The sequence below is a fragment of the Odocoileus virginianus genome, chromosome 2 (assembly GCF_023699985.2).
Source record: "Odocoileus virginianus isolate 20LAN1187 ecotype Illinois chromosome 2, Ovbor_1.2, whole genome shotgun sequence".
Classification (NCBI taxonomy): domain Eukaryota; kingdom Metazoa; phylum Chordata; class Mammalia; order Artiodactyla; family Cervidae; genus Odocoileus; species Odocoileus virginianus.
In genome coordinates, this window is record NC_069675.1 from 46,813,639 (window position 1) to 46,884,411 (window position 70,773).

Consider the following 70,773-nt stretch of genomic DNA (forward strand, 5'->3'; position numbering starts at 1 on the left):
AAAGACTGGATTCAGCCCCAGCTGTGGGACAACTTCAATGAGTCACAAAGCAGAAATGTGGTGTCAGAGAGAGAAGCCAGAGGGGAAAATATTTATAACTGCTGGAAACATGATGAACCTGTCAAAAATACATGCAATCAGCTAAAGAAATTGGGGAGAAGTAGCAAGGGCTTGTTTGGTTTTCTGGAAGTGTAAACATTTTTTAAAAAAATCATCAGGAGAGAGAAAAATATTAATAATTCCTCTATACACAGCTGCCTTGTGTGAGTGATGTTTTGGGGAGATCAAGGGAAAGTGGCTGTGTTCCCCTGAACTGAAGCAGAGTAGAGAGAAGGGATCAGCCATAGGAAGTGATTGAGAGAGAGATAATTAGATCGGAGAGACAGAACCATGGGTTTCCCTCATGGCTCAGCCGGTGAAGAATCTGCCTGCAATGCAGGAGACCTGGGTTCAATCCCTGGGAAGATCCCCTGGAGAAGGACATGGCTACCCACTCCAGTATTCTTGCCTGGAGAATTCCACAGACAGAGGAGCCTGGCAGGCTACAATCCATGGGTCACAAAGGGTTGGACCCAACTGGGCAACCAACAAAGATAACTCTCAACTCTCAAGAGATAACCATGGGGATATAAGCCCTTAGAGAATCCTCAGAGATCTGGAGCAATAATGGGCTTCCCAAGATAGATGGAGCAAAGCAATGCTCTGATTTACATATGAACAGGAAAGATGAGCCTTCGGATGGGGGGACCTGAACCCAGGCCCTTGCTGTTGGGTTAAGCAGGTCCTCTCTGTCTGCCCAGGTTCTGGAGTTGAGAGAATTAAATTTCCCTCTGGGGAATCAGGGGTCTTGATGGATTAGATACAGAAGAAAGATTAAAAAGGAACTGTCTCTGGGACTTCCCCGGCTGTTCAGTGGTCAAAACTCTGCATTTCCACTTCAGGAAGCATGAGTTCAATCCGTGGTCGGGGAACTAAGGTCCTGCATGCTGCAAGGTACGGCCAAAACAAACAAATAAAAAGGAACAGTTTCCACAGCAGTAAACAGCAGCGTCCAGAAAGAATCGTGTTTTGGGGACAGCCAGAAGAAAAGGTACTGAGACATGGCTAAAAAGAGGGGCTGTTAAAACCTGGGGGCTGGATTCAGCCACATCCCTAGATGACCAAACTAGGTGTCACTGAGTCTAGGGAGACACTGGAGTCACTGGAGGTGGGGATGGGACCGTCTGTGACAAGTCCTATGGGCAGCTAAGGAGACTGGACTTTGCCTAGAGGTGACAGGCCCGGGGGAGGAACTTTAGCAACACACCTCCAGTTAGCAGTAGTGGAGGAAGGGTCAGCAAGGAACAGATCATAGAGAGGAGGCCAGTCATGGAGTGGCCACATAGCCCTGTGGACATAAGCAAGGCAACCTCCTGACATATCCTCCATCATGTCATCCCAATGGTGCCCCAGGAGGCTGGCCTGAGGGGTTCCCACCCATAGTTTACTCCAGAATGGCCCTAAGACTGGGATGACCAAGAAAGCACATCTCTTCAGTTGATTAATAGTGACTGCCTGGAGCACTGTCTTGAGCTCAGGCAGCTTCAGAGCCCCCCCTCCCCCCCCTTCAGACAAAGTGCCACAGTTGATTAGTGATACCTGAGGAGGGGTGTGGGGGTGGGGCTGCATTCATTCATTCATCCATCCACACACCTTGATAAACGTTTATTCAGCACCTCCTGCAGGCCAGGCACACGTGCTATGAAGCTCTCCTCTTTGCAGGAGTGCACAAAGGCTCAGCCACAGAAAGAGTAAAAAGCCTCAAGCCTGGGCTCCCCTCTGCTCTGGAGCTTCTCCCTTTGAGCCTCTTTAAAAGTGAAAGTGTTAGTGGCTCAATGGAGTCCTGCTCTTTGCTACTCCATGGACTGTAGCCCACCAGGCTCCTCTGTGCATGGAATTTCCCAGGCAAGAATAGTAGAATGTGTTGCCATTTCCTTCTTCAGGGTCAACCTAGGGGTTGAACCGGGGTCTCCTGCACTGCAGCAGATTCTTTACCATCTGAGCCACCGGGGAAGCTTCTTGAGCTTCTTTGAGTCCTTGGTAAAGGCCTGCGCCCTGTTCTCTCAGGGTCTTAACAAATTAGCTACTTGGTAGTTATTTGTGGAAGGAAGAAAATAAATGCGTAAATTATCATAGTTTTCATATTTTATCCATTTATTCAACAAAGAAACGGATATATACATTGTACAAAGCCTTTTCAAGGATTTGGAGATGTGATTGACCTAATCTCTGCCCTCTAGGAACTCACAGTGCCATCTGGAGATTAGACATGTGCCCAAATAGTTGCAAAACAAAGTCGTTATTTTTAAAGCCAGGTTCCCTGGGGTCCCTGGCTTCAGGGAGGCAGACACAGCTTGTCTGGGGTCCAAGAGACCAGGGGAGACTGTGAGAAGGGAGGATCCTTGGGGCAAAGGGTGAAGCCAGCAGCTCCCTTCCCTCCCCACCTCACTCAGGTAGGCCCCCTCCATCCTCCCTGTCCTCCTGGAGCCTGAAGACAGCAAGCCTCCATGCAGGTGGCAGAGAGTCAGAAGGAGAGTTGCTCCATGAATCTGCTGAAAGAGACACTTGGAGATGTCAGAGACTTGCTTTGAGAGGGCTAGGTTATTTGTCATTGGGGCTGCTGGCAATAGCCACTTTGTAGCTCAGGAAGCCAAGTGGAAGGTGGGAGGCAAGTGTAACCCCTACTCTAGATCCCTAGTGGACCCCCAACTGACCCCCCCCCCCAAGTACAGCCCTTGTGTTGTTGAATGTTAGCCACTCAGTTGTGTCTGACTGAGTGGACACAAAGTCACTCTTTGTGACCCCATGGAGTGTACCCTGCCAGGCTCCTCTGTCCATGGGATTCTTCAGGCAAAAATACCAGAATGGGTTGTCATTACATTCTCCAGGGGATCTTCCTGACCCAGGGATCGAATCCAGGTCTCTAGCATTGGAGGCAGATTCTTTACTGTCTGAGCCACCAGGGGAGCCCCAGTACAGCCCCAGCTCAGCCCAGTTAGTGGTACCCAGCTCTCTGCCCAATATCTTGGGCACAACGGAGCCCTGTCTGCACCTTTGCTCCCTACCCAGTCCCTGCTCATAGCTCTGCTGCCCAGTTCCCTGCGCCTGGGACCTACCAGCTCTTGTATCTCACTTTCTTGTGAGGAAGGGGACATGGGTGGGTGGATTAATCAGGAAAAGAAATGGGACATGATGAAGTGGTGGGGATTTGGGGAAGTCCAGGACCACACAGTGGGCCATGGGGATGGGAGGAAGGACTGTGTGGGGAGATGGAATCCACAGGGGCCCTGGCCATGCTATGACCCCAGAAAGTGGCCTGGGGACTTGTGGAACCCCTTCCCCAGAATTTACACCTCTCTTCTGGGACCATCTGAGGTTGGAACCAAGAAGGAGCATGCAGCCTGTGTGTGTGTTGTTTTTGAAGAGCCCGATGACACTCAGCCTTGAGCTTGGGGGGATCTCTGACTTCCAGAGCTCTTCTTTGTGGTTTTGCCCTTTGGAGAGAAAGAAGCACGCACACTGCAGGAACCAAGCATGAACCAGAGGTACACACGTGGACACGGTGTGTACACACATGGCCTCCCACATGGGTACACGCCCTCCATGACTGAGCCACCCCTGGTGTGTGGGGCCAGGACCCAGAGCAAACAATGGAGCATGGAGGGTATGTGTGTAAATGAATCTGCGCGGGCCCTGTGACCACACTCTCAGCTGAAACAGGACAAGTGCTCTCAAGGCTCCAGGAAGGTGGCTCTTTATCACTTTTATTTTGGTGAGGGTCTTCTTGCACTGTTATTTACACAAACTGTTGAGAAGGCTGCCAATGAAATGTGAATCCATGGGAAATGGATTTTTCTTCCCTGGGGGTGTACACAGTGGATATCTGGGCATGCATGTGCGTTCAAGAAGGAGTGTGTGTGTGTGTGTGTGTGTGTGCGCGCGCGCATGCAAAAGAATCAAAGCTGCTGTATTGGGGGAAAAGCTAGAAAAGAAAAGAAATAAAAAACGTGGAACTTCTTGTCACTCATATATGTGTATACATTCATACAGTCATCTGATGGTATCACAATTATTTGCTTGTCTATTTGTACACACACATACACACACACACACATATGTCCACATTTTTGGCACAGCCTGTATTCCACATCAGTGATTCTAAATCACTTTTTTTGTCAGTGATCTAACCCCACTTAATCCAGTAACTCTCCACCTTGCCTGCACATTGGAATCACTTGGGGAGCTTTTAAAAGTCCCAAGTGCCCAGATCAATATAGCAGAATTTCTGAAGATGGAACTTTGGCATTAACACTTTATGTCAATATTTAATAACCTCCTTAGGTGATTCTAACCTCTTTTGAGGGCTGAAGACTTCTCTGCATAGAAAGTTCTTCTTCCATTCCTCTGCTTAGAAAACTCCTATTCATCCTTCAAGACCTCTGCCCCTCCTACAGCCCTCCACCCTGACATTCCTTTTGGAGTTCTTTTCTAATTACCCCTCCCCCATCCCCATGAGGGCTTCCCTGGTGACTCAGTTGGTAAAGAACCCAATCCACCTGCAATGCAGGAGACCGCCTACAGCACAGGTGACCAGGGTTCAATCCCTGGATCAGGAAGTTCCCCGAGAGAAGGAAATGGCAACTCACTCCAGTATTCTTGCCTGGGAAATCCCATGGAGAGAGGAGCCTGGTGAGCTAGAGCCCATGGGGTCACAAGAATTGGACATGTCTGAGTGACTAAACCACAACCCAACCACCCCTGCTGGGCTGTTACTGTCCTATCCAAGGCCCACTGCAGCACAGGGATGGGAAAAAGCCATGCCAAGACCTTGGGCCAGAACTGGCTTATGGGGCTGAAAAAGTGTTAAGAGCACAGGCTTTGAAGTGAGGCCACCCTTGTGTGAGACCTGGCTTTGTCGCTGACCTGCCCTGTCTCCTTCTGTACTCAGGTTCCTCATATGTACAACGGGATAAAAAATTCAGTGCCCACATTATAAAATCACGGTATGGAGTAAATGAGGCACAAACAGAGAAAGCTCCTCACATGTTCCTGACCTGGCCTCCTCGTCACCAGTCCAGGCCAAGCCCATGGCGAGGGCCCCACCCCACCCCATCACACACACACACACACACACACACACACTCATTCACACACTGCTCATTTCTGAAGGACTCTCAACCTCTCTCCTCCCCCTGACTGACCGGCCAAAGTCCTGGTCACCCACAGAGTCCATCAACACAAGCAAGTGTTTTCTTTACACATTGGGGCTTTTACTTCAATTTGAAGCAGATGGTTGAGCACAGATGTGAACAGCTTTGGCCTTGTGAGCACAAGGAAAGAACAGGTCTTGGCTTTGAACATGCCTTCCTCCCCACATTACTGGCCCATTCCCCTGGTCCCTTCCTCCCCTCTGCCCCCCGGAACGACCGTCACAGACCATTGGCCTCCAGGCAGGGCACCATCTTGTGTGTTCCATCAGGAGGGCGGGCCCCTGGCAAGGAGTGGCTGGCCAGGCCAGCTGGGGGCAGGTCACCTCGAGGCAAGTCCCCGGGGTGGGGTGTGCGGGCGCTGCTCTCCCTACACACTCACTTCTCATGATGCTGAGGGCCCAAGAAGGAGCCTGGGCCCAGGGAACATGGAAAATCAAGGTCAGAGGCCTGGGCAGCCAGTGGGAAGGAGAGAGGGGCCGGGATCTCAGATCCCACTCCCCACAGGCGCCTCCAGCCTCCCGCTCACAGCCCCTAGAAGGTTTATCTTGTGTCCAGCCAGCTCAGGGCCCAGTGGAGAAAGACAGTTCCGGGTCAGGTCTGAAGTCACCAAACATCCATCTCTTCCATGAGTTCCTAGTGGAAATGTTGATTCGTCTTTGGCCTGAGATGGGACCCGGGCAACACGAGGAGCAAAGGTCACAGAGCCACAGTGTGGCTTTTCACTGTGGGGTCCTCTCACCCCCAGTTTATTCAGTGTCCCTGTTGAATCTTTGGCAATGAATTTCTGCAGCCAGACGGACGGTGGGCCTCAGGCCCGGGCAAGGCGAAGGCTTTGCTCTCCCCACCCCACCAGGCAGAGAGCAAAGTGCAAAGTCACCGCAGAGTGGCTGGGGGTGGGGGTGTGGGGAGCGGGTGAGAGGGAGGCAGGCTAGCTCTTGTCCTGAGAGGCGGTGGTCTGAGCATCCGGTGGCATCTTAGAGAGGAAGACGAGGCTGGACTTGGCAAGCTCCCCTTCTCCTCAAGCTTGACTTGGAAAGAGGGCCCACAGCAGCATCCTCGGGCTGGCCCGTGGTTGGTCACTCCTGAAAGAAACAGCCAATGGGAGGAAAAGGATAAATCAGGAGGATAGGATTAACATATACGCTACCATATATAAAATAGATAATCAACAAGGACCTACTGTATAGCACAGGGAACTCTACTCAATACTCCGTAATAACCTATATGGAAAACGAATCTGAAAAAGAATAGGTATATGTATAAGTAATCACTTTGTCGCACACCTGAAGCTAAAACAAGAGGCAGTCTCCTGCACTGCAGGCAGATTCTTTACCAACTGAGCCACCAGGGAAGCCCCCACATCAAACACACCCCAATACAAATAAAACAATAAAGCTAAGAAACAGACAAAAAATAAAATAGCTAAACTAAAAGGATATATTGTATGGTACAGGAAATATAGCCAATATTTTGTAATAACTTTAAATGGAATATAATCTATAAAAATTTTGATTCACTATATTATACAACTGAAAATAATATAATATTGTAAATCAACTATCCCTCAACAAACAAAAAGAAACAACCAATGGGGACATCCTGGTGGTCCAGTGGCTGAGACTCCTTGCTCCCAGTGCAAGGGGCCCAGGTTCCATCCCTGATCAGGGAACTAGATCCCACATGCCACAACTAAAGGTCCCACGTGCTGCAACTGAGACCTGACACAGTTAAATAAATTTTTTAAAAAAGAAAAGAAACAACCAATGGTCAGAAGCACCCCCCGCCCCCGACACACACACACTGGTCCTAACTCCAGAAGGCCAGCCTGTACCAGGTGCCGGCACCCGTAGCACCTGCTCTTACTTACCCTCATAGCTGCCCCAGGAAGGACCCATATGGCTCAGGCAGGGACTGCATCTTGAAAGGTTCAGTAAGGGATGGAGCAACCATTTGGACCCAGGACTGGCTTCCCCCCAGAGCCCACAGTGTCCCCTTACTCCCCACCCCACCCCCACTGCATTTCAGAGCCACTGCTGACTGAGTTGGGCTTCCCAGGTGGTGCTAGTGGTAAAGAACCCGCCTGCCAATGCAGGAGACACAGGAGATGTAGGTTTGATCACTGGGTTGGGAAGATCCCCTGGAGGAGGGCATGGCAACCCACTCCAGTATTCTTGCCTAGAGAATCCATGGACAGAGGAGCTTGGTGGGCTACAGTCCATGGGGTCACAGAGCGTAGGACAAGACTGAATCGACTTAGCACACATGCTGATTTAGTTGGTTTGGGGGATGAGAGGGGGTGTAGCAGGTAGAAGAAGCTCAGGGACCCCTGGTCCTGATACCCAGGTGTGACCTACAATCCCCAGGTCACACCTCCAAGGAATGTTAGAGTCAGCCCTGCCCCTGCCCCCAGGAATGGCATCCACATCTCCTTCTCCCCACATCCTTCAGACAATATACTACACCAGCAGCCAAGAGGCTGACTCTAGGTGCAGCCCATCCCCCCGCCAGCTAGGCCTGCATTCTTATCTATAAAATGACAGTGTCTTCATCTAGTGGAAATAAAATAGTAATGAAGTCTGACCTTGAAATTCTAATGCAGAAAACAGATAAGCATGGTTCTGGTCTATTTGAATCAGGAGAGGATGCGGGACACAGAGAGAAGGGGACCCAGAGTCTACAGTATTCCTTCCAATGTGGAGCCTTGAAGTCTCTGAGAACTCAGGTGCTTTGGGGAAAATGGGAAAGCCCTTAGGTTAGACCATCTTTCAGTCCCTTGTAGTCCTGACCTTCAGAAACTTCACTCTGGCCACTGAACTTGGTGTTGCTCATGAGAAAACTGACCAAAGGGTCGGATTTGCTATAGGAAGGGATAGGAGATGGGGAGAGGTCGTGGGGGCTGCCAGGGCTGTAGCTTTGGAGGGAGATCAGAGCTGGTGGGGAGGCTCTTGAGGGGCTCCAAGTCCACCTAAGAACACTCAGGAGAACAACCATCCCTTAACTGGGCACGCAAACCCCTAGCAAAGCGGTGCCAAATACCTCTCTCTGGCTTCTTGCAACAACCCTGAACAAACAGCTAAGCACTTATTTTTGGAACAGAACAGCTGTCAGGCACCTCCGACGTGCCAGGGAACCTTCTCACACCCCCCATCTCAGAGGTAAGTGCTACCTACGAGTTGGCAGCACCAGCATTTGAACCCTGATCGGAGCTGTTTATCCTAACACACGAAGGCAACTCCTGCTGAAAGGGAGGCTTGGGGAGCCGGGCTGGAGCCAAACCACGAGGCTGGAGGGGCTGCTAACCACAGGCCCCGGTGAGCCTCAGGCCTGGGCGGCCAATGGGCAGGCGGCCAAGGTAGAGGCTGGGGCAAGGCTGGAAGTGGGGTCCAGGGAGGGCGAGGGAGCCCCGCCAGGAGGAGGGAGTGTCCTCCGGCTAACAGAGGCTAAGACACGGGTAAAAGGAAAAGTGAGAGGAGGGAGCATCTTGATGTGGTGAGCTCGGGCTCACATTCTCCGAGCCCATAGTGCGTGCTGGCCCCAGCAGGAATCTGCTTTTTGTTACTGAGTCTGAAGAGGAGGATTAAGAAGCGGAAAGGAAACCCGTGGGGATGGCACTGGGTCTGTGGTCCACGGGGTGATTTACAGCCGCGTCATCCCGGCGCTGGCTGCCTGGGCGGGCCGGCCGAGGACTGGCCCCGCGTTCCTCCCTTGCTCAGTCCGCCTGTGGTCAGAGAAGGCGCGCAAGGCTGAGGCAGCTGGAGCCGGCCCACTGGCTGCTCTGTCAAGGCGCGGCCGTCCAGCCGGGCTCTGCCCCAAGCCATCAGTAGGGCTCTCAGACTCCACGGAAGCCATGGCTACCACCCGCCCAAGGCCTGACCTTCAGTTCTCAACCCCACCCTTTCCCGCGTGTCTATACTGGACCTGCCTTCCACCACCCACCTTGGACCAGGAATCCCACACATAACATCATCTGTCCAAGGAAGCGTTATGTCAACTGGGGTGTGGTGGGAGGAACACTGGGAGGTCTTAGGTGCCAGGACCTTTTCTGCAATTAACCAGCTGTGTGACCTTGGGAAGCTGATGCTTCCTCTCTGTGATTTAATTCCTTCACCTGTATGGCAAGTACAAGTCCATGCATGTGGATTAGCACTCCCCAAAGGGTTGCTCTGCAGAGTATGAGTCAGGTGAGGCATATCTCATGAGATCTGGAAACATCACAGACCTTGGCCCCACCTTGGAAAGTCACTGCATGGGCTTCCCTGGTGGCTCAGCTAATAAAGGGTCTGCCTGCAATGCAGGAGACCCAGGTTTGATCCCTGGGTCAGGAAGATCCCCTGGAGAAAGTCACAGTATATATGGACATATTAAAAGCTCTGAAAAATCCTACAGTCAAGAAATTTGTATGGTTTTATTTACCCAGCATTTTCTTTTGATTCTGTGATTGTGACTGAATTGTGGGGAGTAGAAACTCATTCCAATCTTTCCATTATTCAAGGTTACCCAAGGGGTTTCCCTGTGGTTCAGTGGTAAAGAATCTGCCCACCAATGCAGGAGACATGAGTTTGATCCTTGGGTTGGGAAGATCCCCTGGAGGAGGAAATGGCAACCCACTTCAGTATTCTTGCCTGGGAAATGCCATGGACAGAGAAGTCTGGTGGGCTACAGTCCATGGGGTCCCAAAGAGTCTGGCACGACTTCGCAGCTAAACAGCAATGAAAGGGCATTGCAGGGAGGCTAGAGGAAAGTCTCAGGAAAGCTTGCAAACCTCAAGGGGCAATCTATGGCCCTTCCCTCCAGGTGCCTGCCAACCACATCACTCGGCCACATCTAGGCCCTGCTTCTTTACTGCCTGTCTCCCCACTGATCCAGTCTCTCAACTATCCACCCCAAATGCCCAGTGAAGGCAGGCCACTGGTCCAGCCTCAGTCAGATTTCTTACCATGGACCCATCAGCTGTGGCTGAAAGACAGGAGACAAATCTACCTATGCCATCCCTTCAGAAGAGGCAAGGTGTGTTTAGGTGTGTGTGCACATGCACACGTGCAAGCATAATTGAAAATACAGAGGAGAGGGCTGGACTTAATTACTCTCCACTGTGACAACCACACCACAGACTCCTTCTCATTTAACCCCTGGCCACATCCTGCTCCAGGTGAGAAACACAGCTTGCATCTCATCCAGCTCTGTACTTTTTGTGGGTGGTTGTTTCCACTGCAGCCAACGCTCTGGGTATGGCTGGGTAAGGGTTTCATTGTCCTGAGGAGCCCCCTACACAGTCCCTCAACAAAGAAGATGCCCTTTAAATAGAGGTTCTGCCTCTCACTAATGTTGTTATTATTCAGTTGCTCGGTCATGTCCGACTCTTTGCAGCTCTATGGTCTGCCGCACGCCAGGCCTCCCTGTCCTTCACTGTCTCCTGGAGTTTGTTCAAACTCATGTCCATTGAGTCGATGATGCCATCCAACTATCTCATCCTCTGTCGTTCCTTCTCTTGCCCTCAATCTTGCCCAGCATCAAGGTCTTTTCCAATGAGTTGGCTCTTCACATCAGGTGGCCAAAGTATTGGAGCGTCAGCATCAGTCCTTTCAATGAATATTCAGGGTTTATGTCCTTTAGGATTGACTGGTTTGACCTCCTGGCTGTCCAAGGGACTCTCAAGAGTCTTCTTTGGCACTACAGTTCAAAAGCATCAAAAAGTCTCACTATCGTAAACTTTAAAAATGACTCGGCAAGATCCCTCCCAGGTGCCTTTCAGCAGGTCTAATGTGTGGAGTCCGACTGAGGTGATTTGGTCAGTGTGACAAAGTGGCTGCGTTTATCACATTCAGGAATCATCTTTTTTTTTTTTTTTTTTGGTCACACCGCACAGTTTGTGGGATCTTAGTTCCCCAAGCAAGGATGGAACCCGCAACCTCAGAAGTGAAACCGCAGAGTCCTAACCACTGGACCACCAGGGAAGTTCCAGAAATCATCTTTTGATTGTTCACTCATTTGTGGTCAGAACATCAGCTCCACAAGGCCAGGGATGTGGTCTGTTTTGTTGGCTGTTGTAGCCTCAGGGCCTAAAACAGTTTGGACACACAGTAGCATCTCAATAAATATTTGCTATTTGTTGGCCATGTGAATAAATATTTCCAGTCACTGCCATTTTATTTAATGTAGTGATTATGTGCCACAGATAGGTTTCCAATTTCAAATGTGTCACTGGACATTTTGGCTAATTGTGCCTGTAACAGTTGTGAATTCAGGAACCGTATTGCATCTTTCTGCTTTTGTTCACTTCCAGTTTTTAAATTTCTAATTATCCCCTCTGCTTACTAAGTTTGTCTCTGGCTTTAAGTGGATTGGTTTCCTCTCTTGATCACTTTTGTGTGCTACAGAGTAATTTTATCACTGTAGGGGCATTTTAAAAAATTATTATTTTTGCCTGTAAGTTATTTTACCCTTCAAGTTCATTTTCAGTCACTTTACTTACTTAACCATGTTTCACTGTTTTCAAATTATACATTTTTTCTATAGATAAGCAATTTGGATACAGCCTTTTATGAGCAGAAAAAGGCATCAAATGATAATGAAATGCTGAGTCTTTTTTTTTAATGGTTTGTCCTTAAAGGAGCAGTCAGATTGCAAATGTTATTTTAACACTAAAATATGAAAGACAGGGACTTCCCTGACAGTCCAGTAGTAGAGACTCCATGCTTCTAATGCAGCGGGAGTGGGTTCAGTCCCTGATTGGGGGACTAAGATCCCACAGGCTGCATGGCACAGCCAAAACATGAAAAAAAAGAAAAAGAAGAAGAAGAATGAGGCTTCCCTGGTGACTCAGTGGTAAAGAATTCACCTCCCAATGTCCCAGTGTAGGAGACATGGGTTCTATCCCTGCTCTGGGAAGATCGCATGTGCTGTGGAGAACTAAGCCCATGAACCACAACTACCAAGCCTGTGCTCTAGAGCCGTGCTCTGCAACAGCAGAAGGCACTACAATGAGAAGCCTGAGCAAGGCAACTAGAGAGTAGCCCCCACTTGCCACAACTAGAAAAAGCCCAAACACAGCCACAAAGACCCAGGGTGGGCAAAAACTTTTCAAATTTATTAATTTTTTAAAAATACTTAAAAAAAAAAAAAAGACAAGCAGGGAGGGCATCAGAGATATATTTTGCAAGACCCACATTATCAGGCATTATTTTACTTTCATCTTTTTTTTTTGGGGGGGGGGGAGGTGGGGTGGGGAAAGATGAGCTACAGGGCTTGTGGGATCTTAGTTCCCTGACCAGGGATTGAACCCAGCCGTTGGCAGTGAAACTGCCAAGTCCTAACCACTGGACTGCCAGGAAATTCCGTATCTTTCACTTTTATGTAAACCAATATGTAGGCGAAAAGGGGATTTTGTGTTTGGTTCTAAATGCTGAATGCTAGGTTTCATCTTGGCCTTAAAGTCGGTGGGGCTCTGGGGCCCTGGGGCCATGGGCAGGCTGATTGATCTCTCAAAGTCTCAGTTTACTCATCTTTAAAATGAGCACAGTAATGGTACCCACCTTTAGGTCAGTTGCAAAGAATCAATGGGACAAGGGAGCCACTTGTGCCTATCAGGGTCTGACCCACAGTTGAAGCACCAGTTCTCATTCCTGCAAAGATCTGGGTCCTTGGGGTGACTCACTGGTGTTTGAAAACATAAAATGGTATCATAGGCTGAAAAGTCTCAAAACAAGTAACCAGAAATAGTCACATGGAACCAACTGCCATCTTGGCCAGAAACATCCAGAACAGGAAGCAATAAATCTGTGCATGCATGCTCAGACGCTTCAGTCATGTCCAACTCTACAGCCCTATGGACTTATATAGCCTGCCAGGCTCCTCTGTCCATGGGATTCTCCAGGCAAGAATTCTGGAGTGGGTTGCCATTCCATTCTCCAGGGTATCTTCCTGACTCAGGGATCAAACCCATATCTCTTATGTCTCCTGCATTGGTAGGCGGGTTCTTTACTTACTAGCACCACCCGGGAATCCCAAGATGGTGTGTGTGCTAAATTGCTTCAGTAAGCACAATTTTTAAATTACTGAAATCACATTCATAGTGAATAAACAAGTGAAATGTGGTATATTCATACAAAAGAATATTACTCAGCCATAAAAAGACATGAAGTCCTGACACATGACAGAACTTGGATAAACCTGGAGAACAGTATGCTAGGTGAAAGGATCCAGACACAAATGTTCAAATATTACACGATTCCATTCACACAAAATGTCCATAACAGGGAAATCTACAGATTTGTGGTTGCCCAGAACTGGGAAGGAGACATGGACTGCTAAAGCATACAGGGTCTCTTTGGAGCTGATAAAAATGGTCTAAACTAGGGGTTTCCATGGTGGTCCAGTGGTTAAGACTCCACATTGCCAATGCGGGGGGCCCTGGGAGTTCTACTCCTGGTCGGGGAACTAGATCCCACATGCCACAACTAAAGATGCTGAGGCCGCACTAAAAAGAAAAAAGATCTCACATGCTGCAAAGCACATGGCAATAAATATCCAGCATGCTGCAACTAAGAGCCAGTGCAACCAAATATTAAGAGAAAAAAGGGAGAAAGAAAGAAAATGCTCTAAATTGGTGGTCGTGATGGCCACATTTTAGTGAAAATCCTAGAATCTACTGGATTGTCAGCTTTAAATGGGTAAACTATAATCTCAATAAAACCATGAAAACTTCCGTACATGCATAAGTAGTACAGGTTGATTGTAGAAAACTTAAAAAATACAGACAACTAAACAGAAGAAAACAATTTAGGTCACCTCCCTCTCCCCAGCTAGAGAAACCATGATAGCTATAGGTGATTGCTCGTCCACACACTTTTCTTTTCTTTTCTAGTTTTTAAATTTTTTTAATTTCTATTTAAATTTTATTTATTTATTTTATTTTTGGCTACACTGGATCTTCGTTGCTGCATGGGCTACCCTCTGGTTGTATTGCATGATCTTCCCTTTATGGTCACTTCTCTTGTTGTGGAGCATGAGCTTTAGGGTTGTGACACCCAGGGTTAGTCACCCTGAGGCATGTGGAATCTTCCCAGACCAGGGATGGAACCTATATCCCCTGCATCGCTAGGTGGATTCTTAACCACAGGACAACCAGGGAAGTCTTAAGGTGGCTCAGCGGTAAAGAGGTGAAAGCGGTAAAAAGGTGGCTCTGCCTGCCGAGCAGGAGACACAAGTTAGATTCATGGATCGGGAAGTCCTCTCGAGGAGGAAACGGCAACCCACTCCAGTATTCCTGCCTGGGAAATCCTATGGACAGAGGCGCCTGGCAGGCTACTGTCCATGGGGTCGCAAAGAGCTGGTCACAACTTAGTGACTAAACCACCACCACCACAGTTGATTTACAATGTTGTATTAATTTCAGGTATACAGCAAAGTGACTCACTTAGATATATATATATATTCTTTTTCAGATTCTTTTCCATTGTAGATTATTACAAGATATTGAATATAGTTCCTTATGCTATATGTCCTTACTATTTATCTATTGCATACAGTAGTGTGTATATGTTAATTCCAAACCCCTAATTTATCCCTTCCCATTGTTTTCCCTGTTAGTAGCCATAAGCTTGCTTTCTATGTCTGTGAGTCTGTTTCTGTTTTGTAAATAACCTCGCTTGTATCACTTTTGGATTCCACCTATAAGTGATATCATATGATATTTGTCTTTCCCTGTCTAACTTACTTCACTCAGTATGATACTCTCTAGGTCCATACATCCACACACTTTTCCTGTGCTTAGGCAGGCCTGTATCAGATTTCTTGGGAGTGAAATCAGCTTGCACAAACCGTACCGCAAGCGGGTGTTTGTGTTTTCTCGAACATTCCAGCCCATTCATCTTTGCATTTGGCAGACCTGCTTCCACATCTCCAAGGGGCCTGGCTCTGCTGAGGTTATTCTGGGCACATGCAGAGGTCTGGGCTTCTGGCCTCCAAACTTCTCAGGGAACTGGAAGCAGGTATGGCTCAGCCCACCCCCAGCGCCTCCTGCCTCGCCTGGCCCGGGCGCCATGGGTGACAGGCAGGAAATTTATGAGCAGTTGGAGCTGGCTGCTGTTTGCTGAGGGCGGGAACATGGTGTGAATCAAGGATCACACTGTGTCCTGGCTAGGAGGACTCTCAAGGTCTTAGAGCTGCAAAGTGATGGCCAGAGCCCCTTGTGAGCCGGAAGACTCCACCTAGGGACCATGAACTGGGGGAGAAAATTCACTGACTCAACAAAGATTTATTGAGTTCCTCCAGACTGTCAGCTCTGTGACAAGCACCGGAGTTCGAGGCCCTGCCCTGGGGCAGCTTACAATCTAACCCCAGGGCAAAGCTGAAACCACCTGTGGTTGAGTCACTAAGCCGTGTTCGATTCTTGGAGACCCTGTGGACTGTAGCCTGCCAGGCTTCTCTGTCTGTGGGATTTTCCAGGCAAGAATACTGGAGTGGGTTGCTATGTCCTTCTCCAGGGGATCTTCCCAACCCAGGGATCGAACCCAGGTCTCCTGCATTGCAGGTGGATTCTTTACCAACTGAGCTATCACGGAAGCCCACTGAAAACACTGTTGCTGGTAAATGCTGCCTAGTCGTCTTTCCCCTGTCCCACCAGGCTGCTCACCAGAGAAGTGAATTCAATTGTTAGGGGGCCCTGGGCTATAGGATGCTGTGGCTGCCTGTGATACAAGGAGGCCAGGTCAGGAGCATGGCTTGGTCCAGAAGTCCAAACTCCTTGCTGCTGGAACTTTCCGTGGTGGTCCAGTGGATAAGACACAGTGCTCCCATGCAGAGGCCCTGGGTTCAATCCTGGTCAGGGAATTGAATCCCATATGCTGCAACTGAGAGTCCACATGTCACAACTAAAGGTCCTGCATGTGGCAACAAAGATAAAAGATTCTGGGGCCTCAACTAAGACCCGGCACAGCCAAATAGATACATATTTATATAAATAAATAAGCCCCTTCGAACTGAGGCCAATGGATGTGTTCAGACCTCAGGGTCAGTCAAGCACATATGGAAGAACTTTCCTAGTGGTAAGAACAACAAGGGTTACTGTGCTAAGTACAGGGGATCCCTCCTGGGCTAAGATGCTAGAGGTGGAGCTGGGACGCAGGTACCAGGACCAGCACTGAGACATTCCCATGCAGTCCCCCTGTTCTGGTTACAGCCTAGCTTCCGGTTATTCCTGCCCACAGAAACAGAGACTCCAGGAGGGTGGGGTTCTGCTGGTCGCTGTGTCCCCAGTTCAGACAGTGAGGGCTCCAGATCCACCTCACTGCAGGCTGGGGATATGTGTTTCCCTTTGAAGCCTCCACGAGCTTCACACCGACTTCTCCTCTCTCCTCTGTGTCTGAGTTATGGTTGGTGCAACTGTCATCACCTGCCCGATCACCCCACACAGTGCCACCATGAGCTCCTGAGAGAGGGGGCCAGGTCGTCCTCGGCTCCCTGTCCCCCCAGACCTGGGGACAGAAGTCAGCGAATCCATTGACAGAGGCCTCATCTGGAGCCCGCCACACTCCTTTGCTGTTGTATGGCCCTTGGGAGGTGGCTGTTGTTCCCATTTTGCAGATGGGAAAATGGAGGTCCTAGGTCACATGCTAGGATGCAGCAGAGAAAAGCATAGCCCTAAGCCCCTACAAGGTTCAGTTTCTTCACCAGCAAAAAGGACTAGAAAGTCCCCAAGCCATCCACCCAGCTGCTACCTCCCTGGTTCTAAGGCAATCTCAACCTTCATCTACGGGGGCCTAAGTGAAGGTGGCTGACCATGGGAGGCCTAGCACTCTCAGAGTCAGGCCAGTGCTAGGAGGGAGCCCATGGGCCTGCAGGGGACCGGCAGGGAGACCCCAGGCCCCACTGTGTCGACGCCTTCTTGGGCTGCAGGCCACTCTCTCTGGCGGCCAGGCTCTGCTTCTGTCTCCATACTCGGCCTGTGTGTCTCGGTGCCAGCTATCTTGACCGCCCCTCTGTCTCTCTCCAAGTCCCTCAGCCTGTCTGTCTTTCTTGGCCCCCATCCCACCCCACCCCACAGTACAGGGCAAGGGTCAAGCTGGCCTGGGTGAGGCCTGAGCCCCAGCTGCTGCAGCCTCCCATCTGCTTCCCATCCTGGGAGAGTGTCCAGCCAACTCCACTTGGCTACACACTGCTCTTCCAGACCCCAGAAGCACAAGGAGCCCCTGACCTTGCCCCACAGACAGGCTGGAGGGGAGCAGACAGCTGGGCAGACAGGTGGCCCAGCCAGGTGAGGAAGGTTCTGTTCCCTGGAAGATTCCCATGGGCCCTGACTTATGACTCTCACACGATTTGCCACCAACACTACACACACACACACACACACACACACACACACACACCCAACCACAGTGTCAGGGATCCCCAGGGCTTAAGATCGCTCCCCACCACCCTTCTGCACATCTCCAGTCTCCCCTCCCCAATCCTTATAGCAAATTGACAGCAGGAGTGATGGGGCACCAGCCAGACAAGCCAATCCATGCCAAAGTGCCAGCGTGCAAACCTTTGCAAAGCCCACAGCATGTCTTTAGGAGACCCTCAGTAAGAGTCTAGCTGTTGATACTTAAGGGTGCACAGAGGCAATAATGGGGTGGCTGGAAGAAGTCATGAGGCCCTGGACAACCCAAATAACCAAATGATTTCTGCAAAAACAGTGTCCAAACCCCTCCTCTGGCCCTTCCCATTTTCCCTAAGCCCCTTATATCTAGACTCTGAAGCTACCATGGGATCCAGGGAGGGTTGGGGCATCTCTGATCAGGGCTCTTTACTCACCACCACTTGACTATCAGTGACACCACTGAGGTTCCAGGAAGAGAAATGACTCTTTCACCCACACATGTACACACACACACACTTAAATGCACACAGAGACACTCCCAAACACACACCCATCCCCACTGAGAGGCAAGGCAGCACAGTGGTTAAATGTTCCGGCTATGGCATCAGATGGACTCTGTGTGAAGCCTTACTTCCCCATTCTACCAGCTGTGTGAATCTGAGCGGTTACTTAACCTCTCTGTGCCTCTGTTTCTCCAACTGTAAAAGGGTAATAATAGTAGTCTACAGTCTGAGGTTGAAGAGAGGATTAAAGAACACAATGGCTGGACTTCCTTGGTGATCCATCGGTTAAGAATCTGCCTCCCAATGCAGGGGACACAGGTTCAATCCCTGGTCCAGGAAGATCCCACATCCCTTGGAGCAACTGAGCCCATGCGGCACAATTACTGAAGCCTGTGTGCCTAGAGCCTGTGCTCTGAAACAAGAGAAGCCACTGCAGTGAGAAGCCCATGGACCACTGCAAAGAGTAGCCCCACTGGCTGCAGCTAGAGAAAGCCGGTGTGCATCCATGAAGACTCACCCAGCACAGCCAAAAATTAATTACTTTAAAAGAAGAACACGATGGCTGGGAAGCCAAGCCCCTAGCGCTAGGCAGCCACACGATAGTGTGCATATGTGTGTATGCCCATGTCTCCCCCATCTGCATGTCAGTTGACTACGACAGGAACTGTCTCCCCATCAGGTGACCAGGGCTCCACTGGGAACTGGGCACCAAGGAGATGCCCATGGGATACGTGGAGGACTGCTGGAAACAGCTCACTTGCTTGGACTTCCACGCTTCCATTCATTTGGGGAACACTTATTGAGTGTTCAGACCATTCCAGGCTCCATTCAGAGCTCATGAGTGTCCCGCAGGGAGCAAAACAGACAAGGACCAACCCCCACCTGCCCAAGAGAAGCAGCCCCCGAGCTGAAGTGAGTCTCCCTAGAGAAGGAAACTGCGTGTTTTCTGTGCCCGAATGGCTTGGACAGGTCCCAGTTCTTGATAATGGATGTGCTTCCCTGCATTCTCCGTCAGATGCTACTGGATGTACTTTGACTTCCTCCTAACAACTCAAGGTCAACCCGGGGAACACCAGCCTACAGAAGACCCTCCAGGTCCCGGAGGCTTCTGAGCCCTTTACCCTGACACTGAATGGCTCCATGCCTCCTGGCTCTTCTGAGCCTCTGGCGTTGCTCTTTTTGTTCTTCTGTTTCTTCCCATCAGACCACTGGCTGTGGTTCTGGGGGCTCTCACTGCACCTGCTCCAGGAGCTGGCCTCCCAGCCGTTTCTGCTCAGCTGCTCTGACCTGGGACACCAGGGAGTCATGCTCGTATGAGCTGTCTGCAGACTCAGTACAGTGGGCTCAGAAGCAGGGCTTCCCGGTGAGCTTTCCTGTCTGGCCTGTGTCATTGACCCAGAGTTCCAAAGGGTGGGGCCTGTGTCGGTTTTGTTCCCCAAAGTGACCCAGTACCTAGGACAATTCCTAGTGTGTAGTAGGAATTTATTTATTCTTAAAGGACAAGGTGGGATGATTTGCAAGAATAGCATTGAGGCATGTAAGTACCATATGCAAAATAGATGACCAGTGTGAGTTCGATGTATAAAGCGGGACACCCAAAGCCAGGGCTCTGGGACAACCTAGAGGGATGGGGTGGGGAGGGAGGTGGGAGGGGCCATGATGGGGGGCACACATGCATATCTATAGTCAATTCAAGCTGATGTATGGCAAAAACCATCACAATATTGTAAAGTAATTATCATCCAATTAAAATAAATAAACTTTTAAAAACTATTTATTTTGAAATAAATGTAAAGGGTCCTTCAAGCTTGCTTCATCTTTTTGTCCCCATGTAGCTAGAGATACAGTAAATGACGAACCACAAGTAGATACATGTATGTGTATAGCTGAGTCCCTTCTCCGCTCACTGGAACCTATCACAATGTTGTTAATGGGCTATACCCCAATACAAAATAAAAAGGTCAAAGTCTGAAGAAAAATAAAAGAACTACTGCATGTAGTGGGTTGGCCAAAAAGTTTGTTCAGTCTTTTCTCCACGATCTTACAGAAAAACTGTTGAACTTTTTGGCCAACCCAATATATGCAGAGGAGGAGGGTTTTGCCCTTGGGTGCACAATAAACCTTTGCAAATAACCACACTGGCTGCCACCCACACCCTCTGTGCGTGCGTGGTGGTGATGCTGGTGGGGATGGATGTCAGGAATGCCTCACTGTCCTGAAGGCGAAGGCAGAGTAGTTCCCAGCAACACCTTGTCACTGTTCTCCGGGCTGTGGGTGGGGTCACTGGGCTGCCCCTGTGTGCCCAGCTGCCTGGCTTTATCCTGCCTGCTACAATGGAACCAACTCTAAGGGCTCCTGACCCCTTGGGAGAAGGGGGAGATTTGAAACCTATAAGTTCTGGGCACCTCCCCAGTGCCGGGAACTCAGCCCACCACATGTGAGGCCCTCTATCTGATCCTGGCAGATAGTGACTACTTATGCCCAGCAAACCTGTGCATGTATACACACACACACACACACACACACACACACACACACCCACACACGGCAGAGGGACAGACTTGATGTCCACTGCCTAGCAACCCAGTGTAAGTCACTGGATGGGGAGGGGACATGTGGGCTCCCTCTGCCTACCTTTGTAATGGACAGCAGTGACGTCTAGGAACACCAGTGACTAACGAGCGCATCCAGCTGACGAGGCTCTCTCATGGCCATCATTACCTTGAACCCTCCTTACCCGTGGACATCTCTAGCCATGTCTTACAAAGAAAGCAAAGCCTGGAGAAGGCCCGAGGCGACAGAGCTCACAAGTGGCTGGGCTGAGACTCAGACCCCAGTCCCCCAGCTTGGGGCCCTGCACTGTCAGACCTCTCACCTTGGGAGAACAGGGGCCAGTGATGGTCTAGACACAGAAGTGCCTGTTTCACAGAAGTGGATGAGCCTTCCTAAGTCTTGCCCGGCCACCCAGCTGGATGGGCCTTTGGCAACTTCACCCCCTAAGTCCCAGCCTCCTCATCTAGCTCAGTGAGAAATGTGGGTTTCAAGAGGTCACTGCAGGACTAAAGAGGATAAGGAGTGTGAGAGGCTCTGCGAACTGAAAAGCACTGTGCAGACTGATGTGGCCACCAGGGGCCCAGCCCGGTCACCTCGGTTCTCTGGACCTCAGTGCTGTCCAGTGAAAAGCGTCCATGCTAGGTCACTTCAGTCATGTCCAGCTCTTTGCGACCCCATGGAGTGTAGCCAGCCAGGCTCCTCTGTCCACAGTATTCTCCAGACAAGAATACTGGAATGGGTTGACATTTTCTTCTCCAGGGGATCTTCCCGGCCCAGGGACTGAACCTGCATCTCCTGCATTGGCAGGCAGGTTCTTTACCACTAGCACCACCTGGGCTACTGGCCCTCAATTTTGGGGGCTGCAGTGAGTAATGGCAAACTCACAGAGATGAGGTTCTGGTACTGTGGTTAAGGTTATGACACTATTTAGCCTCACTGGGAAGAAAATCACTCTGTCACAACTCAGGATCAACTTTTGAGAGATTAGCCACGTGGCTGTTGACCTGGCTGCCCTCCCAGCTGAGAGGACTTGATGTCTTCCTCTGTTTCAGGGAGAGCACCCCCTCTTTCAACCTGGGTAAGGGATGTCTGAAAAGGATTGGCTGAACTGGTGAGGAGACAAAAGCTCTTACTGACAAGGCCCTGCCCTGCCTTGCATGTAGTGTGTGGATGAAGTACTCAGTGCTGTGGCAGCCATTGTGTAGCCATGAGGTAAAGACCAAAAATGAAGCCTGAAGTCTTAGCATCACTGAAGACTCGGAGCCAGGGAATAGTTACCTCCCTTCACCTTTCCTAACTGTGAGAAGCAGGAGCCCTATGAGTTTAAACTGCTGCTGGAGGAGTTTCTGTGATCTAAAATGCAAAGCTTTTCTCACTGATTCAAGCCAACAAGAGCCGGAATTCCCCAAACAGGAGCCTGGGAGGAGTCCAGGGGCACTTCCGTGTCTGTGTCTTGAAACCCCTAGTTCATCCTTCCTAGAGTCTCAGCCTTCAGCCAAGGAACATTCAGCCCCAGATGTGTGGATTTTCATGGAAGGAATGTTGTGCATTATTTCGTGGCTTCCTATGGGGCTTCCCTGATGGCTCAGATGGTAAAGAACCTGCCTTCAATATGGGAGACCTGGGTTGGGAAGATACCCTGGAGAAGGGAATGGCAACCCACTCCATATTCTTGCATGGAGAATTCCATGGACAGAGGAGCTGAGCAGGCTTCAGTCCAGGGGGTTGCAAAGAATCAGACATGACTGAGCGACTAACACACACACACATATGTGCCAGGAGCTGGGACACAAAGATGAAAGGGCTCACAGTCCAGCTAGAAGGTACATTAAGCATACACTGGGTAATGTAATGTACTACAGAGTTTTTTTTTTAATTGGGGTATAATTGCTTTATAATGTTATGTTAGTTTCTGCTGTACAGTGAAGTGAACCAGCTATATATATATATATATCCTCTCCCTCTTGAAGTTCCCTTCCACATCACCCCTATCCCACCCCTCTAGGTCATCACAGAGTACCGAGGCTGAGCTCCCTGTTATATAGCAGCTTCCCACTAGCTATCTACTTTACACATGGTAGTGTCTATATGTCAATCCATAGTATAGAGCTTTAATATCACATAATTTATCAGGTAACAAATTATGTAAAAATATAATAATGACAAAAAACGAGCTCTAAAATATTACATAATAGAGGATCATGTAATATAATATGCTCTATCATAACTTCATAGTGTATCACAGGATGCTTGCCTGAATTAGACTCTACTCACCCCTGTGTAAGGGCATGGAGGTGGCCGTGCTTTGGGGCCCTGAGGGGGCTGCGGTGGGGGTCAGAGAGGGCTTCCAGGAGGAGCTGAGCCTTCCAGCACGAGCAGGAGGTGGCCAGACAGACGGTGGAGAAGGGCATTCCAGGCAGAAGGGACAGTATGAGCACAGAGGCCAAAAATAGCCCCTCTGGGTGAGGAGTTCCGTGTGGCTAGAGTGTAAATTGGGATACCCAGAGTGACCGGCTGGAGCCAGGTCACTTGGGGAGAGGGGCAGGCGACTGTGGGAAGCCCTTGAGGGGTCCCAAGCAGGACAGGGAGGCTGGCACACCTGGCTCTCCGCAGAGCTGCAGGGAGGGGTTCAGGTGGGTATGAACCGAGCTGGGGAGGAGCCGGGCAGTGGGGCTCCAGGTGGCCGTGAAATCTGGGCAGAGAACAAACACCTTGAAGGCGAGAGAGGCTCCCTACTTCACCCTCTAGAAACACTTACACCAGGAGGTCAAGGAAGGCAGCAATCTATACTTCCCCCTACTGCCTCTGGTCTGTGGGGGCAGGTAGAAAAAGGATGACCAGCTTGAGGACAGGTGGGGAACTAGGGCCTGCTGGCGCCCCCTGTGCCCAGCTGTCCATTGTACCAGGGGCAGGGGCTCAAGGCTGGGCAGTGGGCAGGACAGGCCTGGTCACCCCAGTGGGAAGGCAGCCTTGCCCCCCTGCCCCCCGCCTCTCCCTAGTCCTCTCGAAGCCCCTGGGCTAGAAAGCAAGCTCTGGTCACTGGACAGACTCCACATCATCACCAGAGGCCTGGGGCCAATGGCCACCCGTCCTGCCCTAGGCCCTCCTCAACTTCGGCCCCAAAAAAACCAGGAGACACAGGAGGAAAGGCAGAGCTCACAAAGGAATTCCACATCCTTTGTGTCACTGATCCCTGGAAAGATAGGGAGGCAGGCTGGCATCTCCCAGATAAGACAACAGAGCTAAGCCACCAGTTGCACAGCCCCCAGGGCAAAGCTGAGACCAGCCCCAGTGTCTAGACCACACACCTGCCCGCCCAGGCCTTAGCAGAGATGGGGGAAATCAGCCCATGCCCAGCCCTTCAGATCAAGAGACCAACTGCCCTGAAATTGTGATAAATCTCAATATTTTGTCCTGCGGAGCTGCCATCTCTCCAACAGAAAATGGGCAGAGAGGAGAAAGGTGTGAAGTAGCGGACCTGAGTAAAGCGCAGATGAGAGAAAACTCAAAGTGTAGTCGCTTAGTTGGGTCCGACTCTTTGCAGCCCCATAGACTGTAGCCTGCCAGGGATTCTGTCCATGGGATTCTCCACAGAATACTGGAGTCAGTAACCATTCCCTTCTCCAGATCTTCCCGACCCAGGGACTGAACCTGTGTCTCCTGCATTGGCAGGCGGGTTCTTTTACTGTTTTAGCCAAAGTGCAGATGAAATGCCCTCCAGAGCCAGAGCCTCAGCTGGTGAAGGAAGAGCCGACAACCCATAGCAGCATGGAAGACAGGTTTTTTCCACTGCTGGGGTGAGAGGTGGCTGAGTTTCTGGGTCTCATGGAATAGTGTGGGGGGTAGGCAAGGAATAAAGGTTTGTAGGAATTGAGAGAGGAAAAGGAAGCCCCCAGTTCCCTGCCCCTGACCTGTGACACCCCCATGCTGTAACCAGCATCAGACACCTGGGGAGGCGTCCCTGTCCCCACCTCCACCTGGTACTCTGGGCCTGAATCTCAGCTCCTCCTCAGGGGTCCAGGGGGTTCTGAGGGAGGCAGAGAGGCCTTGCCCTCTCCTTTCCTCCCTAGTGCGGGCCTCCCAGCGGCCAGTACTCCCCCAGCACCCCAAGGGCCCCTGATGACCCTCCCAGGAGGCGCCCAAATTCCAGGCAGACATCTCCCAGAAGTTTTTGGCAGCGGCAGCAGTTCTTAAAAAAGGCTTCATGTCATACTGCAATCAGCCAGGGAGCCCAGAACTGGGTGTTTCATTAATGCCACTCTTCTCCCTAAGCGTCTCCTTCTGATGAGCTGGTGGGGGTCTCTGCACCCTCTCTGCCCTCCATCCTTTCTCCAGTTTATGATTTTCTGCTGCCCTGCCCACACTATGCCCTCCCGGGCACCTTCTTCCTGCCCTGTCTCCTCCAGCCAAGGTTTTACAAAAAACAGTCACTTCTAACCATTCCCAATTTTAACAGCTTAGAGAACAGGGAAAAAAAAAAAAACAGTCGGGCATCATCCAGGAGACCTAATGAGGTGGCCTTCAGGCACCTCGGAGGAGCAAGAAAAGTCACAACTGGTGCAAGAAGAGGAAGAAACAACATTAAAAGCAAACAAGGGGAAACGAAATAAAAAGCAGAGATAAAGAGTCGGGAGAAAACAGCGGCGCCTGAGAAACAGGGATTCCAGCCGCCAACTTTTACGGCGTCCAGCCCTGTTATTCATAAGCGAGTTTCCTCTCTCACAAAGGACCTTTTGCACGGTTTTCCCTGCTGCCTCCAAACCAGCTGCTCGCGCTGTTGTATCGTGAGTGATGATGAGGCTCTGAAAGGGTTTTTTGGGAACAGATGGCCAGGGGAGAGCTGGGGAATGTGCCAGCAGAGCGCTGGGCGGGCTGCCAAGCCCTGCGGTGACTGAGTGCTTGGGCTTCCAGCTCGCGTGCTTTCCCTGCCCTCTGCCCTCCGTGGCGCCAGCAGGCCTTCCCAGCGAGCGCTCGGAACATCTGGAGTCTGGGGCTGCCAGGAGGGGGGGCCGCGGCGGCCGGGCGGGGGACCCTGTGTTCCAGCGGAGCTCCCAGGGCTTCGCCACCAGGCCTGCCTCGCGGAACAGCTAATCAAAACCACAGCGCCCGAATGGGAACCAGGCGCGCTCCCAGCTGCAGCCAGAGGCCGCCGGGCGACTTAACCCGGTGTCAGGCCTCACTGGCGGCGGCGGCGGTGCTGGGGGGGGCGGGGAGGGTGGGGGTGGATCGGGGCTGCTGACACCCCCACCCCCAGACCAGTCCACCCCCCTTCACCCCCAGCGGCGGCGGGCTATTGGCTCCCCGTGGCTAAATGGAGTTTCCACGCGCTGCAGCCGCAGCCGGGCTGCTTACATAAGAGCTGTTGCTCCCCTCACCCACACCACAAGGCCCTGTACCCCCATTTGCTGGGGGTCTCCCGGGGCATGGGCCACCCTGCTGGGCGGTATGTGAACTGTAGGACCCTGCTGCCCGCAGGAGCTGAAGCCCTTGGAGACTGGAACCAAAGCGGCTCCACTGCTTCTATAGCAAGACCTTGGGCAAGTTACTGCCCTTCTCAGGGCCTCAGTTTCCCCTCCATGCAATGGGGGAAGTGGTGCCAAAGCACAGGGTTAGCAAAAGGGGTAGAGATAAAGTATGGGAGGTGCTGGGCACCCAGTGGGAGCTCCCCACCCAGTCAGTGTGGTCTTTGGTGTTGGTGGTGGTATTCAGTCACTCAGTCACGTCCGACTCTTTCGTGACCCCCATGTTCTGTAGCCCGCCAGGTTCCTCTGTCCATGGGAATTCCCAGACAAGAATAGTGTAGTGAGTTGCCATTTCCTTCTCCAGGGGATCTTCCTGACTCAGGGATTGAACCTACATCTCCTGCTTGGCAGGCGGATTCTTTTACCACTGAGCCACTGGGGTGAGAGTCTGTTTAATAGCATTATGATCATGTAAAGGCACAGGTTATTGCTTGTTCTTTGGTTATGAATCCATGAACTTTGAAAGCCCATGAGTTTCTAGGCTGGTGAGATGCTCGCCCCCTTTAAGGATGCAGGGCCAGAGCTCTGCCCTGAGCACTGGACAAACAGGAGTCCCCCATTCAAAACAATTTGCCCTCATCTACCTTGGGCTGGTCCTTCATCCATTCTCAGCACTTCCTGTTCCTGAGATGACCCTTCCTCGGGTTCCATATGAAGCTGTTACCTTGTAGCTGTAAATTCATGAGATTTCCTTCCTGGCACTGAGAAAAGGCCAGCCCTTTCTCCTATGGGATGTTGTTGAAGCCATCCAGCAAGGCAGCAAGGAAGGTATGTAAGCTCTCCCTTCACACATGTGAGAACAGGGGCTCAGAGAAGTTAGGTAACACACCCAAGGTCACAAAGGCAGAAAGTACCACTGCCATCACTCAAACTCAGGTCTCCAGAGCCAAAGCCTACTCTTTGCCTACTTCATGGTCTTGCCAAGGATCTCCCTATTGCACGTGCCTTAAAGTTAAATGACAGCAGTACAGAAACTTAAAAGAACTGTAGGGTTCTCTCAACTGAACCCCCACCTATAGCATCCTGGATGGGAGACCACCAAGTCTTTCAAAGGGTTTCCAGGGTGTACCCTGGATCAAAGTGGTGCTCCAGGGGGTTCTCTGAGAGGTAGTGGCTTAAGCATCAGAGGGGACTTTCCATGGTCTCTGTGATTGTCTGAGTGTGAGACTTTGCTTCTTTCTCACCATCAGAGACCCTGAGTTTTCATTCACACACAGCGTAGTGGGGAGGAGGGCGAGGGTCTGTGAGTGAGGGGAGAGGAGGGGGAGGAAATGAAGGCAGTGTGAAAGGAGAGGGGAAAGCAGCGCCCCAGCCTCTCCCCCACCTCGGGACCACCCGGGGAACATCAGACGGCCACGTTCTGCGTCCCAGGGCAGCCAGCTCCAGCCTAACCTGGGAGGTTCCCTGGCCAAACGCACCCCCCAGATCAGTGCCTGCCAGGCCTGTGGACTCACGGTGTCAAATGTGAGAGGGGAAACAGCAGCTGAGAGAATGCTCCACGTTAGAACAAACAGCTGGCGACAAACGTCTGTGTAATTGGAATGCCAGAAAAAATAAATTGCATCCATTTTTATGACGAGAAGGGAATTTGATGGTGGTTTCCCACCCACCCCCCTTCTTTCCCAGCAGAGATAGGCTCCATGGACTTTTAAAGCACATGGTATTTAACTCAGTAACATGGCCCAGAGGATGTAGAAATAGAACCTCCTCTCACCATCCCATTTCCATGCAGGGGGCAGGACAGGGAAGCAGCAGGGCCCCCCCAACCCCGGCACCTCTTACTGGCCAGTTCCTCAGGCCTCTGAGCCTTGGATTCATTGTTCCTGGGACAACACCAGGCTTCCCAGATGGCACTAATGGTAAAGAACCCGACTGCCAATGCAGGAGACATAAGAGATGTGGGTTTGATCCCTGGGCCGGAAAGATGCCCTGGAGGAGGGCATGGCAACCCATTCCAATATTCTTGCCTGGAGAATCCCATAAACAGATTATCCTGGTGGCTACAGCCCACAGGGTTGCAAAGAGTCGGACATGTCTAAAGCAACAGCACTCACGCACAAGGGACACCAGTCTCCACCTTGAAGGGATGGGGGGAGGGAGGAGTCAACGGGGTGATCCATCAGAAGTACTAAATACCCAGCACCACGCCTAGTGTGTGAACCAGGCTCTAAGAAAGTCAGGTATTGTCAGTATTCTTGTGGTGCGCTGGGGTCCCAACAGTCTCTGTGAGTGATTTTCAAATCTGTGTGAAATGCCTGTGATGGGCAGAGGGGAAGGGAGCAAAACACATTTAGTCATTTAGATAGTTAAGGGGCTGAAGTGACCTCAGCTCGGCAAGTCTGACCAGAAAGGGCCATAGCAATCACTTCCAGGGTCAACTTGCCTTGGAGAAGTAGAAGCCAAAGCCCCAGTGGAGGTGACCATCTATGCGACAGGGGGACAGAGCTAGGACCATGCCACTCAGTGGGGACACAGAAGACACAGGAATTGTGGAGTTGCTGTCTCCCACACTCCAGGGCTCAGATACCAGACAGAGTATCTTGGCTCCCACTGACTCCCTAACCCCAAAACCAATGTGCCACCTCAGCTTGCCCCCAGAACCAAGACACAGAAGTCTGCACCTAAGATGTCCTTCCAAAGGGGAGTGCAACTACCCTCCAATCTGCCATCACCACCAAAAGCTCCCCCTGCCCAGAAAGCAGCAGGAAAAGGGGAACGATACAGATCTGATGCAGCCACACCAGCCTTGAGGCCTCCTCTGGCTGAAGACTGCCCAAAGGTGAGGAGCAGCCTCTAGACTTGCAGAGTCCACCTTCCCAGCCCGGCTGTCACTGACGGCTACCATCACAGCCTGGGATCACCAATCACTGCCCAGGTGACTGGTACAGCCCCGAGCTCAGCACACCATGACTGACTTTTCTCTGTGTGTGTCTCCATGGGGATTCTCCAGGCGAGAATACTGGCGTGGGTTGTCATTTCCTTCTCCGGGTGATCTTCCCAATTCAGGGATCAAACCGTAGTCTTCTGCATTAGTAGGCGGATTCTTTACCAGAGTCACCAGGGAACAGCCCCGAGGCCTGGGAGCAACTTGGTGGGGGACAAGAACTTACTGGCCATTTATCACCAGGGCTTAATCTATACCATCAACTTCAGTAGCTGCTGCTGCTGCTATTGCTTTTTTGTTGCTATTATTGTTGTTGTTATTGTTGCTGCTATTGCTTTTTGTTGCTATTATTGTTGTTGTTATTGTTGCTATTATTTTATTCAGTAGCTTCAAATCACTGGAAGGCAATGGCCTAGATTGTGGGAAACTGGTCTTCTCCTATTCTGAGGTTCAGCAATGCCGATCCGGCCCAGGTGTGGAACAGCTCTGCTGCTCTTTCTTCTCCTCCTCCTCAGAAGCTCCTAGGAGTCACTGCTTTAAAAACAGGAGCTGCGGAAACATGGCCCAGAGCCAGGCGCTTAAGGCGCGTTATCTCCGGCTGCGGCCTGAGTCGGAGCTGAGCTCTGCGGAGCCCTTCCACTCCTCCCACCTGTCTCTCAGCTGGGCAGCCTCCGATGGGCCTCTCTGCACGACTGGGGCTTCCAGATGGACCCTGGATCCTCAGAGTCACATCCTGTGAGGCCCAGAGATGGAGGACTCACCAGTCAAGGGATGTGGGTGCCCACCCCCAGCAAGGCAAGGCTGGGATGGGCAAAAGGATATGCTTGGGGCCCAGGGGGTAAGTCAAGTTCACTTTAAATCCCATTCTTAACACAGGCCTGGAGGGACAAGGCAGCTTATCAGTGGACACAGAAAACAATCTCTCAAGGAGGCGTCCTGGAAAAGGGTTACCCAGCCCCTGGGGCACATGAACTGTGAGGGAGCCACCCTTGAGTGGGACAGCTCAGGGTGCCATCGATGGGATTGCTGGTGATCATTTATGGAGGACTTCCTTTCAGCTGGTCACTTACATCAGAATGTTTTTTAGTTTCTTCCTTTCTTTATCCTTCATTAGAATGTAAGCCTGACTCACTTGCATCCCCGAACCCTCAGGTCGCCCTGAGTGGCTGCTGGGGACAGGTAACAGGGCTTCATCTGAACCCTCCCTCTCTCCGCCGCTCCGCTGCATCCACATGCTCTGTCCACAGAGACTGTGTGTGTATGCTCAGTCACTTCAGTCGTGTCTGACTCTTTGCGACCCTATGGACTATAACTCCTCTGTTCATGGGGATTCTCCAGGCAAGAATACTGGAGTGAGTCACCATGCCCTTCTCCAGGGGATCTTCCCAACCCAGGGATAGAACCAGAGTCTCCTGGCATTTTCTGCATTGCAAGCAGATTCTTTACTGCTGGGCCAAGGGGGAAGCCCATCTATAGAGACTCGGGAAGCTCAAATCTCATTGCTAACACCCATCATGGCACCCATGTGCTCAGGTTGGGATTTCCCAACATATAACTCACTGCCAGTGCTTGATAAACACTGAATGAATCAATGAATGAATGAACAAATAAAGGGATGTATTTCCAGGGGTTCTGATTAACAAAACAGTAGCCTATTCAAGCCACTCAGGGTCACTCGGTGGTCACTGAAGACCATCCTGAGAACACCTTGAAACTTACCTACCTGCATGATGACAGAGATGCAGGAAGGCACACACAGCAGGAATGGGGTGATGCTGTGGTCAGCCAATCTGCCAGAACAGTGGTGGGGCCTGAAGATGTCCCAACAGCTCCAGGACCCTGTTCCACCCCTCCCTCTAAGTCCTCTTGGTAATGGTGGTTGTCCAGGCACAGTCCTCGGGAGATGGCTGCCTCAGGACATCCCACTTGGCAGGAGGGGCTACAGGATGCCAGGGGCCCCTTGCCCTTCAGAGGTGAGGCAGGATCTCTACTTGGAAATCAGACTGCAAACAGCCTTGGAAATCACCAGTGCTTCCACATCCCCAATGATTGAAGAGAAAACTGAGGCAAGAAGCAGTTTAAAAATGGGTCCAAAATGACACAACTAGTAGGTGGTGAACCAGGCCTTGAACTCAGGGCTCTTTTATGCTCTTAAAAGTGAAAGTGTTAGACACTCAGTCATATCTGACTCTTTGTGAACCCATGGTAACCTGCCAGGCTTCTCTGTCCGTAGGATCCTCCAGGCAAGAATACTGGAGTGGGTTGCCATGTCCCTCTCTGGGGGATCTTCCCAACCCAAGGATTGAATCTGGGTCTCCTGCATTGCAGGCAGATTCTTTTACTGTCTAAGCCACTAGAGAAGCCTGTTTGATGCTCTTATCCACCATCTAACACCTGTTTCCCAATCTGGACAATGGGGAGGCTAGACCAGATGGGCTCTAAGGTGTGTTAGATTTGGGCTGATTTCAGGGGAAGCCAAAAACTCATCTCTGCTGGCCATCGTCACCCCACTTCCCTTTCTTCTCCTCTCACCTTCCAAGCGTCTCTCCTCTTCCCAAGCCCAGGACATTCTGCTCCACAGAACAGGGAAAGGGGGGCAGCACTTTGGCCTTTGGTGGGTGAGGGGAGGACTTGGGGTGGGGATGGGGATGAGGGGCATAAACAGGGGAAATGGAGCCTGCTCACCCTGCCCATCCACACCTCCGACCGCCCGAATGCCAGGGGAAGTTCACCCAGAGTTTACAACCCTCCTTTGTCACAGAGCGCTGCATGGAGCCATCAATCACGTCTTTAATTTATCCATGTCACTTCCCAGAGGAAGGCCGCCCTGCGAGCAGCCAGTGGTGCTTCCTTTCTCACCCACTAGATGAAGATTTCACCTAATTGGTCCATGTTAAATCACTCCCAGGATTGCAACACACCATCAACACAGCAGTGGCTGGTGGTGGGGATGTGCTGGCCCCTCCCTGCTGTGGGCAGGAGAGTCCACAAGGGTCTCTCTGCCTGGAAGCCTCTTGAAGGAGCCTCTGGAAGGCATGGAGAACCCAGAGAAGGGCCTCCTTGAAAGGGGGGCTGGGGCTCATGGATGGGGAGAGGGCAGGCCAGGAAGGAAGAAGGAGGTGGAAGGAAGGAACAGATGGAGGATGCTAGAGTCACCTGCCCGCACCCACACCCCCGCCACTCTCCCCATCCCTGCATGCCCAGGGGAGTCAGGCATCTCTAACCACCTCTACCCTTCCTATGGGTATGGGTTGGGTCCCAGCCTCTGTCTCTCTCCCTGTAGCTTCGTGTGCACGGAGATCCAGAGGGCTGCATCCCAAGCCCTGCTCTGCATTGTCTGGCAATGATCCTCAACTGGAAATGCTGGAAGCCAAGCCATCTGGGAAGCAAAGCTGTGCCTGACACCTTTCCTCCTGCCCATATTTCTCCTAACACATTAGGCTTTGTACACACTGTTCCCTCTGTCTCCAATGCTGTTCCTGCTTCATCTGCTCAGCAACCTCCTGGTTGTCCTGCTGGTCCCAGCTCAAACACCACTTACACAAAGGGGATCTTTCTAACTCCCTTGGGCAGGAAAGGCAGCCTGTCCCTCCTCCGCCTGGCCTTCCTGGAGCCCAGCAAAGGCTTCCGGGGCCTCCTGTCTATACTCTCCTGTCCTCATCCAGATGCAAGAGGGTCTCTGAGCATCTTCTGAGCTGCAGAGGTTCTGGGACTGCATGTTTATCATTTTTATACGCCTGCCCAGCAGGCTCAGCAAACAGCTGGGGCTCTATGAATCTCTTCAGAATGAATGAATGAACATGATTTACCTTAATGCACAGCCTCAGGTAACCCACAGGCCAAGTCATATTCCCAAAACATACTGAAGGGCTCTCTTGGGCAGTTACCAGCCCATGAGATCTCCCCCTAATATGACATTAATCAGGGGCTGAGTGGGGAACTCAGCACCAGAACACGTAAGACCAGAAAGAGCTTCAGAGATAAGCTGTCCTCATTTAAATGATGAGCAAACGCAGGCCCAAGCAGACTGTCCTTGGTACCCAGGAGCCCCATTACTAGTGTGCTGTGTGCTAAGTTGCTCAGTTGTGCCTGACTCTTTGCCACCCCATGGACTGTAGCCCACCAGCCTCTTCTGTTCTTGGGATTCTCCAGGCAAGAATACTGGAGTGGGTTGCCATGCCCTCCTTCAGGGGATCTTCCCAACCCAGGGATCAAACCCATGTTTCTCACATCCCCTGCATTGGTAGGTGGGTTCTTTACCACCAGCACCACCTGGGAAGCCCCAGGAATAGAGTCACACACAATCCCAGGGGCCTGAGGAGCCCTGAATCCCAGCAAACCTCCAAGAGGCTGGTCTCGCTGGTACCTTTGGAAGCCTCTGGACGCGAGTAAGAGGCGCCCTGGATACCAGTCCCTACCTCCCCATCCTCCCCAGAGGCTGCTGTCCGCATAGCTGGCACATACCTTGCGCTTCTTGGCGCGGCCCTCGGCCTGCAGGGTGCGGGTGCAACGCTGCACGCACTCGGAGAAGCTGAGGTTGCTGTGGTCGGCGCTGTAGTCGAGGTCGGCCAGCCGTGCCAGGGACAGGATGTAGTTACAGGCGATCCTCAGGATGGCCAGCTTGGACAGCTTCTGCCCATACGAGTAACACGGCACCTGGTAGGTGAGAAGGCGTCAGCAGGGGCTGCCCGGTCTCTACTGAGAAACGGCCCAGGGGGCACCTTGGCCAGGAAAGTGTGGGGCCATTCATGCCGCTGCTGGAGAGGGAACAGTTGGGCCACAGAGGTGGTTTGTCTGATCTTTCCACCCGGATTTTATTCCCTGTTCTAATCACCTGCTGTTTACACCCACACACAACCCGTGGGGGGCATCCATGTTCCCAGACTATACAGGAGGAAAGCCAGGCTCAGCTCTTGCCCGAATGTCAGTAATCACAAAGCACAGTGCGCTTCCCCCTGGGACAGAGTTCCATCCCCTGTGCTCCCTGAGAAGGAATCTTGGACAGAACAGATGTTTTTTGCTCTGAGAGTCTGTTCTCTCATTCAGGGACACCTGTCTTGCTGGACACTTGGGGTCTGACAACAAACAATAACTGGATTCTACCATCAGAGGACTTGCTCTCAAGACTGAGGTTATGGACCTCGCTGGTGGTACAGTGGGTAAGCATCCACCTGCCAGTGCAGGGAACATAGGTTTCGATCTTTGGTCAGGGAAGATCTCACATGCCATGGAGCAAACAAGCCCGTGTACCACAGCTACTGAGCCTCAGCTCTAGGGCCGGTGAGCCGCACCCACTGAAGCCTAAGTGCCGAGAGTCTGTGCTCTGCAACAAGAGAAGCCACCACAATGAGAAGCCCGTGGACTGCAACTAGAGAGTAGCCCCTGCTCGCTGCAACTAGAGGAAGCCAGCGCATAGCAGCAAAAACCTAGGACAGCCAAAAATTAACTAACTAATTAATTTTTAAAAAGAGGGATGCTTTAACATCAAAGCAGAGCTAGGCACCCAGACTCTCAGAACAGACCAGAGGAAAGTGCCAGTGCTCAGCTGGGAGGCCCATACATGATTGGATTATGCTTTTCTCTTTTTCTTTCTGACCTCTGGACCTGGGAAGCTGCTGGGCATACAACAGGTGCCTCTTAAGTACAGCTCCAACCAGACTTGACATCCTTGACATTCATCACTGACTTGTTCAGTCACTTAGTTCAGTCGTGTCTGACTCTTTGTGACCTCATGGACTGCAGCACGCTAGGCTTCCCGGTCCTTCACTATCTCTGGGAGTTTGCTCGAACTCGTGTCCTTTGAGTCGGTGATGCCATCTAACCATCTCATCCTCTGTCTCCCCCTTCTCTTCCTGCCCTCAATCTTTCCCAGCATGAAGGTCCTTTCCAATGAGTTGGCTCTTCGCATCAGGTGGCAAGTGGATAATCACAAATGGCACAGCGATTTGTATCAGGTGAAGAGATGGAATCTCTAACATCGTCCACCGATGTTTCCACTGCTTGAGCAAAAAGCTACATGGACTGCAGCACAGTTCTGTGTGGAAACATGGAGAGTGCATGCTAAGTTGTTTCAGTCGTGTCCAACTCTTTTCGACCCCATGCACTGTAGCCCACCAGGCTCCTCCACCCAGGCAAGAATACTGGAGTGGGTTGCCATGGTCTCCTCCAGGGGATCTTCCCAACCCAGGGATCGAAACTGAGTCTCTTTCGTTTCCTGCATTGGCAGGCAGGTTCTTTACCACTTGTGCCATGTGGGAAGCCCCCGTAATGTGGAGATGTCAGCACAAAGTCCACCTGTTGGTTAGATAGGTGCTAACTGATAGAGCTGCTCTGATGCGTCGTTCACCTAAATGGCTAATTGTGTATACCCAGCAACCAAGGCTGTGGCATCCTCCTCCCTACGGCTCTCCAGAAGCTATATGCGGCATCCATCCCCAACACTGATACCTGGTACTGACTAACCCTCATCTCACAGTGAGTGGGGCCCCCACGGCAGGATCGTTCAACACACACATGAGGCACTGTTCTGGACCAGTGGTTCTCAATCAGGGATAATATCATCCCTCAGCAGCAGTTGGCAATGTCTGCAGATGTTTTTTAGTTTTATTTATCTATTTTTGGCTGTGTTGGGTCTTCATTGCTGCCTGGGCTTTTTCGCTAGATGCAGTGAGCAGGGGCTACTCTCTAGTTTCTGTGCACGGGTTTCTCATTGCGGTGGCTTCTCTTGTTGAGAAGCATGGGCTCTAGGGCACACAGGGTTCATTAGTTGCGGCATGTGGGTTCAGTAATTACAGCTCCTGGGCTCTAGAGCATAGGCTCAGTAGCTCTGGCGCTTGGGCTTAGTGGCTCCAACGGCATGTGGAATCTTCCTGGACCAGGGATCAAACCTGTGTGTCCTGCATCGGCAGGTGGATTCTTTACTACTGAGCCACCAGGGAAGCCCTGCAGACATTCTTGGTCATCACTAGTGGGTAGAGACCAGAGAGGCTACTAAATGTCCTACAGTGCTCAGGATCCTACAATGTGCCCACAACAAAGAATGACCTGGCCCCCAATGTCAACAGTGCTGTGATCAAGACAGCTAAACAAGAGAGCTGCTTCAGGGACTTCCCTGATGATCTAGTGGTTAAGAATCCACCTTGTGATGCAGGGGACATGGGTTCGATCCCTGGTTGGGGAATGAAGATCCCTCTTGCCTTGGAGTGACTGGGACCTCGTGCTGCAGCTACAGAGTCCACGCACCAGAACAAAAGATCCTGCAGGATGAAACTAAGACCTGACACAACCAAATTAATTAATTTTTTAAAAGAGAGAGAGAGTTGCTTCAGATGAGAACTTTAAATGCATCCACAAATGGAGCCCATGTTAAAGCTCACTGTGTCCAAGAGCTTTCCCTGATCTGGCCCCCAGCCCTACACCAGGGGCTATGGGTACCTGCCCTTGATGGTGCTCTAATTGCCCCCATCTGTTCTTAACCCCTGATGACTGTGACTCATTTAATGGTCAGTCTCCTTATAAGCTGTTGGGGGAAGGTCTCTGTATGCAGAGCCTAACACAGATCCTGCCCATCACTGGCCTCCAAAGGATTTGTTGAATGAGGGACTGAATGAACAAATGAATGTTCTCCCCTCTCTCTGTTTTTTTGTGAGGAAGGCACACCGTGTGGCTTAAGGGAAGTTCGTTCCCTGACCAGAGATCAAACCCATGCTCTTGGTAGTACAAGCTCAGAGTCCTAACCACTGGACCACCAGGGAATTCTCCAAAACTGCTCTCTCTCTAAGGACGAAGATTTAGCTGTTTGGTGTGGAGGTGAAGCTTGTACATCCTTTGGTCACCTGGGCTAATTCCCGGCTCTAGACACAAACCCTGGGCAAGAGACATGATCATTCTGGGCCTGGGTGACCTCGTTATATCACTAACAGGCCTGGCCTCACAGTGTGGGAAGAACTAAAGGAGACGGCGCATGGGCTGCACTGCCCGTCAGGGGCATTATGTCCATGAGTATGGCAGAGTGTCCTAAGAAGGGCTCCAGAGAGAGTAAGAAGCAGGAGATCTGGAGCCAGGAAGTAGCGCCTGCTCATCCCTTACCCGCCCTCCCCCTCCAGGGGTCCTGAGACCACAGCCCAGGGCCCAGATGAGGTTTGCAGTCACCTTTCAACATCCTCCAGCAGCCATGGACTTGCCCCTCACCAGTCTAGGAAACCCAGGGAGGGGCAGGGAGAAAACAGAGGGACTGTCAACTCCCCCAACTCCCATACATTGCCCCCCACCCCCAAGCTCTGACCATGCCACCAAATCCATCTGAAAAAAAGGCCTGCAGAACAATGCACTTTGCCTGTTCTCAACCAGAGTCCAGAGAATCCTGCTTATCAGCCTGAACAAATAAACAAGGTCTGTGGGACAAAAAGTTTCCTGGGGGTCCTGGGACAACGGCAGGGGTCTCAGGAGCAGCCCACTCGGGAGCAGGGCTCTCAGAAGGGATCTGCTCATGGGGATCCAGGGTCATTGTGGGACCACAGAGCAACAGATGAGGTCAAGGCCAACCTAGGAGCTCCCGTGCCAAGTTCTGAGCCAGTTTTGTCCCAGATTTGTCACTCTGCCCCACTGCTTCTCTCAAAGTCCAAGTCTAACAAGAAAACCATTTATTGAGCTCTGGTTGTTTACCTGGCCCTGTGGTCACTATTCATAGGTAGTTTTAGCCCATTGAAACATTCCCCCAAATAAAGACTATTACCCCATCTACACACAAGGAAACAGAGAGGAGACATATTGGGCCCCAGGTCACTCATCTAAGACCTGACTGGAGCTACAAGCTTGTGTATCTATCAGTCAGGAAGGCCACCAGGCTCTCTGAGCTCCTGTTGCCTGAGGTGGCTGTATATGGGACACCAAGGATCCTTTTTGGCAGCTGACTCTGACTCCTCCTGCTCTCCAGGGCGGGTGTTCCTCAGCTCACCTGGTTAATTCCAGGTCCTTCTCATGCCCATGTCCCAGGATGCAGCAACCAGGCCCCCCAAAAAACTCAGCTCAGAGCACCCTGGCCTAAGGCAGATCTGATTCTGGGAGGTCAAGGTAAGGCAGAAAGAGCTGATCTGAATCCCAAACAGTAGGATGTGACTGTGGGCAGGTACCTTCACCTCTCCGAGTCTCAGTTTTCTTATCTGGAAGGTGGGAATAACATCTGTGTACCCTCCACGGCTGCTGGAACCAGGTCACCCCCTGCTGTTTCTCGCAATCTATTAAGGCCAGGCAAAGGATGGCTGTTGTGAGAGGTATTTGATGCCCAGGGAGTTTAAGCACTTCCAGTATCTCTCAGCTGATGAAAGAGGAGCTGGGATTTGAACTCACACCTTAGCTGAGCTCCTTCCAATCAGCCAGAAGCAACTGCTTGGGGATGTGGATGTATCTGCGTGTGTGTGTGCTAAGTCACTTTAGTCATGTGTGACTCTCTGTGACCCTATGGACTGTAACCTGCCAGGCTCCTCTGTCCACAGGATTCTCAAGGCAAGAATACTGTAGTGGGTTCCCATGCCCTTCTCCAGTGGATGTATCTTGTTGTTGTTGTTTAGTCACTAAGTCATGTCTGACTCTTTGGAACCCCATGGACGGCAGCACACCAGGCTTCCCTGTCCTTCACTATTTTCCAGAGTTTGCTCAAACTTATGTCCATTGAGTCAGTGATGTCATCCAACCATCTCATCCTCTTTCGCCCCCTTCTCCTCTTGCCTTCGGTCTTTCCCAGCATCAAGGTCTATTCCAATGAGTCAGCTCTGCACCATTGCTGCTATTGCAAGTCGCTTCAGTCGTGTCCGACTCTGTGCGACCCCATAGATGGCAGCCCACTAGGCTCCTCTGTCCCTTACATGGCCAAAATATTGGAGCTTCAGCATCAGTCTTTCCAATGAATATTCAGGGTTATTTCCTTTAGGATTGACTGGTTTGATCTCCTTGCTGTCCAAGGGACTCTCAAAAGTCTTCTCCAGCACCACAGTTGGAAAGCATCAATTCTTTGGCACTCAGCCTTCTTTATGGTCCAACTCTCACATCCATACAGGACTACTGTAAAAACCATAGCTTTGACAAGACGGACCTTTGTTGGCAAAGTGGTGTTTTTGCTTTTTAAAGTGGATATATCTATATGGTGTGGAGGTGGGCAGCCCACCCTTCTGAGCAGGAGCTGGAGAGTTCTGGACTTCATGGGACCCCAGCCTTACTGCATTACCTCTCTGAGCATCCACATAAGGCCCAGAGCCCAGCCACCACACCACCTGCAGGAAAGCCCAGAGTAGTCATCTGTTCAGCTTGCTCAGAGGACAAGGCCAAAGGAGGCAGCAGGGTCAGTTGGCTGCAACTCCTGAGGCAGCAAAACTTCCAAGAAAGTAAAAAAACCTGCCTGATGCTCAACTCACAAGAACTGTTAAGATTTAGGACTTCCCTGGGGGTCCAGTGATTAAGAATCCACCCGCCAATGCAGGGGACAAGGGTTCGATCCCTGGTCCAGGAAGATCCCACATGCCTCGTGGCAACTAAGCCCATGGGTCGCAATTATTGAGCCTGTGTTTTAGAGCCTGTGCTCGCAACAAGAAAAGCCACCACAATGAGAAGCCAGAGCACCACAACTAGAGAGTAGCCCCCACTCACCGCAACTAGAGAAAGCCTGTGCACAGCAATGAAGACCCAACACAGACAAAAATTAAAAAGATTGTTAAGCTTCAGAGCACATGTGGGGATTTTCTCAAGGTCCCATATACCTCTAAGAGATTCCATCCCACTTACTTACCAGACCCTCTTCTGGCTCCAACAAGTGGGAGAAAGCAGGAAGGACCCTGGCCTGAGATGCTGAGGACCTAACTCTACTCTGGGCCATCCACATGAGCTTAGGCAGGGCCACAAGCTTAGGGGACTCAGTTTCCTCACCAGTAAATGGACATGAGAACACCTGCTGCCTCAGAATGGAATCGCCATGGGCAGATGTAGGGAGGGGCTGGGGCCGTAAGTGAGCATTAGCCTCTTAGTCATGCCAAACTCTTTGCGACCCATGGACTGCAGCCCACCAGGCTCCTCTTACCATGGGATTTCCCAGGTAAGCATACTGGAGTGGGTTGCCGTTTCCTTCGGAGGGGCAACAGACAAGCACAGCCAATGCAGGGGCGGCCTGGAATCCCTCTTGCCTCTCTGCCAACTCCTACCCACTCCTCAGACCCATCCTCAGATGCCCACCAAGGCTTCTGGACCCACAGAGCTCCAGCATCACTGTGTCCTCGACACACAGCTGAGCACCTGATTCATTTGAAATTATTCTCTAATCATCTCATATCAGGGAGTGCTGGCTTCCTGGGGTGAAGTCTCTCCATACAGAGCTGTTCGAGGTCCTTGTCAAGTTCCGTCTAAACAAAATCCCAACCTGACTCCTAGCAACGAGGCCGAACCCTGAAAACCTGGGCTTAAGTTTTTATGAGCCCTGGCCCAGAGCCAGACTTGACAAAGCCTGGTCACTCGGTCCACTTCTGTAAGTGTCCTCACCTGTGAAGTGGGAAGGTGGGACTACATATGCATGACCACAAGGCCAGGTAAGGTACTTCACCTCCTGCAAAGAGGTTCAAAAGGCAGCTGCCCTGGTGACTGGATGAGAGGGGGCCGGAGAGAGGCTTCTGTCACTCCTGTTCCCTCCGGACGCAAGCAGGCCTGTCCCTCATTCCCTGAGGAGTGGGACACAGGCTGCCATGGCCCCCTGGCATCCTAGGGAGTCTGAGGGTGAGGGAGGTGCGGGGCTGGGGGCGCCATTCTCATGCCCCATTCTGGGCCACCCTGAGTTTACTTGTGGGGGATTCCCCAGGAGACCATGGCACCTTCCCTGGTGGCTCAGACAGTAAAGACTCCACCTGCAATGTAGGAGACCTGGGTTCAATCCCTGGGTCGGGAAGGTTCCCCTGGAAAAGGGAATGGCAACCCACTTCAGGACTCTTGCCTGGAGAATCCCATGGAAAGAGGAGCCTCTCAGGTTACAGTCCATGAGGTCAAAGAGAGTCGGACAAGCCTGAGGGACTAACACTCTCACTTATGAAGAGGCACCTCAGAAGGCCCTGAGGGCTCTGCCCTGCTGATCCAGGCCTCTGCCTGGCCAGAGTGCCATTCCTCCAGCACTGAGGGGCTTTACACTTCTCTGGGAGAGAGGAAATCTTGCAAGCACAGCAGATGCCCTGTGGGCAGGCACAGCCTGTGAGCCAGAAGGTTCTGTCAGGGAAGGCCGAGGCCCACAGGCTCGGGCCCCTCCCCTCCCCCACCCAGCAACACCAGGCTTTCCCTTGAACCCCTCCCACCTGGCCCGGAGCAGCCCCGCACATGGACCGGGCCCAGCTGTACACACATGGCCTTCACATGAGGCGGCGGGGAGGGCCCCACGCAGCTGGGCTGGTGGCATGTGGCCTGACCATCTGCCCTGCATACCCACCCCCCACCCTCCTGCCAGGGGGCCTCTCTCTCCCCCACCTGCACTTCTATGGCCAGGCAGCCTCCTACCCCGTTCCTTCCCTGGTTGAGAATATGGCGGGTTGGACAAAACAGGAGACTGGCGAGCTTCCCTGTGCTGGGGGTGGACAGCTCCAGGGCGATCACCAGGCTGGTAGGAGTCTGAGCCTTGGAGCGACTCACTGACTGATTTGAATCCAGATTCTGCAATGAAAGCGGCATATGCACCCTGGAGTCTAGTGAATGGCAAGTCAGGGAGATGTGCAGTGCAAAACCCATGAGGCCTGGTGCGGCAGCCAAAGGCTGGGAGACCGCCACCAATTTACAGAAGCTCTTTGAACCTCAGTCTCACCATCTGTGAAATGGGGGTGGGACGGGGGTGGGGATGGGACAACACCTATTTCGTTAAATGAACTAATACACATAGCACACTTAGCCCAGGACCCAGTACAAAGGATAGCAAGAACATCAAACCAGTCAAGCCTAAAGGAAATCAACCTTAAGTGTTCATTGGAAGGACTGATGCTGAAGCTGAAGCTCTAATATTTTGGCCACCTGATGGCAAAGAGTCATCGGAAAAGACCCTGATGCTGGGAAAGATTGAGGGCAGGAGGAGGAGGGAGTGACAGAGGATGAGATGGTTGGATAGAATCACCGACTCAACAGACATGAGTTTGAGCAAACTCCCAGAGATAGCAAAGGACAGGGAAGCCTGGCATGCTACAGTTCATGGGGTCACAAGGAGTTGGACGTGACTGAGTGACTGAACCCAGTTGCTTTGATTGCTGCCACAGATAGATGGCAGTTTCTATGATTGCTAAGAAAATGATTATAGCATTCTTATTTCTACATCTGCTAAGTCCTGTGCCCAGCATTGAGGACACTGTGGATGTTCAAGAAAGGTTCATTCCTCCTACGGCCTCCCTTCCTTTCTTCACTCGATGTTTGCAAAGAAGCTGTGTATGAGGTAAGCTTTATCACCATTTCCCAGTTTCATTAGCTGAGGCTCAGAGAGAAAGTGACTTGTCCAAGGTCACACAAGAGGCATACAGCAGAGACAGGACTCAAATGCTGGCCTCCAGACTCCCTGCTCATACTCACTGTTCCAGGAAGTTGCTCAGGGAAACAGAACTCCAGACCAGAGTCACAGTCCCACCACGGACCTCAGCGCTGCAAGGGCCAAGGTCTCATTTCAGGCAGAACCAGACTCTCACCTTTCGCTTCTTTCGCAAGGACCCATTTCCGATAGTCAAGCCTGAGCCTAGATCCAAGGGCTTCCCTGGTAGCTCAGTTGGTAAAGAATCTGCCTGCAGTGCAGGAGACCTGGCTTCGATCCCTAGGTCGGGAAAATCCCCTGGAGAAGGAAATGGCAATCCACTCCAGTATTCTTACCTGGAAAAATCCTATGGACAGAGGAACCTGGAGGGGTACTGCCCATGGGGTCGCAACAGTCGGACACGACTTAGTGACTAAACCACCACCACCAAGCCTAAATCCAGAGCCACAGCCTGTCTGGACAGGGGCACGCACATGGGTGTGTGGTGTGTGTGTGTGTGTGTGTACACATGCACACCTTCTACAGGAGAGAAACTGAGGTCCAGAGGAGGAAGGAGTGCCTCCAGGACACAGGACTTTCCCCATCAGACAGGGGCTGTGTGATGTGGACGTGGTGAGTGTGGCCTCCTGGGCCCTGGGCTCTGGGGACCAGAAGTGCCCTAGTGATTTCTTTTGCTCCCAGATAACAGACAGGTGCCTACCAGCAGCCTTTCTGGGGGAAGGACAGATGCTTCGGGCCAGGAGGGCAACAAACAAGAGTGGATGTCTCTGTCCAAGCACTTAGTGTGTGCCTAAGAGCACGGGTACTGATTGTGTGTGTACACACCACTGTGTGTACCTGTGTGTGTGCACGCACTCTCTCCCTGAATTTGTCCATTTTCTACAGAACTTTCCCACCAGAAGGGCAGAAGTGAAAGGAAAGCAGGATTAACAATCCTGTCTCAGAGAGTCAGGCTTGTGTCTGCCCTTCTTCCAACTACAAATGACACTGCAAGTCCGGCTGGGGGGCCCATGACACTGGTACATCCAATACTGTGAGAAGCATTTGGCCGGGCGGGCATTCTAGAAATTTCTATCATCTTTCCTAACCCACTAGGTGATTTGGGAAGAGTCCCCTTCCTTCTTTCTCCAGGCCCCAGTTTTACATTCCATTAAGTGGAAAGTTAATCCAACTGACAGGGATGTTAAGATCAGGTAAGATAGAATTTATTACTAAAAGAAGTTAAAGCCACTGGACAAATGAGATGCAGTTGAGTACACAAGACTATGAATATTTTCTCAGCATTGAAAGAGGCAGCTGGAGGAGTAAAAAGAACCCGGAGCTGGCAGTCAGAGGGCCTGGGTGCCAGCCCCGTCCTGCTGCTCACCAGTTGTGATGCTCTGGGCACCTGACCTCCCCAATCTGAGGGGGTTTTCCTAGCTTCAAGGTGAGCAGGTGGACAGCCATCTCTCTGTCATCTCAGCCTTCCATCCTGAGGGGCAGGTAGCAGGCTGCTACCTGAAGGTGAGACTGAATTCTCCACTTGGCCCACTGCCCAGTGTCCCAACTGTCTGTGACAGCTATCTGACCCCTCCACTCCACTCCACTTCACTGACCAATCAGCTCACCCATTCCCAAGTGAGACACTTTGGCTCAAAAGTCATAGAGCCTCTTTTCCCAGGAGTTCAATTTCTCTCCCAGGGATGAATACAGGCACTGCCTGACCCACTCACAGGAGGAAGCAGAGAGAGTGTGATCCAAAAATATCATATTTTCTGAAATCCTTTGTTACTGGCTAAAGCCCAGAGAGGGTGAGTAACTTTCCTGAAGTCACACAGGAAGTCCGCGGCAGAGCAAGCAGAAATCCTGACCATTCAAACAAATCACACCCACCTACCCCCTCAACCTTCCCCATGCCCTGTGTGAGGTGGAGGCAGAGGGCACTTACCACTCACTTCTTAGATCTCTCTTTGCTCTATGAAAATGAACAGTCTAGAACTCCTGGGCAGTCTCAATCTTGTCTAAGTGGAATTGTAAAACTGCCACTCCCCACTACAGGGAATTCTTGGGCAAATATTCCTCCCCATCCCCCCAAGAAGACAGTGTCTGGTGAGGACAGCTGCCACCTGCTCTAAACTAAGAAGCCCCTAACCCACTCCAGAACTAGTTTCTGAAGATCCCCTATCAACCAGTTCCCCGCTCAGCCGACCTGCCTCTTCCATGTGAGCTGAAGGTCAGCAATAAAGGGGACTCTCCAGGAAAGACTCTCTCCAGCCAATTCCCAGGGAAGGGTTATAGCCAGCGTCCTTAAGGACACCGAGGTGGGGCAGGGGCGGGGGGAGGTGTTGCAGGGTGTGTAGGCAACCTGAGGGCGGGGACAACCCTGCCGGGAGGCGGGAACTAAAAAGGGGTTGACAGGCTCCCCCAGAAGGCGGAACATTTATATTCTGGCAAAACCAGGACCACCCCTCAGCAGCACTCCGGGTCTGCCAGAAAAAGGGTCTTCGCCCTTACCCACCGGAGACAGATTCCCACATTTCCCCTCTCCAATCCTCACGGCGCCCAAGGGCCTCCGGGAGACAAATATTCGCTGCCATAAAAGTGAACTATGAGGGCTGAAGTCAGACTCGCAGACAGGGTCACCCCAAAGGGGATGAAGTGGCAGTAAAGAAGGCCAGAGATCTCGAACCTTCATCCCCACTTTGCAAACTAAGACCCACACCAAAATGTGGCAAAGGTCTCTGCGCCGGGCGGTCCCATACCTGTCTCGGCGCTGGGACCGACCGGGCGGGAATTACTTGCCCTTTAATCCACACCCTCACCCTCCTTAAAGTCCCACCACCCCGCCCGCCCCGCCACTTGCCCACCCACTCCCGCAGCCATCCCCACGCGCAGCGAGGATGTGTGACTGGGAGCCGGTACCTGCTTCCTGAGCGCCTCGAAGGCTGCGCTGATGGTGTGCACCCGCGTCCGCTCCCTGGCGTTCGCCAGGAGCCTCCGGGTCTGCTGCAGGGCTTTGATCTCCGAGGAGGCGGCGGTAGCTTCGCCCGGCCGTTTCCTAGGCGACGCGGAGGAATCCGGGTGGTTATTGTAAATTACGTGTGAAATTGACGAGTAAGAACTTTCCCCAGGGCGCGTGGGGGGCGCGGGGCGCACCGGGGGCTCTGGGGGCGCCGGGGGCGCCGACGGCGTGGGGCGTGCTGGCGGTGCGCACAGCAAGATGCGGGGACGCAGGCCCGGCTCCCGGAAAGGCTGTGTCTCGGGACCCCCAGGTACCTGGCCCTGGGGCGCAGGAGGCGGCGGCGGGGGAGGCGGCGTGGGGAGTCCCGGCCCCACTGCGCCCAGGGCGAAGCCGCGTTTCCGCGCGTCCAAGACCTCCGGCGCCCGGGCGCCTCCGCGCTCCCCGGCCGTGTCCGCGCCCCCACCTGAGGGAACGGCCGGCGCCACCCGGGCTGGCACCGGGGTCGGGACTGGCTGCAGCCGCTGGGTTCTGTCCCGCAGCCCGTTGGTGGCGGTGGCGCCGCGCTCGGGCGCTTCCAAGTCCAATCGGAAAGTTTTATAGCCGTTCGCGCGCCGCGCCGGCTCCTTGCCTTTCCTCTTGAGCTTCTTGAGGCCGTTCAGCTCCTTCACGCACACGGTCTTCCAGGGCCCGTCCTGGAGAACCGGGATGTGCTTCATGGCGCGGGTAGCGCGCGAGGCAGCGGCGTGGGGCTGCCCGGGAAGCGCGCCCGCCTGCCCCGGCGGCCGCCGCGCTCAGCGCCTCGGAGTCGCCAGCTCTCCCCCTGCTCGCTCGCTCCCTCCCTCCCTCCTCCCTTTCTCCCCCTCGCCCCGGGGCAGCTGCGCCGCCGGGCTGTCCGTTCCCGGAGCGCTCAGAGTGTCATCTGAAGTCGCTGCCGCCGTGCCAGCGTTTCTGGAGAACGCCCGCTGCGCTCCATCTGTGTTTGTTTAGCCTCAGTTTACACAGAAGCCCGGTTCCCCAGATCAGTCAGCGCCGCCGCCTCCCCAGCCCCGGCCGCCCGAGCCGCGAGCGCCTTTAAAGAAACAGGAAGCATTTTTCAAAACAGCTGGGCTGCCGGCCGCCTCCTTTGTCCGCGTCCTCTCTGCCTCCCCCCACCCCCAGCCCTTCTGCCCAGAACCTGCCTCCTCCGACTCTCCCTCCCCGCCCCCTCCTCGAGTCCCGGGCGCTTCTCTTTTCCCGCAGGACAGTCTGCTCCCGAGCACATGGCTTCTGGGCCCTTGGGCCCTTCCCCAAATCGGAGCTAGGCCTTCTTCTCTCGGTGACCTTCCGCACCCAGCACCTCCACGTCCAGCCCTCCCCCCAACCCTACCCCAGCTTGAAAGGCGAGAAAGAAACTGTATGGCGACTTCTTCTGGAAGAGGGTGAGGTCGTGGCGGAGTGTGGGGGGGGGGGGGGTGCTGAGAGGAGGAAGAAGGCTCTGGGGTTGCCCAAGATCCTCAGGCCCCCCTGCACCTCAGTCCCATTCGCTGGGTCACTCGCTGGAGCAAAGGGGAACCAGGAGCAGAAAGCCTAAGCGACAGGGAAACTGAGGCTCCAAAAAGGAATGGGCTTTTCCCACGGTCACGCAGCGAGTTTAAAGAGGCCGATCAGGGGGGAAGCTTCGGATTTCGATGCAGCATCTGTGAGAGTCTGAAGTCATCTCACCCCAGGCTGCCCGTTAAGCCCGGATTTACTCATCTATGAAATGAGAAATTCGGAGAACATCAACGCCTAAATCACAGCATGGCTGTGAGAAATTAAGCCCCAGGCACATGGGAGGGACCAGTCCGATGGAAGCTTTGGTTATTATTACTATTAATAACAGAGGCAGAATAGTTCCTAGAGGCAGATTTCCTGGCCGGCTCTGCCACTGACAAACTGAGGAACACTGGGCAAGTCACTGAACCTCCCTGTGCTTCCCTTTCCTCATCTGTAAAATGGAAGTAACAGTTGCGTCTCCAGGACTGTTGTGAAAGTTAACTGACCCTGTATGTACAAAGCGTTCAGAGCAGCCTGGTGCAAAGTGAGAGCTTTGCAGGTGCCTGCCATTATTGGCAGGGGACAGAGATTGACTTCCCAGATCCTTGGTCCTCAGGGCCATTCTACTGGAGATTCTGGGTGGGGGAGTGGGAACGTCAAACTAGTTGGCCCTCACTAAGCCCTGCCCACCCCCCCCACCCCCCCACCCCAGAGGCTGCCCCAAGGACCAGCACATACTCCTCAAAGGCCCTTTCTCTATAGTGGTTTCTCCTTAAGGTGGTGATGGGTGCTTTAAGTAGTTTGGGAAAAGATCGACCTTGGCCTGGGGCTCTGACCTCTGCAGCCGCTGGAATTCTTATCTTTCTGGTTTCAGTCCTTCACTCCCACCTCCTACACCGACCAAACTCAGTGGGGGTTTTCTTCAGGGTTCATCTGGAGTGCCTTCTCTCTCTCTCTCTCTCTCTCTCTAAGGGTGTGAGGAGGTAGATGACTCCGTGGCCTGTGTCATGCAGTGTCCTGGAAGGTAGGAGAGGGGTCCAAGCAGAAAGTTCAGGGTCAGGAGCACAGATTGTGCTTGGCTTTTTCAACTCTCAAGGCCTGTGACCCTGGACAAGACAGTTCATCCCACTGGAGTTCTGAATCTGTCCTTGAGGGTGACATTTCTATGCAGCCAACCTCTCAAGGTGGTTGGGGGAAATAAAAAGAGATCACAGACTTAAGAGGACTTTGACATCAGACTTTGACATCAAACATACCGTCATGTCTGCATACACATAGGAACACATACACATGGAAGCATGCAGTTTTTTGACTATGGCTGGCTGAAACACAGTACATATGTGCTTAGTCGTGTCCGACTCTTTGCCACCCCATGGACTGTAGCCTGCCAGGCTCCTCTGTCCATGGAATTCTCCAGGCAGGAATATCGGAGTGGGTTGCCATTTCCTCCTCAAGGACATCTTCCCAGAGATCGAACCCCAGGGATCGAACCCCTTGTCTCTTATGTCTCCTGCATTGGCAGGTGGGTTCTTTACCACTAGCGCCACCTGGGAATAGTAAATGCAAAACCTCATTTTTTCCCCACAGGGAATTGGTCCCAGCATGATAAAGTGATTGCTTCCTGAGGCACCCGCTTCCCTGGACACCCAGCATCTTCCCATACCTTACCTCTCTCCTGAAGACCAAGGGTAAGCCCCAGAGAGGAGCCCCCATTCCCCTGCTTTCCCCCCACCAGCCCCACACCCGTTGAAGAGAACATTCTTCTCGCTCTTGGATGACTGGCTTCAGTCTCCTCTCTGTAAACCTTGGCTGGTCATCACAGCGCCCTGTCACTCTTACTGGCCTCTGCTCACTCCCAAGAATTGCTGCAGCTTGTCCTCCACTGAAGTCCTGTCTGAACCCCTAGGTTTGTGAGGTCCTGAAACACCACTGTTTCTGGGACTTCTCTGATGGTCCAGTGGTTAGGACCCTGTGCTTTCACTGCAGAGGGCCTGAGTTCCATCCCTGGTCAGGGAACTAAGATCCACAAGCTGCTCTTTCCTTCCTCCCTGTCTTCCAGGAAACCTTTGCTGAAGCCCTCACTCCAGTATTCTTGTCTGGATAATCCCATGGACAGAGGAGCCTGGAGGGCTACAGTCCATGGGGTCGCAAAGAGTCGGACCTGACTGAGCGACTCACACTGCCTTTCACTGTCATGCCGTTTACATTTGCCAGCTCCCAAACAGAGTCTGAGACCCCAGCTAACCCACTCCTCACACATCTAGCCAGTCAGCGGCAGAGATGGGGGGAAAGCCAAGTCCTCCTCCCCAGAACTGCCGAGTTCCCCTCTGAACCTCAGTTTCCTCCTCTGTAAAATGGGGATCATAATGTTGTCTCCCAGAACTGACATGAGGTTTGAGTGAGACTGCATGTACAACAGTGAGCTGGAGTGACAGTGGCCTCAGGCCTCTGGGTTGGTGCAGCTGCCCAGACTCCTTGCATCGCAGCATCTGCCTCCCGTCTTGGAGTACACTTGCAGGCCGGAGGTGTCCATAGCTAGTTGGAGCATGTGGAAGTCTTGTAGCAGGACTGAAAACTGTCCCTAAAGAGGCCAGCATGGGCTCCAGGAAAATCACCTGCCTTTGTTGAATATCAAAAGCTCCACTCATACTGATCCTGAGCCTGTCACCAACTCTCTCAAAACAGGGGAGAAGGTCACTGTTCCCCATGGGAACAGGGGAGGAGAAGGGAGTGGATTGGAGTGGTCAGCTGCGCTGGGCAGAGGTGGAACAGGACTCAAACCCAGCAGGTCTTCCAGGACACGCTCCTTCCCCCCTGCCATGCTGCCTCTCCCGTGGGCCCAGGGGTTGGCATCAGGCTAACATAGGAGGAATCTGCTTTGCCACTTACCAGCTGTGTGGCCTTGAGCAGCCCCTTCACCTCTCTGAACTGTAGTTTGTTATCTGGGCATTACTTCCTTAGTCATAAGATGGAATGCCATGTACCAGAACTGGAGGGCCCAAGTGATGTGAAGGGTCCCTATTATTGTGATCTCAGCCCTACAAGTGGCAGACCTCCAAAGTCCAGGCTAACTGCCCAAGGTCCCCCAGCTTAAGGGCAAACCTGCCACCCAGGGCTCACTTCCCTTAGTCTCCTGGAAAAGTGGAGGGAGACCAGCCTGCTAGTGCCCTCTGGTGGTGTGATACAGTCTGGACTACACACAGCACAGCCAACTCCCCACAAGAATTTAAGAGCGCAGGACTAAAGTGAAATCACTCCATCATATCCAACTCTTTGTGACCCCATGGTTCCTTCACCCATGGGGTTTTCCAGGCAAGAATACTGGAGTGGGTTGCCATTTCCTTCTCCAAGAGATCTTCCTGACCCAGGGATTGAACCCTAGTCTCCTGCATTGTACGCAGACACTTTACTGTCTGAGCCACCAGGACTGGTAACCCTGAAATGAGAGTAAGATAGATTTTGTGAATTCATAGAAATGCCAGTGTAAAGGCTTTCAGGGCTCCAAGTGGTCTCACACCCTGCTTGGAATGGGGCAAGACACACACCCCTAGAAAACCTATGTGCGCTCATGCTCAATCTCTCAGTGGTGTCTGACTCTTTGCGAACCCATAGTAGCCTGCCAAGCTCCTCTGTCCATGGAATTTTCCAGGCAAGAATGCTGGAGTGGGTTGTCATTTCCTCCTCCAGGGGATCTTCCTGACTGAGGGATCAAACCCATGTCTCTTCCATCTCCTGCATTAGCACTCAGAGTGTTTACCTCTGAGCCACCTGGGAAGTCCTACATTAAAAACAACCACTAGGAGGTTCCACATCCTCTGTATGGCTGATCCAGGGAATAGGAATGAAGCTATAAAGGGACGTGAAGGCAAGAGCTTAGGGCTTGGGTCACTGGGAACAAATTGTCAAAAGCCAAGCAGTAATGCCACTGCACTGGGAGTGAATATAGGCTCTATTTCTATATAGGCTTAATTTCCTTATAACAACCCAGGGAAGTAAACCCATTGTACAGGTAAGGAAACTGAGGTTCCTAGACCAGAAAGAAAAAAAAGAAAAAAACTTGCCAATGGAAAAAAATAACAGAAGTGAGATTTGAACCCTGGCCAACTGACCCCAAAACTCAAGCTTTGAACCACTGTGTCTTATGGCCTCCTGAGACCTCAGTGACCAGCATCTGAACAGGCAAGTCACTGGGCCACCTACAGGGCTGGCCTCTCTGGCTGTCCACACTGGCCTCCCTGCATGTGCCACCAGGCTGGGTGAGCTTCTTGTTGTCCTCTTCTCAAGGGAATCCTCTGGCCTCCCTTGGACCAGCTCAGTGATCCTCCAGGTCAGGGGCATATGTCAGGGGTACTTCCTCTGGACATTTGATGATCTCAGGCATATGGATCCCAGGCCTTATCCAGGCACTGGTATCTCCTGGCATTGCTGGGTGGAACCTACCCAGCAGTTCTTAGTACATACACACCACCCATGGGTGAGGAGAGGATAACTCTGCCAGGTGGCACCCCATGATTGCCGTCTCCTTGGCCAAATGAGATGGGTCCTTGGATCCTTGCTACATGGAATGCTACATTCCTGAATCTGGAGTTCCCATTTCCGACCGTCCAGATTGTTCCAAAGTGGGTGTGTCTTCAATTCGAGCAAGGAAAAATGGAATTAGACTGCCAGAAGGCTACAGAACGCATATGATCACTGCCTTCTGGAGTTGTGCTCATATCCACCCTGGATAGGACCACCCAAGGGAGTGAGCAGAGAGTAGGATACAGCCAGCCTTGTGGCCCCCAATTCCCCTCCCTGCCTTTCAGTCACAGTACCTGAACTGTCACCATTAACCAGCAAGACATTGGATCCAGAGGACAGAAAGGAGATATCCAGTCAGAAAGCTCTCAAACTCCCTCTCCAGCTTTCCTTCTAGCTCCCTCTATCCAAGTGACCATCTAAATTGTGGAAAATTGAGAGACTTTGGGGCTGGGAAAGGGGCTGGATAAGGACATGACAGGAGGGAAGCAGGGAGGCCTTTAGCACCCCCTCTCTAGTACTCCCTCTCTGGAGTTCTATCTCTGGGATAAGCTTGGGTATCCCTTCTCAGGCCCAAGCACATGCTCTGTGGTAAATGCAGCAGACTCCCCTGCGCGAGGCAAAGTCCATAGGGCACACTTGGTCCTGACTCCTGTGGTCAGGAAGGAAATGGGAGGGGAGGGTCCAGAGAGAAGGGGTTCAGCAAGCGTGAGGGGGAGCCTGGTACAACAGGCAAGTGGGTACCAGGTTCTCACACAGTTGACAGGAAGTCCTTTGAAACCTAGGACACATCATGTCATTCCTTTGGGTGACTTCCCTTTTTTCTCACATGTGTTATGGGCTGCCAGCAGTCCTCTCCACCTGCAAGCATGCAGACAGGGGTATGTTCCTCCATCCTAGGAATCTGGACTGCCTTGGCTAATGGAGGCCTGCTGGAGTAGAAGTGATGCTGTGCTTTTAAGGCTGTTTCAGCTTCCTGTCGACGGGAGCCCTGAGTCACCATGTGAGGGGTCCAGGTTACTGTGTTGCCGGGAGAGGCCTCATGGGAAGCCCCATGGTGCCTGCCAGATCTGTGATGCAGGAAAGGGACCCAAACACCTGCCTTCAGATGCTTCTGGCCTCAGCCTCTATCTCTCTGTAACCACATGGAGAACCTGAGTGAGAACTGCCCAGTTGAGCCCAGTCAACCTCCAGAACCATGGAAACGTATCCCGAATTGTCATGTTAAGCCATTGCATTTTGGGGTGATTTGTTATGCAAGCAATAGAGAACTGAAACATTCCAGTAGGAACCAAGGTTGGCATCTAGTCCCCCTTTTCTCCCTTTTCCTCTCTGACCTCATCCCTCAGTTCTCCCCCATAACCCACCCCATCTTTCTGCTCCCACCACACTGGGCTTCTTGCTATACTTTGAACTTAGCCAGAAAGCTCCCTCCTGCCTCAGGGCCTTTGCACTGGCTATTCCCTCATTCTGGAATATTCTCCCCCAGGTAGCCTGTGACTCACTCCCTCATCCACCTCTGGTGCCTCTATGTCACCTTCTCAGTGAGACTGTCCCTGGGCACCCCATAAAATTTGTACCCCACCTTCAGAATCTTCTGCCTCTTCCCTGCTTTAATTTTTCAAGCACTTGCCATCATCTGACATATTCTATATGCATGTATATAACTGGGTTTTTTGTTTCTTTGTATCCCGGACTAGAACGTCAGCTCCATGAGGGCAGGGATTTTTACCTGCCTTGTTCACTGCTATATCCCAGCATCTAGAACAATCCTGGTACACGTGTGTGCATGCATGCATGTGTACTCAGTCGCTTCAGTCGTGCCTGACTTTGCGACCCTGTGGACTGTAGCCCACCAGGCTCCTTCCTCTGTCCATGGGTTTCTCCAGGCAAGAATACTGGAGTGGGTTGCCCTTTCCTCTTCCCTGGGATCTTCCTGACCTAGGGATCAAATCTGGGTCTCCTGCCTTAGAGGCAGATTCTTTACCATCTGAGGTTCACTGCTCAGTTTGGACCAGGTCTTACTCAACTATTCAACCAGCTGCTTTGATTAGAAGAAGCCAGTGGATCCAGAATTGATCATGTCTTAGAAACAATTGCTATGGCCACCGAGAACTGGTGGTTTGTCGAATTCACTTTCTTTCTCTTTGGCTTCGTGTCTCCTGGCCTGATAAACAACATGGAGGACAATGGGTGCAAATCAACAGTCATTCAGTCACTTGACAAACCTTGCCCCTGGCCAGGCCCCATGATGGGACTGGGACAGAGACATGAGGTATCTGTTGCCAGGAGCTCAAGTAAGTCCCACCTTTGACTTGGTCCACCTGTGGCAATTCAGTGCGCATTTGTAGACACCTGCTGAGTCTAGGGAGACAGCAGCGAACAAAGCAAAAACCCCTGCTTCGGGGAGCTGACGTTTGGTGAGAGGGCATGAGATGTCCACCCCAAGGAGCTCCAGGTCCAGTAGAGAGATGATACAAATCTAAGAGCAGTTAGACACAGTTTGAAGTGACACACACTTCAGGGAAAACTCTGGGAATTCCAAGTGTGGCAGAACCATTCTGGGAGACTTCCTGGAAGAAGAGGCATTTGGGTTTTTGTTTGTTTGAATATTTATTTGGGAAGATCCCTGGCAGCTCAGACGGTAAAGAATCTGCTTTTAATGCAGGAGATCTAGGTTTGATCCCTGGGTTAGGAAGATCTCCTGGAGAAGGGAATGGCAACCCACTCCAGTCTTCATGCCTGGAGAATTCCATGGACAAAGGAGAGCCTGGCAGGCTACAGTCCATGGGGTCGCAAAGACATGACTGAGCGACTAACACTCCCACTGTGTTTATTTATTATCTTTTTTGGTTGGGTTGGGACTTCGTTGCTGCACGAGGGCTTCCTCTAGTTGCAGCGAGTGGTGGCTGCCCCCTTGTCATGTGTGGTTCCTCATTACCGTGGCTTCTCATTGCGGAGCACAGACTCTAGGAGCTCAGGCTTCGGTAGTTGCAGCACCGAGGCTTAGATGCTCCATGGCCTGTGGGATCCTCCCAGATCAAGAATTGAACTGGGGTCCCTTACATTGCAAGGTGGATACTTAAACCGCTGGACCACCAGGGATGCCTGAAGAAGAGGCATTTGAACCAGGCTGGCAGGACAATGGGATTTTTAGCCAGGCAGACCTCCTCCCTGACAAATATCCATAACTCACTCCCTAACCTTCTCCCAGCCTCCTGTTTATGTCACCTTTCGCTAAGGCCTCCCCTCACCACCCACTTACAACTGGAACCGTACCCCTTTTCTCCTTGACATACACTCTATGATCCACTTCCATATCTATGGGATCCATTTGCCTATGTTCCCACCTGAAGTAGACAGGAAGCAGCAGGGAGCAGGGGTACCCACTCCTTCATGGAGCCTAGACGGTAGAGCAGAGAGGGGGTGGCAGCGGGGCCCCACCTCGACATCGGGGATTTGCTCAGTGAGGGGACAGCCAAGCCTCAAGGAGACTTGGGAGAGCACACCCCCAAGAGGATGTGAGTGTGTTCAGGCTCTGTGGTTTCCTCACCAGCATCTGCCTTGGCCTTGCCCTCTCTGGTCCTCTTCTGTCCTGCAACATCACACTGTCCCCCAGGTTCCTTCATTCCAATGAGCTCTGATGGGGAAAGTCCAGGGTCTTCAGTGGCTTCTCCTATGCTCCTCCTCTGCCCTCTATGTGCTCTGTTTCAGTAAAACAACGTTATCCGTTATTAACCCCATGTTGTTCATATGAATTGTATCACCTTTGTGCGTGCCTGTGTGCTAAGTTGCTTCAGTTGTGTCCAACTGTGTGCAACCCCATGGACAGAGGAGCATGGGATTCTCCAAGCAAGAATACTGGAGTGGGTTTCCATACCCTCCTCCAGGGGACCTTTCCAACCCAGGGACTGAACTTGGTGAACTGTGACTCCTGCATTGCAGGCGGATTCTTTACCACTGAGCCACTGGGGAAGCACATCACCTTTGTCGTTTTGTTTACTAATTTATTTCTTTTTATAGTTATATAAAAATTAAAAGTATAAAGCCTAAGAGTATAGCGATGTCCTAGGGCTCTGTGACAAGGTGTCACCGTTCAAGACAGGAGCACACATTACTCAGGGTTTGAGAAATTCCAGGCTGGATGTTATCAAAGTTGTCCTAAAGTTCTGACTTGGTGCTCTGGGTGTCGAAAAATGCATTCTCATACCAGGACCAGCGATGTACCCTTCCCTTGGGTATCTGCCTCCTGTGTCCTCCTGCCCTTGCAAACCTCAGTTTCTTCATCTGTAAAATGGAAAGAGTGAGAAGGTGATGGCTCCTACCTACCTGGAGATACTCCCACCTTTAACATCTCAGCGTCTGTCTTAAGCCTCTTCCAAATCCAGAGCACAACGGAGAGAAGTGAAAAGTTCACTGGCTAGAAAGAAAACTCTCTTGCAGGCCTAACCCCTATTGCAGGCAAGAAAAAGCTCTGTCATGGAGCCATCAAGCCCACTGGAACCCAAAGCCTGATCAGCCAGGGGGCGGGCAGAGAGCGAGCCAGGGGCCCATTAGTGCTTCCCTCATCAGGACCGAGTTGTCAACAGCCTAACAAGAACTGGCTTAAGCCAGTGATCTCCTGGGAGCTGTTACCAAGACTCACAGGCGTGCTCTGTGGCTAGATGAGAAACCAGTGTGTGATAACTTTTTTTTTTTTTAGGAGAACAACTTTCAATTCCCCAAGGATCACATTCCTTCATTGTGAAGTATTCCCTACCCATCTCCCCCATTCCCTCAGAAAAGAAAGGAAATTAAAAAAAAAAAAAGGCTTGGCTGCTTCTTCTGTACAAGCTCCTTGAAAAACTATTTTTACAACTCTCTGAAAAAGTCCTCTCTGATGGCGGCAGCCGGAGCCCATGGGGGGCATGGCATAGCGGAGCTGACGCAATGCACGTTTATTAGCAGTGAGGAAAATTTAAAAGGTACTGCTCTACTATAGCCGCCCCACAGACCTGGGAAGCCCCAGGGACAGCTGTCGATCTGGTGGTCTCTGGGCTGAGTCCTCAGACACACTTAATCAGTTGCAATCCTAGATCGGCACAGCCGGAGGGAGGCTTGGAGATCATCTAGGGCACTGAGGACAAATGCTTTTCATCATGCGTGCCAAATCTAATTGATTGGTAGGGGCTGCCTGAAGCCCCATGTTGAAAAGGATTCTGAGGCTGCATCCGGGTCCCATGGGAATGAACACTGTAATTGATTAGCAATGTCTGCCATGGAGAGGGCAGATTCATGCCATGTGTTGGCCACTCCTGGTCTAGTCCAGCCTTCCCATTTTATTGATGGGTAGGGTCTCTCCCAGCCTTTTGAGGGGCTGGCTGTTGTCAGTGGTGTGCCTGTGTGAGTGCATGCATGCTCAGTCCCTTCAGTCATGTTCGACTCTGCAACCCCAGACTGTAGCCCACCAGGCTCCTCTGTCCGTGGAATTATCCAGGCAAGAATACTGGAGTGGGTTGCCATGCCCTCCTCCAGGGGATCTTCCCAACCCAGAGATTGAACCCTCATCTCCTGCATTGCAGGTGGATTCTTTACTCACTGAGCCACCTGGGAAGCCCTGTCAATGGGGTGTGTGCGGGCGGGGGAACTTAAATATTTGTGAGGTCCAAAGATGTGTCGAAAGACTGCCTCTGAAAAACCAAAAGAATGACAGGGTTGGGTCAATTCAGTCAATGGCTTATTTCCTGGAAATAACTGGTATAATCAGTTGTCTTGTAGGATTGACAAGTGAGTTCAACCCATGTAGATGACCTGGCAGACCAAGGTGACCCCCACACAGTGTTTACCTAACATTAATGGTTAGACGGTCAAAAAGAGTCCATGAGACTTCCCTGGTGGCTCAGTGGTAAGGAGTTCGCCTGCCAATGCAAGAGACACGGGTTTGATCCCTGATCCGGGAAGATCTCATGTGCCTCGGAGCAACTAAGTAAGCCTGTGTGCCACAACTATTTCGCCTGTGCTCTAGAGCCTGGGAGCTCTAGAGCTGCAACTACGGAAGCCTGCATGCCCTCAAGCCCATGCTCCACAAGAGACGCCACCACAATGAGAGCCAGCTCACCACAACTAGAGAAAAGCCTGTGCAGCAACAAAGACCTAATGCAACCCAAAATAAGTAAATAACTAAAATAAAATTTTTAAAAATCCATGAATGAGGCTAATCATTTGGCCTCAGGACAATAAAATCCTCAAATGACCAATGGAATCATTCTAATCAAATGGACAGCTATCCTTCTGGTGTTTACCTGACGAGCTTGGATCTAACCATCCTGTCCATACTCCCTCCCCTCCCCCCCATCTTTTCCTCCCTGCCAAGGCTGGCTTCTTTCCTTCTCCTCTCCCAAGCCTGAAAGAGACCCTGAAATAGATCTTGCTTTCTCTAACCAAGAATCTTTCTGTGGTGGGTCAGACACTCCCCACACAACCAATACCTGCATATCAGTTCTGTCATTTTAGTTTCCCTCCTTCCATCTGTATGACAGCTCAGGGACCATCCAGACCATTCCTCAAGGTACAGACTCACTTGACACCACTGGGAAATACTGGCCCCGCTGGGTCCCCCGACTACCTCTCAGGTCGTGCTGAGTGCCCGAGATACATCCATTCTGTCGGGTCCAGCTGGGTTTACATGCACTTCTCACAGTGGCAGATAACTACTGAGGACCCCTGAAGGGGGCAGTCCCACAGTGAACATTTGGGGTGGGAAAGAACTTGGCATGTAATGGGGTGTGCTGAGGAGTACAGGAGGAGACCCGGGTCATTGATAAGGTGAGCCCGGCTGTTGGAGAGGCCTGGCTTGGTAGGAACCCTGGCAGGACTGCCCAGGGGCCCAGCTGCCACTTCTGGGAATGATGAGATGAGGCAAATTTTGCTCAGATCTCTCAGAACTTGCCACACTGCCCTCTGGGAGGTCTACCTTGTCATCTTAGATCCCCAACTCAAACTTAGCTGTTCTTTTTTCTGGGGGTAAAAAAGACAGGCCCTTACCTAGAGAACTTGGCTAAGTGGAAAAAGACCCTCAGTGGTCAGGAGAAGTTAGACTTTATTATGGGACAACTCTGAGCTGAACCGGGCTGGCCACGTACCAGCTGGGAGCTTGACCAAGTCCCTAAAAGCTCTGGTCCTCAGTGTCCTCATTTGCAACGTAGGATAGAAAGACCACTGACCCTCAAGGGTTGCTGGGACGATACAGGGTCATCAGTGAAAGGGCTCAACACAGTCTCAGCCTGGGGTAGCTAACAATCTCCTGAACACCTCTTTTCTTTTCAATGCAACACATATGATCCTTGACTTTCAATGGTTTGACTGAAGATTTTTTTATTTTTATGGTGGTGTGAAAGTGATAAACATTCAGCAGAAACTGTACCTGAAATTTTGTTCTTTTCCTGCACGCACGGTGCTTCCCTGGTGGTTCAGGGTAAGGATTCCACGTGCAATGCAGGAGACCTGGGTTCAATTCCTGGGTTGGGAAGATCCCCTGGAGGAAGAAATGGCAACCCACTCCAGTATTCTTGCCTGGGAAATCCCATGGACCAAGCTCTGAACTACAATCCATGGGGTCCCAAAGGTCAGACATGACTGAGCGAATAAACCACCCCCACACGAAGCGATACTCTCTTGAGATGCTCCTCAGCGGCAGCCGCCGCTTGCAGACAACCACGTGATCACACCAACGCACAGACGTTCTGTCCCCAGACGACTTCTGTTTTTTCACTTTCTGTCCAGTGTGCCATAAACTACATAAGAAAGTCCATGCCATGTGTGCGCCCTGTCATGTCCAACTCTTTACGACCCCATGGACTGTTGCCCGCCAGGCTCCTCTGTCCATGGGATTTTCCAGGCAAGAATACTGGAGTGCGTTGCCATTCCCTTCTCCAGGGTATCTTCCTGACCCAAGGATCAAACCTGCGTCTTTTGTGTCTCCTGCATTGGCACGTAGATTCTTTACCACTCTGCCACCGTTACAAAATAGGTTTTTATTTGTTAAAATGGGTTTGTGTAGGCTAATGGAGTGTCCCAAGCATGTTTAAGGTAGGGTAGGTTAAGTTGTGATCTTTAGTAGATTGGCTGTATTACATACATTTTTTGACTTAAAAGTACTCTCAACTACTGATGGATGTATTAAGATATAATCCCATCATAAGCAGAGAAAGACTTGTACTTCATACTCAGGGCTGGGACCCTACTACACCTCCTCTGGGGAGCCTTCCCTGAAAAACCTCAGCCATTCATGCAGTCTGCATGACAGCTCAGGGAGCATCCAGACCACTCCTCAGGAGACAGACTCTCTTGACCTCACTGGCACCGCTGGTCTCCTGACTCCAGCCAGGGAACTTCCAAGCTAGCCTGACTGCTCTGTGCTGAGACCCTTGTTTCTCAAAGAGCCTATGAGTCACTGGGAGCTGGGGCAGGGGACTGCATCTCTCCTTGCTCCAGAGCACCCCCACCCTGAGCTTTAGGCAGAGGACACAATGGGTGCTGGATAAAGTGGCCACACAGATCCTGGCACCATCTTCCCACCCCCACCCACCTAATCTCTCTGGTTCCCCTGATTTTTCCAAACCTCTGTCTAGTTTCTTCCTAATGCTTCTGTCTCCACGTCTCCAGGGCTCTGTTTGCATGAAGGAAAAGTCTACACACACACACACACAGACACGCACACACACACAGCTCAGAAAGCATTCAGTTGCTCCCGGGCGGGCTGCCAGCGATTGAGTGACCTGCAGCTCCCCCCCTAAATCGCATTCCACTGGCACGGATCTTGCCCCGCCTGACGCCAGCCTCCGAACTCGCCCCCAGAGCAAACATTTCCAGTTGGCAGCCCAGTCTTGTTTTTCTGAGGCCCTGATTCAGGCTCCCTTGTAGAAAACAGAAAACAAAATGCATGGGACCAAAAAGGAATTCAAATCAAATGTGAAAGGAGTCAGGGGAAGGCGGGTGAGGTGGAGAGGCGTTGGCTCCAAGGCCCAGGGGAAAATAGGAGCCTCGGGATGTGCAAAGAGTTTCTAAAAAGCAAACACACATGCTCACAAGCCCTCCTTCCCTGCTGGCTGGGAGGCTGGGATCACTTCATTCAGGCCACTGCCTCCTGCTAAAGGACTTACTCTGTTCTCATTCACAGCTGCGCCGGGGAGGACCAGGGATGGGGGGGCAGGTGGTGGGGAGGCTGTGGATCTGAAAGGAGAGGGTGGTCGGTGTTACAGAACTGGTGTTTGTTCTAAAGGGGAAATTAAAGGAAGAAAAATAAACACGGCCAGCCGGGTTTTCACGCCAGCGCGTGCGGCGTCAGCGCGAGGAGAGGGGTGTGTTTTGCCTTCTCAAAATAAGAGCTGCTCAGTGGAAAGATGTCACAACCCAGGCTTGGGTGCTGGGGGACAGTTCAGTCAGGGAGGGCCCAGGCTGGTGCCCAAGCCTCCCCATGGGGTCAGGCAAAGGCCGGGTGTCAGGGCAGGGGTGCTCAGCCAGGACCCATTAGTCAGGGCTGAGCGTGTGGGGACCAGACTCAGAAGGTCAGCCCCAGATGGGGCGGTTCGTCCTTGGGGAAGAGATGGGCTGAGGAGTGTTACTAGGGGAGGGTGGACTCTGGCCTGGAAGATGGGTGCTCATCTCAGCCAGGAGGGAGAGATGGGAGAGGCCCACAGGATGGGAAGGGGCTAGGTGGGGTGGTGGGGTGGGAAAGGGGATAAAAAAGGATGCTTTGCAGACTCTAGAGTGAAGGTAGACTGGCCGCAAACCTGGCTCAACCACAGAACTGGTCACCAGGGCTACAAAGAACCTCCTGCCCAGGGACAAGGGCCCCATAAGGGCACCGGCGGGGATAGAGGGATCCTGGCTGCTCAGATGGTAAAGAATCTGCCTGCAATGCAGGAGACCCAGATTCGATCCCTGGGTCAGGAAGATCCCCTATAGAAGGGAATGGCAACCCACTCCATTATCCTTGCCTGGAGTATTCCATGGACAGAGGAGCCTGGCAGGCGATAGTCCATGGAGTGGCAAAGAGTCAGACATGACTGAGCGACTAACACACACAGGCCTGAAGGCATGTCGAGGCCTGGGCTGGGATGTAGAGTCCCGGCCCAGGAGAGCCTGAGAGGAGTTGTCAAGCATCAGGGGCCCCAAGGGAGTGGGCTGTCACAGGAGGAGCTGGGCGGGACAGCTGGGGAGGCTGTGAGAGGGAGGATAAGGGCAGGCAGCTCAGACTCACACTGGGACCCATGCGACTGTGTCCCTCCTCTGTGGTACCCGCTTCCTGCATAGGAAAGGGCCTGGCATCTTAAAGGGAGCTAGCAGTAGTGAAGAGGTCCCAGAGTGATGGGGACTGGTGAGGTTTGCAGAAGATGTGTGTGCTCAGCTGTGACAGTCCACGCTGCCGGAGCAGGAAGTCACAGAGACCAGGAGGAGAGACTCAGGGACCCTGGTCCAGTGTCCCCCGAAGATGGTAGCAGGACAACTTGCATTTGAATCACCCAGAATGTGTAATAAATGTATGTCTCTGGCATGCTTTCAACTTGCTGGATCCAACTCATCTGATCGGGTTGGAGCTGTACTATGGAAGGCCAGCCCAGAGGGTTCTCCTGACCTCCATGATGGTGCCATGATCTTTCCCCTCCAGCCTTTCTTCTCTGGCTGTACCCCAACCTGTCCAGACCCCAGGAACCACAGGACTCTCCATTTTCCCTTTATCACAATCTGAGTGGGACGTAGTTAACAAATCTTTCCCAAGTGTACCTTGACTCAAATTAAGGACACCTCTAACCTGAAAGAAATGAGTCTCTAACGGTGGAAATTCAGAGCTGGAAAGAGTGAGAGGGAGAGTTTGGGGAGTACGTGAGAAACCTTCCAACTAACCCTCAACTTTACTGTATCATTGAGAGGCCCCACGGGTAGCTTTTAAAAAACTTCTTTTCCCTTTATTTATCAGTTCTTAGAATAGTGAGTTATTTTTCTCTAAGCATCCTCCAAATGTCTTTTATTATTATCATTTTAATTTATGGATTTTAAAAATATTTGATGTGTTTCAATTCACTGCAAGGTTTTTATTTGGTTGGTTTTGTATTTGATGCTCCTTGATGTTGGCGTCTGAGCCCTTTTGACATGAGCCCAGTGAGGTTTGACAGCTTTCTTAACTTCTGATAAAAGATACTCTGAGTTTATCTTGTATAATTGTTGCTCTGTACCTGAAAACAGCCAATTCTCCAAGAAGACCTGTTTCCGTTCAGTGAGAAAAGATGCTTGCATATGTTCTCAGTCTCTTCAGTCTTATCAGACTCTTCGTGATCCTATAGACTGTAGCCACAAGGCTCCTCTGTCCATGGGGATTCTCTAGGCAAGAATACTAGAATGGGTTGCCATGTCCTCCTCCAGGGGATCTTCCTGGCCCAGGGATCAAACCTGGATCTCCTGCATTGCACGCAGATTCTTTACTGCTGAACCACCAGGAAAGCAGCAAAAAGGTGATTAGAGACCACTATTTGGTCACTATAGGTGCTCAGTCAAAGACAGCTTATTTCAATTTCTCAATCTTCTCCAAGTAGAACTTGAGTCTGGGCCCAAGGGCATCTGAAAGATACCAACCACTACCCTGTTAAGTATGTCTCTCCTTCTTGAAGGTAAGCTTTCTACCCACCTGAGGCAGCTTCACCCCACATACACTCTATCCCACCCCACATACACATACCCACCCACACGTACACTCTGTCCTCTCCTCAGAAATGAACCTCAATCCCCCAGGCTGCCCAGCAGCCCCAAAGCCCTCTTCACCATCTTTCTTGGATGCATACTATAGTATGAGGAACATAGATAAGAAAATCTTACCTCAAGGGAGTTGCCATAGTTTTATGCCATAGTTTATTCACCTGCAAAGTGAGGTCAAAAAGTATTTTAAATGAGACAATTCAGGCAAAGTTCTTAGCACAGTGCTTGGCAAATAGTAAGCACTAGAAAACTTCATAGATGTGGAGCATTCCTACTAGAGGATCCTACAGTCTTCATGTGCAAATGGAGTTTCTCTGAACCCTTCCCTGACATTCCCAAAGCAGGAGGACCTGTAGATCCTCACTACGCTACAAATCAGAGACACAAGGATGATTTGTGCTGGTTTTAGGTTTGTTTTGTTTGTTTGTTTTTGGCCACACCACATGTCTTGTGGGATTTTAGTTCCCTGACTGGAGATTGAACCTGGGCCCTCAGCAGTGAGAACACATGGAGTCCTAACCACTGGGCTATTAGTGAGTTCCTGGCTTTAGACTTTTGAGAAAGGGAGTCCCCAGAGGAAAGGAACATTCAAAGGAAATAAGTCTCTAGAGTCCCTAGAGGGAGATTTGGTGTTTTTTTTTTTTTTTAATATTTATTTATTTGGCTTTCCTGGGTCTTAGTTATAGCACTCAGGATCTTTGATCTTCATTGCAGCATGTGGGATCTTTAACTGTGGCCAGAGGGATCTTTAACTGTGGCCAGAGGAAACTTTAGTTGCAGTATATGGGGCTTCCCTGATGGCTAAGCAGGTAAAGAATCTGCCTGCAATGCAGGAGACACAGATTCGATCACCGGGTTGGGAAGATACCGTGAAGGAGGAAATGGCAACCCACTCCAGTATTCTTGCCTGAAAAATCCCACGGACAGAGGAGCCTGGTGGGCTATAGTCCAAAGGGTCAGACACATCTGAGTGACTAAACACACATACACATGTGGGATCTAGTTCTCTGAACAGGGATGGAACCCAGGCCACTTGCATTGCAAGCATGGAATCTTAGCCACCGGACCACCAGGGAAGTCACCAAGGGAGATCCTAAGTTGCAAGAAATAAGCAAATGTGTGTGTGGAGATGATGGGCATTGCAAGACAGGTGTGGGATAATAAGGGTGATGGGGATCTTGTGTGAGTACAAACCACAGCATGGCAGGGCCTCATGAAATCTGGACCTGTGGGGTCTGAGGCTTCTCTGGGGACCAGCTTCCCTCTCTGTGGAATCAATAAGGCTGGTCACAAATTCAAATTAGGCACAGCCATGAGGTTTGCTTTAGCCAATGAATTGTAAGCAGAAGGGGCATGTGTCACCTCTGGACAGAAGTTTTAAAAGCTGACATGCAACTGGCTGAATTTCCTTCCCCTACCTCTGCAATTGTGGAAGCCTGGGTCAAAAGGGAGTCTCTGTTGCTCTGTGTTCTCATGTGGCCACAGTACACAGAGTCTTTCCTGCTCACAGGTGACAGGTAAGTCACGTGGGGTCAGGAATAAACCTTTGTTGGATTAAGCCACTGAGATCGGGGGGATGTTTGTTTCCACAGCAGAACCTAGCCTATCCTGACTAATGGTTCTCCACCTCTTTTTCAGGGGCTCACTCCCCTTCTCTCTTCTGCATAACTTTGCTTGCTCAACATTCTCCTGTGGCCCTGTCTCTGCCTGTAACCGCTTCCTTCTTCAGGATGTCTCAGTTCAGAGAGACAAAGGAAGACTTATTGCCTCAGCTCATCTCTTCATGCCAGCCACATGTGGGTTGTTGCCCAGCTTATAGACTGGCTCTGTGGGCTAGATACTAATTCCTGGTCCACATAACTGTAGGGGAAGGAGACAAGTGGGGTAGGTGGTATCACACAATACAAATCACAACACCTGCCTGAGGATTTGGGTAGGACATGACGACCTGGAAGGGACTAGGAGTGGGAAGACACCAGATGGTGGGCAGGGGAACAGGGGTGTTTGCTTTTAAGCATTAAACCAGCTTAACCTTGGATCTACAATATAGTCAACATCTGGCTGAAACAACACTTCGATGGAACATCTGGATACTTACTCTGCACAGTGTGAAACAGCAGGACCTTTGGCAGCATCTGTGTGAGTAACCCATGTGGGGTCTCCTCTGTGTGTTTAACATCACGTTTGTGCTTTCCTCTGCCTGTAACAGAAAACCAGACTCAAACTGGGTTTAAAAGTTTTAAAGGGAAATTCTTAGCTCCCTGGGCTGAAAAGTCCAGAGAAGAGGCTGGCTTTAGGTAGGTGTTAATCTAGCAATGAACAATATTACCAAGGACCCAGTTTCTTTGTATTCTGCTAACAGCTTTATCCCCAAACTGACTCCCCTCAGAGGACTCCCAAAGGCTATCAGAAGCCCCCCTGGTTGCATTTACCTTGTTCAGTCACAAGCATGGAATTGTATCTGTCTCAGCATCCCTAGTAAAAGGCTTGACATCTATTCTGGTTGGACAGAATGGGGTCATGTATTACAACCGATCCCTTCACTATGACCTAAGGGTACTGGAATGGGCTGATGTACTTAGTCACATGTTCCACCTTTGGAGCTGGAGAAGGAGCAAGCTTCTTCAGAACCCCAAGGACCTCCAAGTACCAGCTGGAAAATGTTAGGTAGGTAAAAGGAGCATGAAACTTTACATCCTGCTAGATATAGTGACTGAGATGTAAAAAATCTGCCTGCCAATGCAGGAGATGAGGGTTCAAACCCTGGGTTGGGAAGATTCTCTGGCAACCCACTCCAGTATTCTTGCCTGGGAAATCCCATGGACCGAGAAGCCTGGCAGGCTACAGTGCATGGGGTTGCCAAGAGTCAGGTACGACTTAGCAACTAAACACACACATAGAACTGGGACTAAAGTGAGGCAAATGAGGAAGCCAGGGCACAGAGTTAAGAAGGCACTCATTTTCAGGGTTGGGTTCCTCACTTGCTTTACCCTAGTCCCAGCTCTGGCTGCACAACAAATTACTCCAAACTTGGTGGCTTCCTTTGTGGCTCAGATGGCAAAGAGTCTGTCCGCAATGCAGGAGACCAGATCTGATCCTTGGGTTGGAAAGATCCCCTGGAGAAGGGCATGACTACTCACTCTAGTATTCTTGCCTGGAGGACTCCATGAACAGGGGAGCCTGGCGGGCTACAGTCCATGGGATAGCAAAGAGTCAGATACGACTGAGTGACCTCTTTCACTTGATGGTTTCAAACAAGAAACATTTATTATCCCATGGTTTTTGTGAAAAGATCAGCAATTTGAGAGTGGCTTAACTGGGGGTTTCTGGCTTGGGGCTCTCTCATAAGGTTGCAGTCAAGACGTTGGCTGGGACTGCATTTATCTGAAGACTTGCCTGGGGCTGGACAATCCACTTCCAGAATGGCTTCTTCACTCAGCTGATTGTAGAATGTTGAGCTCTTCCCCCTTGTGGACTTCTTTGTAGGGCTGCTGGAGTGCCTTCATGGCCTGGTGGCTGGCCTCCCCAGAGAAAGTGATCCAAGAGAGAGCAAGGAGAAAGCTGCAGTGTCTTTTATACTTAGTCTCACAATTCACACACCATCACTCCTGTCATTTTCTATTCATTAGAAATGAATCACTAAGTCCAACCCCCAACTCAAGGGGAGGGGAATATGCTTCCACCTTAAAGGAAAGATTGCCAAAGGATTTGTAGACATATTTAAAGATGTCATGTGAGGGCGGGTGGGAGGGAGGCTCAAGAGGAAGGGATATATGTATACATGTAGCTGATTCATTCTATTGTACAACAGAAACTAACACAGCATTAATAAAGCAATTATACCCCAATAAAAAAATTTAAAAGTTTTAAGAAGATACCATGTGAGGCAATAAGATGACTGGGTCACTAAAGACACCCTGTATAATTGTTTCTTTATGTCGCATTATCTAAGTCCAAGAGGACACATGCTTTATCTCCTATGCCAACTTTGACTGATAATAACAGTCAGAAAAGGAGATCTGTAAGTGATTAGTAATGTTTGCCCTAAGCCTAACCAACAGCCATGGCTCCCTATAACATGGGGGCCTATTTCTTTGATAAAAGAAATTTATCTATTCAGAATCCAGTTGCTCAGAGAATGTGGGCCCCAGATAATGAATACGGATTGACCTAAACCAACCATCCCATGGGAATGGGTAATGCCATTCTCCTTTGCCAGAATTTCATTGGGGGACATAGATGTAACCCAGTCTAGCCAAATTTGAATTGTGGTGCTGGAGAAGACTCTTTAGAGTCCCTTGAGTGCAAGAAGAACAAATCAGTCAATTCTAAAGGAAATCAACTCTGAATATTCATTGGAAGGACTGATGCTGAACCTGAAACTCCAATACTTCAGCCACCTGATGCAAAGAGCCAACTCATTGGAGAAGACCCTGATGCTGGGAAAGATCAAAGGCAAAAGGAGGAGAGGGAGGCAGAGGATGAGATGGCTGGATGGCACCACTGACTCAATGGACGTGAATCTGAGCAAACTCCAGGAGATAGTGAAGGACAGGGAAGCCTGGCATGCTGTAGTTCAGGGGGTCGCAAAGGGTCAGACACAACTGAGCAACTGAGCAATAACAACAATCTAGCCAAGAGAAGGGGAATTCTGATGGAGAATTTCTGGGAAAGGTTATCCTCTCAGTTAAAATGTTACACTGATGAGGAAAATACTTCCTTTGAAAGCAATTTTAGGAGGATATAATGCTTAGAGGTCCAGTTGCTATCTTACAACCAAACAGAAAAGCTATGAGAATGTCTGAAAAATGGAATCAGAGCCCAGATATCACACAGCTATTGAGTTAACTAATCCTGGAACTGCCCTCCTCTGGACTTCTCGTTTGGGAAGATAACAAATGCTCTTACTGAACAGTCTGATTGGGTTTATTGTTACTGATTGCCCAAAGCAACCTAGCTGATGTGTGAGATGGTCCCGTATTTTATTTTATTTTTTTTCCTCAGTCCTGTATTTTATGTACCTTCATGTACCTTGAGGGAAACTGGACAAGTTCCTTCCTTACATCCTGGCTCAGTATGACGTCACACCCATCTTCGCAACCTCCAGGTACACTCCGGAGCCTCTTCTTGACTAAGTGGGAGAGTGTTGATAAAACCCTGCACTTGATTTTCTTTCCTTTTTTTAGATGCAGGCCTTCTCCAGAGACCTCACCGAAGTATCTATAGCCCACTTCTGGTCTGGACTCCAGAAGCAGGTTAATCAGTCTTTGAGAAGAGAGAGGACTCTTGACCCCCAAGGAACTTGCCTAAGGCAAACCCTTAGACCCAGTCATCCTGGGGGGAGCCAGGTGTGCCGGGAAGTCAGGTCTGGCCATGAGTACAAGCTGCTCCAAAGGGTTTTAACCCTCCTTCCCTTCCTGTCCTGTCCGCTCCTCCTTCCAAGAGTTTCCTTTCCTCTTTATCTTCCTGTCCCAATAGCCAGTCTCATTTTTTCTCATTCTTTACAATCTGGACACAGGGATGCTCAGAACAACTACATTTCCCAGCCTCCCTTGCAGCTAGATGTAACTGTAAGATGTAGATGTAGGGAGCTGGCAGGAGAAGTCGTGTGTGCAACGCCCTCCTGGGTCTCTCTTGGGCCTCTCTTGGGCATGCCCTTCCCCCACCCCTTCCTCCATGCTTCAGGTTGGAATTGTTAGGGGTGGTGGAAAAAGAATGCGAACCTGGGTTCCAGCTTTAGCCCTGGACCCCCTACCTACAGCTGTATGTGGAAGAAACCACCATCGTGTTTAAGCCTCTGTTATGTTGAGGTCTCTTACCCGTAGCCTTTTCTCTCACCTCTCCGCCCTCTGTCTCTCCTCTTCCCTCTACTGTCCTCTTCCTTCTCTGTTTCCCTCCTGATCTTCAGACCCCCTCACCTTCCTTTGCTCTCTTCTCTCCAATCCTCTGTGTGTGTGTGTGTGTGTGTGTGTGTGCATGCACAATCAATCGTGTCCAACTCTTTGTGACCCCGTGAACTGTAGCCTGCCAGACTCCTCTGTCCATGGGATTCTTTAGGCAAGAATATTGGAGTGGGTTGCCATGCCCTTCTCCAGGGGATATTCCCCACCCAGGGATTGAACCTGTGTCTCTTGCATCAGCAGGCAGATCCTTTACTGCTGAGCCACCTGGGAAGCCCCTCAAACCCACTGGCCCCTTGCAAAGTAGCAGGTGGTGACAGCAGGGAGCCAAGAGCCCAGATGGCTCTCTTGCTCCCCAGTCCCTGTGAATACCACCATTCTGTCCTGAGGGTCATGACCAGCCAGGGGCTTGTTCCCACTCCAAGGTGTCTCCCATCATGTCCAGCTCTGTGGTCAGACCAGTCTGCTCCAGAGAGGCGCAGAGAGCCAGCCAGGGCACCAAACCCAGGCAGGCCATCCTGTGGCCCCATGCCCGGTATCCAACTCCTGTCTCATGATTCCACAGTGACCGCTGTGATGCCCAGCACTGGAGGCTTGCCTGGGCTAGAGCCCATCTGGCTATGCCCTCTGGCTTCCCCAGAAGGAAATGCTCTTGATGTCGGGGAAGCCAAAGCCAGCCTGAGCCGGGGCGGGGGGTGGCTGACCACTTCTAACTTACTCTTCAGCTCCAGGTCTGAACTCTGCACAAGTGAGTGAGGGTGGCAGAAGAAGAGAGGGCAACAAGGGTACTGTCTCCCCAAGGGCAGCAAACCACCCACAAACCACTATGACTTCCCCCCTCCCAGCCCTGCCTCCTGTACCGTGGTGCCAGCCTCCTGTCCCTGCTCAGCCCTCACAGGCAACAGATGGTGCCTTGAAGACAAGCCCTGGGTCCCAGCCCGGGTGCGGATGTCAGCTGTGGCGGGACTCCCCTTTCACTCTCCGGCCCGGTGGCCAGGGCAGCCCCCAGTCATCACCTGGCCCAGCAGGCTTGGCGGGGCTAGCAGAGCTGAGCCCAAAGAAGCCACAGGCAGAGTGTTAGTGGCCTACTAGGGGTGGCGATCTGGCCTGTGTGGGAGGAGAGGTGCCCGAGGCCCCAGGGCAGGCAGGAGAGCTGCGGGAGAGGAGCCAAACTGGGCCTTGCCCACGGTGCGGGATGTGGGTGCAGGGCCTCTGCTGGGCCCAGTTCATAGGAAGAAGATGGACATCCATTGGCCTCTGAGCTGCTGCTGGTGAGGTCCTAGACCCCCAGAAGGCCCCGCCCTGTGCCACCAATCACCACCCCACCCCCCCCGCAACCCAGCCAAGCTCCTTGACCCGAGCCAGCCCTGGGCAAGGGGCAAAGCTGGCGATGAGTCCACCTGGCCACTCCCGGATCAGTTACTGACCGTCAGCGCGATGTTCTGACAGCGTGATGTCACGTCAGAATTCTCGAAACACTTTCCATCTGGAGTCAACCATCCCTGCAGCTGCTGTGAGGGCCGCGCCCCACTGCCAGCCATGGGATGGGATCGAGTGTCCTGGTGGAAGCCA

The 70,773-nt window shown here is 51.6% G+C and overlaps 1 protein-coding gene and 1 long non-coding RNA gene across 3 annotated transcripts; one reads left to right on the forward strand and one right to left on the reverse strand.

The window, feature by feature from the left end:
- Window positions 1–5,285: 5,285 nt before the first annotated feature.
- On the reverse strand, window positions 5,286–46,684 carry ATOH8 (atonal bHLH transcription factor 8). Of its 2 annotated transcripts, XM_070479506.1 has the most exons (4): window positions 45,499–46,684; window positions 33,537–33,728; window positions 6,430–6,486; window positions 5,286–6,331 (listed from the first exon to the last, which is right to left on the reverse strand). In XM_070479506.1, exons 1-3 carry the CDS (start codon window positions 46,252–46,254, stop codon window positions 6,448–6,450), a joined length of 987 nt encoding a protein of 328 aa, XP_070335607.1. In that variant the 5' UTR covers window positions 46,255–46,684; the 3' UTR covers window positions 5,286–6,331; window positions 6,430–6,447. The 2 variants fall into 2 exon arrangements, with proteins under 2 accessions (XP_070335607.1, XP_020745106.1); XM_020889447.2 differs by lacking the exon at window positions 6,430–6,486 and having other exon boundaries at window positions 45,499–46,682.
- Window positions 46,685–46,717: 33 nt separating this feature from the next.
- On the forward strand, window positions 46,718–56,368 carry LOC139039133 (uncharacterized). Its single transcript, XR_011492344.1, has 3 exons — window positions 46,718–46,956; window positions 48,641–48,741; window positions 56,274–56,368. It is a non-coding gene; the product is annotated as an uncharacterized lncRNA (long non-coding RNA).
- Window positions 56,369–70,773: the final 14,405 nt, after the last annotated feature.

What these genes read in the sequence shown, in the direction of transcription:
- ATOH8 (XM_070479506.1), bottom strand. Translation starts at nt 46,254, where the DNA reads ATGAAGCACATCCCGGTTCTCCAGGACGGGCCCTGGAAGACCGTGTGC. An exon ending in TCGAGGCGCTCAGGAAGCAG is followed by an intron (nt 33,729 to 45,498) that starts GTACCGGCTCCC and finishes CTCACCTACCAG; the next exon opens with GTGCCGTGTTACTCGTATGG. An exon ending in GCCGCGCCAAGAAGCGCAAG is followed by an intron (nt 6,487 to 33,536) that starts GTATGTGCCAGC and finishes ATTCTTTTTCAG; the next exon opens with ATTCGTTTTCCATATAGGTT.